Here is a 72,089-nt window from a genome sequence, read left to right as displayed (position 1 = left end):
CGTCCCCAACTCTCTTCTCGGTTCGCTTGGCGACGGAAATTTGCGACGGCAGTTTCAACTTCCCAGCATGAACTGGAACTCATAATTTGTGAGATTTGCAATAATTATACATATAATATAAATATACATCCACACTCATATATATTGATATATGAAGATTTATATTTCAGTATATATAATATAGTCGAATATGGATTACTGATTAGAAGAGGCTTTTTGAGTTTTTTCACTAGGTCATGTAACCATAATATATAGGAAACGATATAACAATATTATATATCTTCCATCTGTTGGAAATTCGAAATTGGTACTTAATTAAAGGAGAAGAACCTTTATTTCTTGTGATTTGAAAAGATTATGGTGATGGCATATCACATGTCATGCAGTTTGATGAAGAATAAATCCAATTGGGAGTTCTAGCATGCATCGATCGATACATATTGATTTAATTCTCTGTTTCTTTATTTAATTAACAATGCATGCATGTAATCAATCGTTCTTTTTTGTATGTCTCCCTTCATTTAATTTCTTCCTTTTATTCTTTTCTAATGGCTGAGAAACTTAAGCTGATATTGTCCTTTTTTTTTTTTTTTTGGATAAACAAGATTCTAACACTATATGGAAATAAAATTATTTGCATAATTAATTAACTAGTTAGTTGTGAACGACGTAAGATTAATGAATTTAATAGTTATATCATCAATATCAGCTTTAATTTAAAATAATAAATAATATGAAAAAGATATGGAAGAATCAGTTAGGGGCATATTTTTCAATGTAATGACGTATGATTATTCTATGTCAAAATCATATGTTGATACGAAGGTAATGAGTTCTATTTTTATTTTATGGGTTTCAATTTTGAAGTCAAACAATAATAGATGGCCACCATTTGCTTTAATTTCATTTCACATTGGAATGTTCTTCATGCTTATGAATTTATTGTTTTGGTTTTGCATTGGCTCATTAAAAGCTCTATGCCTAATTGTCCCCTTAATTATTATATCTTCATTAATTGGTTCATATTTAAGCTTTGTCTTCTTCTCATTGACCTTAATTAATTAGTGATAATCCATAGACTTCGAATCTGATTTTTGGTTAATTTGTCTTCTATGTAGCTCATCTCCACCATCAGTTTTTAGTTATCTTCAATACCCATGACTATAATTAACTATATTCATACAATATATACTTTTATATTTATATAATAGAATGTGTTATGTGTCATTTTCTATCATGTATGCCTTATTGATTATGGAGTCACATCCATCCATCTTATTCATAGAGAGCAACCATATCCTATATATTATTACATTAGTTACTTAATTAATCTGATCATTTTCTTTTCTTAGGAAAGAGGACAAGATGACTTTACATGAATACATATCTTGCAATCTAAATCACTTTTGATCTTCATTCCATGGGATTGATTTCCTCCCTACACTTGGAAAATTATCACCAAGCCCTCTAGAAAGGATAGGGTTGAAATATTTAGAAATTATTAGACAAAGCACAAAATTCCTATCGTGGCTAACATATTATTACTTACCCGGGTTAATTTTATTCACCTCTCTAAAAGATAGTTAAATATAAAATGTCCTATATATTTCTTTCTCGATGTTGTTTTTTGATATTTGTACGTAGGTGAGGTTTTGGTCATTTTAAGGGGCATTTAATTTTTTTCCCGAAAACACTCAGTGTTTTTTATTTAACTATCTCTCACGAAAGCCAATGAAATTAACCCTTTAGTTATATATTTATCAATTTTAAGGACTATTTCCTGACACCTATCCTAAAGATTAGAGATATCCTAACCAAACCTAAAGAGATTTGGAAGAAAAATGAAAAAATTCCACCTCCTTTTTGCACATTTGTTTCCGATTTATGGAGCCAGGAAACGGAATCAGAATCGAAACCGGAACAGGAACTGAGGTCTGGGTACCTGGGTAGGAATCAGAACTAAATTGTAATTTTTGTAAACTATTGGAGTGTATTGTAATTTTTGTGGGTGTATTTGTCATTTTTCAAAAAGTAAGGGGTAATTAAATTTACCCATGTACCCAGAACCAGAACCGAAACCTATGTTTCAGGTTCCGATTCTAATTTCGATTCCAAATCTTAGGAACCAACGGGTTCTAATTCTGGTTCCTTAAAAAAATGCAGGATATCTGAAACCGATCACCCTACTAAAGAGGCACTGCTCTAGGTCTTGACCAAAGCAAGATCCTTAATTACATCTGAAGCAATAGAAGGAGGAGAATCAAAGAGGTGAAGTCCTAGAGGAAGGCAGTGGTTAAGGTTGGCTAATCCGTTAGCCACTGAATTTCTTTCTCTATAGACATGACCAACTGGGGCCGATTTTAGCTTTTAAATGAGTTCTTGACATTCAGAAACTTGAAGAAAAAGAGGGTGATTGGAATTGACACCGTCAACAATCATATGAACAACAAGCACAAAGTCCAATTTAGTGTAAATGAGAACTAGATTCTTGTCCAAAGCAATTTGAAGACCATGAAGCAAGCCCCACAATTCAATATCCAACATTGAGCTAAAACCTTTGTTGGCACTAAACCCCCAACACCAGATACCGCAATCATCACGAATAACCACCATCATCATGGATAACTCCTCCTACATTGATGGAGCTTTTGTTACTAGCTCTAGAACCATCAGTGTTAAGTTTAAAGTGCCTTTGTTGAGGATACTTCCAATGAAAAAGATCAACCATTTGAAGTTTTTTATGTGCTTCAGAAGTCAGGTTGTTAGCCTACTCCAAAGCATTATGAATCACTCTAAAGTGTGTGTAAGGGCGAGAATGATCATTGCAGTTAAAGGCTAGTCTATTGCTCTCCTTCCAAACATACCAAAAGGTGAAGGCAAATAAGATATTCCAATTAATATCCCAGTGGGAATCCTTTTATTTTTTTTTTTTTTTTGAAGCCATTGGTGGAAATCAAACTCCCCAACATAGGTGTGAGATACACTTCGAGGCCATCCAACCATTTGCAAGATATTCCAAGTCAAAGGACATTGTTTGAAAACATGATTAAAGTCTTCAACATAGTGATCACATCTAGGACAATGAGAATCATCTGAGTAGTGTCTCTTATAAAGTTCCTCATTTGTCATCAGTCACCCTTCACCTAAAAGCCACAAGAAAGTCTTTAGTTTTAGAGGGATGTTCTGTTGAGATTTCCTGAATATTTCCAAAATATCATGTAATCTCTTAATTTTGTCAGTTTTAGGATATACTCACAATATTTTTGATATCCTGTAATCTTCTAATTATATCGGTATATTGTAATTGACATAATTATGAGATTCTGTAGATTGTATCTTCCCTATATAAAACCTATAACTATTAGTGTAAATATCAATGAATTGAAATATCCAATTTTTCACATGGTATCAGAGCCACTCTCTGATCTAAAAAAAAAAAAAAAAAAAAAAAAAAGTGCTCATTGTAGAGCAGTCACCAAAAAAAATCATCGGCAAGTAAACATCCATCCAATCGTTGTCAATCTAAGAAGGAGAAAACGACACAATCAATCAAACCCACCAACCAAACCTCCAACTTTGGTCACTCGAAAACACCATCCTGCCCATATCAAACCTGCCAAATACACATATCAACCATCTTCAATCAAAACCATCAACCTCAAACCACCATCAAATTTTCATTTCAACATCACCAAATTTATCCGATCATCAACGACGAAAAAAAAAAAAAAGGGCATTCTGTTGATGTCTCAACCGTTGCCATTGCAAACCTATCCGCAAAAGAATCGACGTTCTGGTACTCTCTCAACTGTTGTCGTCGCCAACCTAGCCGAGAAAACTTCGATCTTCCTTTGATCTGCTGCTGCCGTCATTAATCTGCCATCGACAACTCCGACCTACCGTCGATTTGCTACTACCGTCGTCTCCAGAGAAAGGAGTTTGTGTTGCTTTATCTTTCAAATCTCTTATTCATTTTTATTTTTTTATTTTTTGTGTTTGTTTCTTTTATCTTTAACCAAAAAAGAGTCAAATAGCCAACGAGTCAAAGTAATAAAAAAAAAAAAAAAGTCAAAAGTAAAAAAAAAAAAAAAAGGGTAAAAAAATGTGTGGAGATATTCTACAAAAAAACCCGGTTCCAAATTTGAAAGCAAATTACTCAAAGGTTAGACGAGAGGCGACTAACCTGACATGCTTATCAAAAATAAAAGTTTTACTGATGCTGTTGTGGAAAAGAAAGCAGATGTCGTACAGTCCTTATTATTTGTAGCCACTGTTGGAAATGATGGTAAGTCTTTACATATATGCACATTTGTTTCCAATAGTGTATGGATAATTGATTCTGGTACTACTCATCATATGACATTTGATTCTAGGCATGTTTCTAATCTTAAGTCATCCTCACAAAACTTTGTTTCTACAGCCAATGGTGAATCTAACCAGGTCATTGGGGAAGGATCGTTAACCCTTAAAAACTCTATACACTTAGATTATGTCTTAGCGTCCCATCCTTAAATTATAATTTGTTGTCAATCTCCAAAATAACCAAAGCCTTATCTTGTGTGGTATTTATTTGGCTTGAATTTTGTGAGTTTAAGAGCATTCAAACAAAACAGACTACTTGTCGTGGTATTAGATGGGGGCAATTGTATTACTTGGATTTAGAGTCAAAAAGCTCTTCCATGTTATAGCAGGCTTTGACAGTAGATTATTCTAAAAGGTATAAACAAAAATTTGACATCTGGTTATGGCATCGACACCTTAGACATGCTTCGTTCAGTTAGCTGAAGAAACTTTTTCCAAGTTTGTTTGAAAAAAATGATATCAGTAACTTCAACTGTGACGTTTGTGAATTATCAAAAAGTCATCGAGTCTCATTCCCAATAACATTAAACAAAAGTCCAAGTTCTTTTATGCTTATACATTCAGATGTTTGGGGGCCATCACAAGTTAATACTTTAGGTGGATCTCGTTGGTTTGTTACTTTTATTGATGACTGTACAAGGATGACTTGGGTATGTTTAATGAAATCCAAAGGGGAAGTTAATTTGCTCTTTCAAAGATTCATATGCAGTATAATGCACAAATTCATGTCCTCCGAAGTGATAATGGAGAAGAATATCAAAGTTAAGATCTTCAACAGTACTTGACAACACATGGTATCATTCATCACACTAGTTGTCCCAACACACCCCAACAAAATGGTGTTGTTGAGCAAAAAAATCGGCACTTATTGGAGGTCGTTCGTGCCTCATTAAAGAAGCTCACATGCCATTATCTTTTTAGGGAGAAGCACTTATTTCTGCAGCCTTCCTAATCAATCGGGTACCTAGTTCTATTGGGTTCTAGACACCTTTTTAGGCTCTTGGTAAAGTAGTGAATGCTCCAACGGTCTTGAACTTACCACCTCATGTTTTTTGCTGTATCGCTTTTATTCATCTCCATAAACATTAACACAACAAGTTGTCCCCTCGTGCATTGAAATGCGTTTTCGTTGGGTATGGTGTTCATCAAAATGGGTATTGATGTTATCATCCTCTAACTCAACAAACGTTTGTGACGATGGATGTTGTTTTCCATGAAGAATTGATGTATTTTTCTTCTAAGTCTGAACTTCAAGGGGAGTATTGTGCGGAAGAAATTCAGACTCTTGACTATGCTGTTCAAGATGTTGTTCAAGATATGGGAAACTATGAGTCACAAACGAGACCTACTATTCAACAAGAAGATGAAGTGGATGATGAAAATGTGAAGGTGGTATCAAACCCGTTTGTAGAAACTTCTTAGTCCGAGTCTCTCATTCTTAGTATGTCACAACCACCATCTGTTAAGAATATTCCTAATTTAGAGTCTGAACCAATTAGGAAACAGTTACCACCACGTAGTACTAAAGAGTTTCCCAAACCATCATACAAACCTGAGCTATCTAGTAAGGTCAAATACCCCACGAGTCATTATGTGTCTAACCATCGTTTGTCAAAATCAAGTTTGTCATTTGTGAATCAATTATCTGCTGTATCTATTCCTAACAGTGTGCAGAAAGCCTTATCTGATCCAAAATGAAAAGCTGCCATGAATGAAGAGATGAAATCGTTACAGAAGAATGAGACTTGGGAAATTGTTGATCGTCCACCAAGAAAGAAGACTGTTGGATGTCGATGGGTTTACACTGTGAAGTATAAAGTTGATGGTACGATTAAACGATTTAAAGCAAGACTAGTAGCAAAGGGGTACACCCAAACTCATGGGATAGACTATACAGAGACATTTGCACCTGTAGCCAAAATCAACATAGTATGTGTCTTGTTATCTTTGGCTGCAACCCTAGATTGGCCATTATAGCAGTTCGATGTGAAGAATGCTTTTCTACATGGAGAATTGCCTGAAAAGATCTATATGGATCCTCCACTAGTGTGTATTCTTCCAGTGAGGCAAAGCCAAAAGGTTTGTAAGTTAAAAAAGTCATTGTATGGGCTAAAACAATCTCCAAGGGCATGGTTTGGGAGGTTCACCAAAGCTATGAAGTTTTTTTCTATCATCAGAGAAATTAAGATCACACACTGTTTCTTAAAAAATAGCAAGGAAAGATCACTGCACTTATTGTGTATATGGATGATATGGTGGTTACAGGAAATGATCCAAAAGAAAGGAAGGCTCTAGAAAAGTACTTATTAGAAGAATTTGAGATGAAGGACATAGGTTCTTTGAAATATTTTCTCAGAATCAAAGTGTCTCAATCTAACAGAGGTATCTTTCTATCACAAAGAAAGTATGCCTTGGATGTATTGCAGGAAACTGGTATGTCAGCATGTCAACCAGCTGATACACCAATCAAAGAAGGTTTGAAATTAGGAGTCAATACTAATCAAGTACGAGTTGACAAAGGGAGATATCAAAGACTTGTGGGAAGATTGATGTACTTGCCTCACACTAGGCCAAATCTTGCTTATGCATTGAGTATATTCAGTCAATTCATGCATAATCCTAGAGAGCAGCATATGAATGCAATTATACGTATCTTGAGATATTTAAAACATGCTCCTGGAAAGGGAATCTTATTTTCTAAAAACAAGGACTACCAAAATGTGAACGCATATACTAATGTTGATTGGGCTGGAGCAGTGGATGATAGACGATCTACTTCTGGTTATTTCACTTTTGTAGAAGGTAATCTAGTCACGTGGAGAAGCAAAAAATAGAATGTTATGGCACGCTCAAGTGCTGAAGCAAAATTTAGGGGAATGGCACTTGGGATTTGTGAAGCTTTGTGGCTATTTCTGTTGTAAGATTTGGGCTATCAACCTAATCGACCAATCCAGTTATATTGTGACAATAAAACAACATGTGATATTGCTCACAATCCAGTTCAACATGATCGTACGAAGCATATTGAAGTAGATAGATTTTTCACCAAAGAAAAACTGGATGAAAAGATTATTAAATTGCCCAAGATTCGATCAAAGGATCAATTGACCGATATTCTTACCAAGGCTGTCTCCAAACGTATTTTCTTACAAGTTTTAGACAAGTTGGGCATGTGTGACATCTACGCACCAACTTGAGGGGGAATGTTGAGATTTCCTGAATATTTCCAAAATATTATGTAATCTCTTAATTTTGTTAGTTTTAGAATACTCACAATATTTTTTATATCTTATAATCTCCTAATTATGTTGGTATATTGTAATTGACATAATTATGAGATTTTGTAGATTGTATCTCCCCTATATAAAGCCTGTAACTATCAGTGTAAATATCAATGAATTGAAATATCTAATTTTTCACATGTTCATCTTCCAAATAAAAGCCCAGCTCCATTCTTGAGATTGATCTAGGTTACGTTTTAGAACGTAAACTGATTTCACAATAAAAATTCCATTTGAAAATAAACCCAAACTTGAGTGTCCTCATTTGCAGAGAATTTAACCAAAAGCAAGACTAAACTCTTACCAACTATAGAATCAAGCAGGTTGTTTTTGGGTTTTTATATGTTCTAATCACTATCTAGGAGATAGTCACTAACTTTGGCCTCGATATTAGAGATAGCGGAGTGAAAAAGAGGTATTTCTCCAACCCAAGTATCAGTCCAAAAGCATATGCTCTTACCATTCCCCAACCTCCACTTTAAGCCATATTTCAACATTTTAGCTCTTTTAAGAATGCCTTGCCAAGTAGAAGAAACAATGTTGGTGGTGTTGAGGATTTTTTCGTCAATTAAAGAATCGTTCTTGACGTATTTCTTGGAAAGCAAACCAGACCACAAACCTTGATCCCCAGAGAACAAACACCAACCTTTTATTATTTTTTATTTCTTTAGGAAAAAGAGCTTTATTCAAGTGTTTGGTGTCTTTTAAGCCAAGTGTTATATGTGAAGCCTTATACGATGTCGTATTGGCTTAAATTCACTCTGCATCTTGACCGTTGGCTTTTAAGTAATCTAACGGCTGAAAACTGAAGATTGGTCAAACCTATAAAAGCTGAAGTCTCTCTCTTTCTCGACAGACAGTCTCTCTCAATTGAAAGCTTCCCCAAATTTCTTCGTTAGGGTTCAAGAATAGGGCTTCTCTGTGTGTGTGTAAATCTGTAGTTAATATGTCCATTAAAGTTGTGTATCTTTGTGGTGTTGACAATCAGGTTTGAAGTTCTCTGTTTGGGTTGTAGATTTATCGATACTATGTTGAAGTCTGAGTAGTTCTTGATAGTGAATGTTGTAAGGGGAGATCGATTGGTGGTCTTTGTAATCATTGGTGGTACTAATATAAGTGCAGCAAGCATCCATATTCTAGAGCTCAACGTGGACGTAGCTTGTTCAATCTTGAACAAGTGAACCACGGTAAATATTGTGTGTTGATCTGTTTCTTTTTGCATTTGTTGATTGATTGCGTTGGTGATTGATTAGGATTAGTGAGGCTGAAATTACAACAGTTGTATCAGAGCTGAGTTTAGGGTTCCTCAAAACAAAATGAAATTCTAGGGTTTCAAAATTTTTGGGGCTTTTTAAATTAATTAGTTCCAGGAGTCCTAGAGTTCCAGACACAGCTAGAATCCCCTAAAATCCTTAATAAATCGAGTCCATAGAACACAATATTGTTTTCTTAGGGTTTGCCTCTGAACTCAAATTATGAGCATCACGCGCATGGAAATCTCCCAATATGATGGGAAGATAGATTTCAACACCTGAAAAAAGAAGATGAAGGCCCTCTTATCCCACAACAAGGTGAGAATTGCACTGGAGAAAGATGTCACCAAATGGTCGGAAGAAAAGCTAAAGAAGAAGGCAGAGGTGGATGAAGAAGCATATAACTTGATCATCATGAACCTGTCCGACACCGTGCTTCGAAAGGTGGATGGCGTGGAATCTCTGATTCCACTCTAGGGTAAACTTGAATCTTTATATGCTCTTAAATCTACTCTTAACTTAGCTTTCTTAAAAGGTGCTTTGTTTTCTTATAAAATGGACGTAGCAAAATCTTTAGATGAAAATTTGGATGAATTCCTAAAAATGACCCTAACCCTAAAAGGTACTGACCAAGAACTAGGAGATTCCAGCCTAGCCATGATCCTGTTGAACTCTCTACCAGAGGAATATTTAGTGGTAAAGAATGCCCTTCAGTATAGTGGAACTATACCCAGTGTGGACCTGATAGTTTTTGGGCTAAAATCTAGGGAATTAGAATTAAAGATTATAAAATGTAATGGTAGTAATCTATTTGTAAAAGGGAAATTCGATACTGGATAATCAGGTAAAGAAACTAGAAAGAACCCTCAGAGACATGTAGGCTCTAAAAACAGAAAGACTAGTAAGGGTAATGGGAGATCTAAGGGTGAATCTAGGAAGTGTTTTTTCTGTACCAAAATAGGGCACCTTAAGAAAAATTGTTATGAATGGATTAAAAAGAACAAATAGGCCCGTATAGAAACAAATCTAGCTAGCACAAGCAGTAGCATAGAAATATCTAAAGCCCTTACTATTTCCAATACATCTAGAAGTAATGAGTGGGTGCTAGACTCAGGCTATACCTTCCACATGAGTCCAAACAAAAATTGGTTTCAAAGACATAAAACTGGGGAACAAGAAACAGTATTCATGGGCAATAATCACTCTTGTGAGGTTCAAGGAATAGGTGACATAACCATTAGGCTGAGTAATGGTAAGTTAGTTCTGCTCACTAGGGTTAGGTATATACGCAAACTGAAACGTAACCTAATTTCACAAGGAACCTTAGATGAATCTGGTTGTTCATATAAAGCACAAAATGGCTGTCTGGAAGTGTACAAAAATGGGAATGTGTTGATTAAGGGTGTGAAGAAGAATGGTCTTTACATTTTGTGTGGGCAATATTATCATGGTGTACTTAATTCTGCCTTACTCTCTGCTAACGTATTTGCTGCAGAGAAATGGCATTTGAGATTGGGCCATATAGGCCAAAATGGTATGAATGCATTGAAACAGCAGGGCTATTTTGGTAATGATCTTGTGTCTACTTTAAATTTTTGTGAAACATGTATTCTTTGGAAACAGCACAGGATGAGTTTCCACAAAGGAATTCACCTTGTTGCAAATTGCTTAGACTATGTACATGCTGATCTTTGGGGCCTAGAAAAGGTCAAGTCACATGGAGGGAACATGTACTTCCTCTCCATTGTTGACGATTATAATAGGAAGGTATGGGTATACCTTCTCAAGACTAAGGACGAAGCCTTGAATAAGTTCAAATGCTGGAAAACCCTGGTTGAAACCCAGTTAGATAGAAGAGTCAAAGCACTTAGGACATATAATGGGTTGGAGTTTTGTAACCTAGAGTTTGATACTTACTGTATAAATCAGGGGGTTCTAAGGTATAAGACTGTCAGGGTAACCCCACAACAGAATGTGGTTGCAGAGAGGATGAATAGAACACTCCTAGAAAGGGTTAGGTGCCTTGTTTTTATTGCTGGTCTACCCAAAACTTTCTAGGGAGAAGCTCTAACCACTGCAGCCTATCTGATTAATATGAGCCCATCAAGTTCAATAGGCTTTAAGTGTTCAAAAGAGAGATGGTCAGGAAGGAAACTGATGAGAGTGCAAAATATCATATTTACCCCCCTTAATGTTTAGTCTTTTATATGTATTTGTTGCCTAAATGTACTCATTATTATTCTATTTTGATTTAGGATGCAAATGGAGGTGTTAATTGCAAAACGGAACAAATTAAGTGAATTCAGATAGTTTCAACGTTGTTTCGTAATCTGGGCATAACTCTCTCATCTGAGCTCAGATTTAGATGATTCAAAATTCTATGGAATGCTAAGAAATATATCTACAACTTTCAGGTTTTGAGTTTGGAGAGATACCAACTTCATCAAGGTTGTAATCGAGCTTGAAGTTGACGCATCTGCACTGGACGTNAAATATTATTCTGATGATAATGTTAAGTTTTATCATACTTTATTGCTCACAATTTTTAAACTGTATCATTGATATCCCTTGCCCTATTATTTGATTTTTTATTTTAATTTTTAATTCTTTTTTTTGTAATTTTAAAAGATTTTTTCAATTGGGCATATGTGGACTATCATATCAAGAGGTATAATAACACTTTACCCAATTAATTTTATTGTCAATTTGACAGATTTAGGGCAAAAGGTGTCAATGATCTACTTTTAAAATCATTAGAGATATCTTTGTAAAAAAAAAAAAAAAAAAATGTAAAAAAAAAAAAAAAAAAGGACAAAGTTATTCCCATATGAAAAAAAAAAAAAAAAAAAGGACAAAGTTATTCCCATATGATATAGATTAGGGTTGGATTTGAGCTGAGTATCTGGATACTCGAACTCGGCTCGAACAGTTATAGTAACGAGCTCGAACCAAGCTCGAGCTCAATCGAGCTTGAACTTATGAGTTCGAGCTCGAGCTTCAGTACAGATAGGGATCCTCAAGTTCGAGCTTGAGCTTCGGTACAAATAGGGATCCTCAAGCTCGAGTTTGAATTCGTCTTATCAAGCTCGAGTATTGCTCGATTAGCTCGAGCTTTCAAACACATGTTCTCTTTCTTTCATTTGCCTTCTTTAATAAGTCAAAGTATCAAACTCACTTTCAGTCTTCATATTTTTCATCAATCTCTCTTTCAAACTTCCACCCTTCAACCTTTCTTCAATCCAAGTTTGATTCCTCTTCTTATTTTTCTTTCAACCTTTCTTTAATCTCTCTTTTAGTCTTCATATTTTTCTCTCTTTCAGACGGCTTGGTTTTGTAATTACAGAGATTGGGAAGAAGTTCTTTAAGTGGAATAAGCCAAAGAACAATTTTTGGTTCCTTTTTTTTGTTGGAATATGGTTAAAAATCGGGGCTTAATTTGGTTATGGAAGAAGTTCTTTAATTTGGTTATGGAGTCGCATTATTATTATTGCTAAGAAAGAAGAGAGAAAATGTTTTTATATTTTTTATTTTTAAGAGAAGAGAGAGAAAAAGGTTTTTTATTAGCACTCAAGTAATGTTCTGTCCTTTATTTACTACTGGCACAAACACAATGTCTCAAGCCCACCAATGATGAATAATGACCAATTAAATAGTTCTTTCTTTGATTTTTATGGGGGTGTATTTGTTAGTTTTAAAACTAGTAAATAACATATACCTTATACTATTTATANAACACGAAAATTGAACACTAAAATAAAATAGATTAGATCTCACAGTTGGTTGATTCCAAGGTCTCCGTTTCCGACGACCAAGTTACAAAAGTTTTAGCCGCTCATGGCCATAATCAAAACTCAAAAGAGAAAATTGCAGAGAAGAGAAGAGAGAGGCGTGGTCCCCCTCAAAAACCCTAATCTCATCCCTTTAACAAAAATTCAGTTTAACAAAAATTCAGTTTGAATCCCACTAAATCTCCTAAAAGAAATATTCTAAAATCCTAAAATAACATTAATCCTAATTTGATTCTAATTAATTGAAAATAAGATAAAGTCCTAAAATAAAATAGGAAAATGGTGATTCTGAGCTGTAACTCGCATGCCACATGTCCTCAAATCTTCCAATAATAAACTGCCCAATTGATTTGCATGACCAGGCAGAATGCTCCAGGACGTCCAGTGCAGATGCGTCAACTTCAAGCTCGATTACAACCTTGATGAAGTGAGTATCTCTCCAAACTCAAAACATGAAAGTTGTAGATATATTTCTTAGCGTTCTACAGAATTTTGAATCATCTCAATCGGAGCTCAGATGAGAGAGTTATGCCCAGATTACAAAACAATGTCGAAACTGTCTGAATTCACTTAATTAGTTTCGTTTTGCAATTAACACCTCCATTTGCATCCTAAATCAAAATAGAATAATAATGAGTACATTTAGGCAACAAATACGTATAAAAGACTAAACATTAAGGGGGGTAAATATGATATTTTGCATTCTCATCAGAAACCAAATCTCAACCACCTAAGGGTCTTTGGGTTTGCAGCATATGCACACACTAGAGAGGGTAAGTTAGAGCCAAGGTCCCTTAAATGTGTCTTTTTAGGGTATCAAGAAGGGACTAAAGGCTACAAGTTGTGGGAGAGAGATGCACTAGGAATTAGGGTTATGCACTAGGAATTAGGGTTATCATTAGTCGGGATGTAGTCTTTAATGAGACATGTTTCCTTGCAAAGTCTCTAATGACAATGCAGGTAAGCCAAGGACAGATAATGAAATGCTTGATCAAACGGAGAGATCTCAGTTTGAGGTAGAGCCACCAAGCCTGACAGAACATTCTGAATAACCTGAAGACACTGAACCACAAAGTTCCACACTGCCAAACAATGGGGACCAAGATGAAGAAGATGAACAGCCTGAAAACAGTGATGAAGTCCAGAATGATAACCTGACAGAATACCAGTTAGCGAGAGACAAAGTTAGGAGGGAGATAAGGCCCCTAACAGGTATAGCTATGCTGACTTAATCTACACTGCCCTTGTTGTTGGGGTAAAGACACTAAGGTCCAAACCTAAAACCTACCAAGAAGCTATGAGCTCCAAAGACAGAAACAAATGGTTGGAAGCCATGAAGGAGGAAATGATGTCCCTAAAACAAAACAGAACCTGGTCCCTGGTCCCAAAACCAACTGACCAGAAACTAGTAGACTGCAAATGACTCTACAAATTAAAGGAAGGCATAACAAGCTCAGATCCTCCAAGATTCAAAGCCATATTGGTGGCAAAGGGCTTTACTCAAAGGGTAGGTATTGACTTTACATAAATTTTCTCTCCTATAGTTAAGTTTAAGACAATTAGGCTAATGCTAGCTACAGTGACTCACTATGACTTAGAATTGGAACAATTGGATGTTAAAACTACTTTTTTGCATGGTGAATTGGAAGAAAAAATATATATAAGTCAACCAATTGGGTTTAAAGATAGGAACCTGCCTGAACATGCTTGCCTACTACATAAGTCCCTGTATGGACTTAAACAATCCCCTAGATAGTGGTACAAAAGGTTTGACTCATTCATAGTAGGAATTGGGTTCAATAGAAGTGCACATGATAACTGTTTTTACTTTGCCTGTATAAATAACATGCCTATATACTTACTGTTGTACGTAGATGACATGTTGTTAATAAGAAAGTCTAAGCCACACATAGATGAACTAAAAGCAAAACTGAGTGCTGAGTTTGATATGAAAGATCTAGGGTCTGCAAAAAAGATTTTGGGGATGATGATTGATAGGAACAGAAAATCAAATAGATTGAAACTTCACTAATTACCATACCTGCAAAAACTAACATCTAGGTTTGGAATGACTGATGCTAAACCTGTCAACTTACCCTTAGCAGGATATTTTACATTGAGCAAGTTACAGTGCCCCAAAACTGATGCTAATAGGATTAAAATGGAAATTATATCCTACTCTAGTGCCATAGGATCTGTCATGTATTCCATGATAAGCACCAGGCCTGATCTTTCTTTTGCAACATCATTATTGAGTAGGTGTATGTCAAATCCAGGAATAGAACACTAGGTTGCATTAAAATGGTTACTCAGATACATTAACACTACCATGCATGTTGGATTAGATTTTTGCAAAATAAACTCTACACTTGATCTTTTTGGGTGTGTGGACTCTGATTTTGCAGGAGATCGAGATTCAAGGAAATCCACCATAGCCTACTACTTTACGTTAGGTGGAAACTGCATCAGTTGGAAATCACAACCCCAACCATTGGTTGCACTGTCCACAACAAAAGCTGAGTATGTGGTAGTGACTGATGCATTCAAGAAGGCAATATGGCTACAAGGGATCTTGAAAGAGGAAAGTTTGATGGATGGACTTGTGACTGTGTATTTTGATAGTCAAAGTGCTATTCATCTAAGCAAGAACCCCGTATATCATGAGAGGACAAAGCAAGTGGATGTGAAGTATCACTTTGTTCGAGACCAAATCACAAAAGGAAATCTGAATCTGCTAAAAATACCAACAGAAGAGAACCCAGCTGATATGGGAACAAAAGTTGTAACTTCTGCAACGTTCAAGCACTGCTTGAACCTCCTTCACATCAACTGATTTCATAGAGCTGAGAAGGAGTATGTGAAAAGCTTGCTGCACTTGTATGTTGTTGTCTGAGGAAAGAATAAGGCTTCAAGGTGGAGATTTTTATATGTGAAGCCTTATACACTATCATATTGGCTTAAATTCACTATGCATCTTGATCGTTGGTTTTTAAGTAATCTAACGACTGAAAACTGAAGACTGGTCAAACCTATAAAAGCTGCAGTCTCTCTCTTTCTTGACATACAGTCTCTCTCAATTGAAAGCTTCCCCAAATTTCTTCGTTAGGGTTCAAGAATAGGGCTTCCATGTGTGTGTGTAAATCTGTAGTTAATATGTCCATTAAAGTTGTGTATCTTTGTGGTGTTGAGAATCAGGTTTGGAGTTCTCTGTTTGGGTTGTAGATTTACCGATACTATGTTAAAGTTTGAGTAGTTCTTGATAGTGAATGTTGTAAGGGGAGATCGATTGGTGGTCTTTGTAATCGTTGGTGATACTAATATTAGTGCAACGAGCATCCATATTCTAGAGCTCAACGTGGACGTAGCTTGTTCAATCTTGAACAAGTGAACCACGGTAAATACTGTGTGTTGATCTGTTTCTTTTTGCATTTGTTGATTGATTGTGTTGGTGATTGATTAGGATTAGTGAGGCTGAAATTACAACACCAAGACTTCCAAGAATTTTGGATTTACAAACTTCTTTCCAATTGACTAGGTGGGGTTTAGAGGGGTTCTCAACATTGCCCCAAAGAAATTTGTTATTAAGGAGCCAATTTCCTTTGTGATTGTGGAATGGAGCTTAATAGTCTACATTCTGTAACTTGGAATGGTGGAAGAGGCATAATAGATTAAAATAGCATGACTTGCAAGAGAGAGACAATTGCTCTACCAAGATGAGAGTTTGGATTTGATCTTCTCAACCACCTTGCCATAAGTACTTTTAGTGACTATTGTGAACAAGAGGCACACCTAGATGGGTGGGCTTGATATGCCCTAAATGGGTCCAAAATATTGGACGTGGACCCTAACTTATGTGGGTACAGGTGGACCCGTGGGTACCCATACTATTCACTCCAATTTTGAATTTTGATAATTACACCCTCAAATATTAATTCAATTTTAATACAATAAAATTGTAATATAAGAAAAATTAGACTTGTTCATTTATCAAAAAATAAAATAAGAAATTACAACAATTATTGCCTCATTAAAAATCTCACCAAGAAAAACCCAATTGGAGAAAAACTTGGTAAAGAAAAAAGAGTGCAATAATTGACAATTAATTTACAAATTACATTTTACAAAACAACTAATTTAGGGGTGGTTCACTAGGACCTCCCTCATCCGTATCATCTATATTACAAAATTGAAATGATTCTATTAAAGTATCGTCGACTACCTCGTATTGATCTTGATGGCGCGACCGTTCTCAATCTCGAAGATATGTGAGAACTTCAATCATTTTTGGAGAAAGTTTAGTCCTCTTTTCATTTAAAATTCTTCCACTTGCACTAAATGTTTGTTCAGATGAGACGGTTGAGATAGGAACAGCGAAAACATCCAAGGCAAGTCTTGATAATACCGGAAAAATACATTTTCTAGCTCTCCAATAGTCTAAGACATCAAAGTTGGCTCTCTGTTGTGGATCTGCTGGTAACATTTCGGGGGTTGCCAAATATTGTTGAAGCTCATTACTCTGCGATTGCATGGAGGACAATATGTTCGTTGTTGTTGTTGGTGGTGGTGCTTCTGAAGAGGAGGTTGTGCTTTGGATTCGGGTCCTCTTCGACCTATTCAGTGCACTCCAAGAGTAGAAGTTTTCATTTGTTTCTTCTTATGTAGCTTCCCTGGATATTTCACCTCTTTGCGGGTTCCCACACCTGTTTTCATATTGAAAATATACTTCTGCAAGACTATTTTTTACCTCTCCTATTTGATTGGGATATGCTTTGGTTTGTAAATTTTCACTTAAAATGTCAAAACCATTTTCTAAACCTGCTAATTTAATTCTAGGATCAAATATAGCACTTAAACAATAAAGAAAAGGAATGGGTTCCCAATATTTAAAAAAAAAAAAAAATTTCCATTGCCTTTATTGGTGCCTTAAAATTTCATTGTTTTTGTTTTTTGTAAATAACTCGGAAATTTTTATAATTGTATGTATTACCAATGGACTTGTAAGATAATACACACCAGAAAGTTGTAAAGTGGATTGGTAAAAAAATTTAAGAAAAGAATGAAATATTTTAGCTATATGCCAATCATTTTCTACCAAATAATGAGGACCTCTATTATTTGCTACAAAATAACTAATTATATTTGCATAAGGTAAACATGAATCAAGTATTAAATAAGTACTATTTCATCTAACATGCATGTCTAATGCAAAAGTTCTAGGAGACATATTTGATTTTATACAAGCGTCTTGAAATTCAGCATTTCTTTTATTACTACTAGTAATCCAAGCTAAAGATTCCCTAATTCTATCAATATTTTGTTTAATTTTTTTCATACCACTTTTTACAATTAAATTAATAATGTGACATACACAACGTTGGTGAAAAAACTTCAAATTGTTATAAAAAGGATAATTAGCTTTAAAAAAATTTATAGATGTAGTATTAGCACTTGCATTATCTAAAGTTAAACTTATCACTTTATCAAGAACATCATAATCTTCTAAAACTTCAACAATTTTATTATAAATTTGTTGACCACTATGATCCACATCCATTAATCTAAATCCTAATAAAAATTTATTTAATTTCAATTCATTATCAAAATAATGACTAGTCACACAAATATAATCTTGTTTAGCTCTACCACTCCAAATATCGGCAGTTAGAGTCACACTAACATGACAACTATGTATTTTATTTTTTAATTCTAATTTTATTTTTCCAAACATTTTTATTAAATCATTTCTAGTTGCAGTTTTAGAATAACTTTTAAATCCTGGAAAAAATAAATTTTTAATAAATCTTTCAAAATATTTATCTTCAGTCATATTAATAGGTTGATCAGTTGTAGCAATATATTAAGCTAATTGTTCCCTATATACATCAGAATTATAACGCCAAGTAGTACCCATATTAGTTATTTGAGTTTGATTGGTTTCTCTATTTCCATGTTGAGCAATATGTTTATTAGCATGCCTTTTTAAAGTACTAGTACCATTACCTGAATTAGCTTTATAAATATTTCCACAATATTTGCATCTTGCTTTCTTGACTTGAACGCCATTTTATGTCTCGTAAAACTTGTCGAAATGCACCCAAATGTCTTATGTGTGTCTATCTTCGGTTTCGACGGCAGTTGATGAACCCGCCTCAGCTTGAGATGAAGTTGGACAAGGACGACGATTACGAGGACGACTTCTAGAACCACCGGGAGCTGTATGGGGAGGAATCAGGGGCATATTTTGAGGTGTATCAAATTTTGAGACTGGGAAAGCGGGGCTATTTGAATCTCCTGCATTTATGTTAGTAAAATCAGCGGGACTAGGATTAGGATAGTAGTTTTCTTCATCATTGAAATTGATGGGAGAGAAATATCTATCCATTATAGTTGAAAAAAAAAATTGATGTAGAAGAAATAAAAAATTAAAGAAAGAGAATTGGAATATGGAATATGGAAATATGAATTGAAAATTGCAAAAACTAATAAAAATTAAAATAAGAGCAAATTGATAACAAAGAGATTAAGAGAATAAATGAATAATTGAGAGATTAGAGATTAGAGAAAATGAGAGAATGAGAGAATTTGAGTTGTGAGAAAAGATGAGAGTTTAGGGCCAATTTATAGAAAAAAAATGGAAAAAGAAAATGACGAAAAAGACCCCTCCAACAGCTATATTTCAAGGTAAAAGGGTAATTGGAAAAAACAAATTAATTTTTCTTTTTTTTTTTTAATTTGTTTTTCGGCCAACCCACCGGTCAACCCGGCAGGTTGGCGATCCTTTATTTAGAAAGGACAAAACAGCAACCCGCGGGTTGCCATTTCTCAACCCAGCCCGCTCGGGGGTTGCTGGTGGGTTATGGCGGTCCAGGTTGAACCCTCTTGAATGCGGGCCGGGTTAGGGTTAACCCGCCTAACCCGGCCCATTTGTTCCACCTTTACCTGCGGTAGATACACGTTTTGCCAGGTCAAGGCACACCCAAATATCTGTCCAGATCAAAAGTAGTAGGTATGTCACAGAAGTTGATGATGGAGTAAACATCATGAGTGAATACATTAGACGAGAAATAAACTCTAGACTTCCTCAAAACTAATTGTTTGGCATGATAAAAAGCAGAATTTGTCAAGGCATTGCTTTACCACTTGAGCTTGGGAACGAGAGGCTTTTGAAAACAATATGAGGTCGTCAGCGAAAAAGAGATGGGAGACTTTTGGACCAGAAACACAAGCTTTGATAGGCTTCCGAAGTCTATTATTAACAAAATATGTAACTATATTGCAAGGAAGTCTAACTAAAAATCCTCCCAATCTCAAGAAGGTTTGGCGATGGTTTCTCTGGGTTCAGTGTGCTCCAGACTGCACCTCCATTCCCATTCTGAATGACTGGATGTTGTGCTCCTTCTTAGGATGTCCTGGGCGTTCCTTTGTTGGTTGTAAGACGCTCCTCTGGTGTTGCTATACTGTTTTTTGTACAGCCAGGAAACAGATTATTTTTTGTATAAATTGTACAGATTTCTTGGGGCTTTCCAAGGGCAAAGGCCTGTTTTTTTTGTTCTAGGCTTGGGCTGTATAGGTTTCTAGCCTGGCGTTGCTGGGTTTTTTTATTTGGTTCAGCTCTTGGGGCTGTCAAAGTTGCTCGCTTAGTTTGTGTGGTTTTTTTCTCCTGGGTTATTTCTTTGATTCTTTCTTTTATGAAATTTCCGGATTTATCCAAAAAAAAAAAAATGTAATGCAATGATAATCCTTTGACATTGTATATATGTATAGATATATAATTTTTTTAATGTAAGTACCATTATACCATTTTGTCCTATTCAACTAGGAAAAAGACGAAATAAAAATTGTCTTGTTTAGTAAATTTGAAGATGTATGTACTAGCAAAACTTAACTATAATCAAGAATCTTACGCCCAAGAGCAAAGAAATCAGTTTGGGGCCGATATCTACGATGGATTTGAGCTTGTATATGGCACGCTTAATTCCTCGCTGCATGCTAAATTCTTAGCATCAAAAGCCACAACAGCATTAGAAGTCAAATCTATTATAAAGTCACTTCTAAAATTGAGTGGTTATATTCAATGTTTTAAAACTTAACCTAGGGTGAAACCCGGCAAAGTTTCCGAGTCCTAGGTTGATCGGCTTAACCGGTTCGATTGACAAAAACTTTTAAAATTCAGCAAATACACCCCTAAAAATTACAGTTAAGTCTCTATAGGTTTGAAATTTAGCAAACACACCTCAAATACAGATTGGTCGGCAACTGGTTGGCGGCGAAGACACCCCAGATGCAATCTCAATCGTTCCTTGAGCCCATTCCCCTTAAAATATACCTAATATCTAGCCGAAATAGGTTTAATTTCGGCCAGATCTCACTGACGCTGACGTTGGCATTCCAGGCCAGATCTCAACTACGCCGGCGTCGACATCCATTCCCATCACCTAGAAATTACTCCCCTCTTCCTCTTGACCAAAATGTACCTCACCCCACCCCCGTTAGCCTCGCCAATCGCTAGCAAAAGCCAGTTGTTGCCGTTGCCAGTTTTGTTCGATTTCCGGTCGATTTACTCACCAGAAATCAACTTTGTCACCACCATTGCATTCATCGGCACTTTCTCTTCAAAAGTCTCAACATTCCAACCGTTAATTGTTCGCCGAAAATCCTCCCAAATCCTAGGGTTTTAGGTGAATAGGAAAAATATAAACATGGCCCGTTGAAGCTTCCGGGTCCCAGTTAAACTGGTTAAACCGGTCGAGCCGAGCCGGGTTTTATAACTTTGGTTCTATTTTCCCTGTCGATGAATTAAAGGACCTTGAATTTGTTTTTTTTTATTATTATTATTTTTTTTATAAATATAAATTTATCTTTAAATTTTTTTACTAAATTTGTATTTAATTTATTTTTTGAAATAATTTTATCCAGAACATGTATTTGGTTTTGAATAATATAAAAATGTAAGTTGGTAATTGATTTTCAAATTTTTTTTTTCCTTTTAATTTAAGTTGAATACTTCGAAAAATTTAAGTTGCTTATTCTAATGAGGGTAAATTATTTGTGTTGTTTTTATTTTTTTTTAAGTTCTTTTAAATTCTCAATTTAAATAACGAAAATTGTGTTTCAAGAAGAAAAAATAAATTGACAGCATGAGTGAAGATTATAAAATAATTACGTTTTTTTTATTTAAGAATAAAAATTAGATGAATGATACTCATGGAATTTACGGGAAATATAATTTAAAATATTTTAAACGAGATATATTAAGAAATGGAATTTCATTAGTTTAATTGTGAGCTAATAAAAACACTCCTAAAATTTGAAGTGATACTATTACACTCATCCCATTTATAAAGGATGAATAGCTTGTATTTTTAAAGATTTATATTTAATCCGATTTATGTTCTTCAAAACCATGCAATAAATCAACATATCTTTATTATGTATCCCACTCCAAAAATAGATTATGATAACCCTTGTTATGGGTAAAATTGAGCTACACACGTGACAAGAGAAATGTCGACGCATGTCCAAGGTGAAGGTCTTATCTCAAAAATAGTCATCGTCCTTAAATAAAGTTTTAATAGGCTAATGGAAAATGGAAAATAGTCATCATCCAAAAACTCATCGTTCAAAATCTCTTCACCTAAAGGTCAATAAACTCATAGCTCTCCTCATCCTCCAAGAGCTCATCGCCAATAACTAGCTCTCCCCATCGCCTAAGTCTCTTTAAAGCTCATGGCTCGTTCTCCTCATCCCCCAAGAGCTCATGACCATGTCAACTCTCCTCATCACCCAAGAACTCATGGTTAGCTTTCCTCATGGTTTAAGAGCGCATCATCCAATAACTCATGGCCAATAAGTAGGTCCCCCTATTGTCTAAGGGAAATTAGAGGGGAATGCGTATACAAAGTTTGTAAAGTCTTAACATTTTAGCACTCATACACTAATCTGTCAATGACATGTGGTTCTATCTTAAGGTTTATCACCTTGGGACCACTAATCTTTCGCCTTTATAAATAGCGTCTCAATAAATGAGCAAACGAAGAACTCAACTCTAAACTCTCAATTCACTTGCTTTTTCTCTCTCTTCAATTAATAATTGCGAATTTCTTTCTAAACATTCTTAGGTACTAGATTTTGATTTGAGTAATGGAAAGCTCTACGTTGATGAACCCTTCGTTGATTCCCTTTTATATATTGTGACTCTTGTTTTATCGAGGACGAAGAGAGCCACTTATCAGATTTACCTTAGTTTAGATTAACATTGGACTTGATTGGATTAAACCATTAATTAGGAACCTAAACTCGGAAAAGCATCGGATCAAAGAAAGTTCACCACAGATTGATCAACGGANTGATCGGCTTAACCGGTTCGATTGACAAAAACTTTTAAAATTCAGCAAATACACCCCTAAAAATTACAGTTAAGTCTCTATAGGTTTGAAATTTAGCAAACACACCTCAAATACAGATTGGTCGGCAACTGGTTGGCGGCGAAGACACCCCAGATGCAATCTCAATCGTTCCTTGAGCCCATTCCCCTTAAAATATACCTAATATCTAGCCGAAATAGGTTTAATTTCGGCCAGATCTCACTGACGCTGACGTTGGCATTCCAGGCCAGATCTCAACTACGCCGGCGTCGACATCCATTCCCATCACCTAGAAATTACTCCCCTCTTCCTCTTGACCAAAATGTACCTCACCCCACCCCCGTTAGCCTCGCCAATCGCTAGCAAAAGCCAGTTGTTGCCGTTGCCAGTTTTGTTCGATTTCCGGTCGATTTACTCACCAGAAATCAACTTTGTCACCACCATTGCATTCATCGGCACTTTCTCTTCAAAAGTCTCAACATTCCAACCGTTAATTGTTCGCCGAAAATCCTCCCAAATCCTAGGGTTTTAGGTGAATAGGAAAAATATAAACATGGCCCGTTGAAGCTTCCGGGTCCCAGTTAAACTGGTTAAACCGGTCGAGCCGAGCCGGGTTTTATAACTTTGGTTCTATTTTCCCTGTCGATGAATTAAAGGACCTTGAATTTGTTTTTTTTTATTATTATTATTTTTTTTATAAATATAAATTTATCTTTAAATTTTTTTACTAAATTTGTATTTAATTTATTTTTTGAAATAATTTTATCCAGAACATGTATTTGGTTTTGAATAATATAAAAATGTAAGTTGGTAATTGATTTTCAAATTTTTTTTTTCCTTTTAATTTAAGTTGAATACTTCGAAAAATTTAAGTTGCTTATTCTAATGAGGGTAAATTATTTGTGTTGTTTTTATTTTTTTTTAAGTTCTTTTTAAATCTCAATTTAAATAACGAAAATTGTGTTTCAAGAAGAAGAAGAAATTGAGGGGACGAAGCATGAGTGAAGATTATAAAATAATTGCATTTATTTTTTCTTTAAAAAAAAAAAAAAATAAGATGAATGATACTCATGGAATTTTTGGGTGTTAGAAGCACAAAAAATAATTAAAAAGAACTTAATTCCTCCTTGAATTTGATTTCTACATCATTAGGAAGATATCTCATAAATTGCTTGTTTAGTGTGCAAGTAAGATCCATTAGAGATATGTACAATTTAACCCTTAAGAAATTTTTGCACTACATGAGTAATGTAGTTTAGGTACCTTTGGTATTTTGGTGCATCATACAAAATTGGACTCACTCTTAATATTGGATTGACTTAGACTCAAACTAAAGGTCCAATAACCCTCAAAAGGCCATTGGTTAAACATTTTTGGGCTTTGGGCCCTCATTTCAAGTATAAACAGGTTTATGGAGTTTGAGAGGTAAGAACAATTTATGATGGCGTTTACGAATCTTAGAAAAGAAATATATTTTAATAGGATAAATAATTAATCAATGAATTAGACTAAAGGTAAATTAGTTTTTTTTTCATAAATTTTACTTTAAAATAAAAATTACAAAAAAAGATTTAGTGAGATGCAAATAACATATGTCCGCTATTTTATTCTTAACTTTGAACTGTATGGTTTAAATTTTCAAATTATAGTAAAATTCTTAATTTAAGATAAATAATCTTTAGGTGAGGGCATGAACTACTCTTATTCACTGTTCGTATCAAAATCTATCTGTACAAGAATGTGTGAAACTTTTCGTCGTTATTGTCTTTGTAAGAGCTTCACCTATAAACGGAATTCAACCATATTATCTTTACAAAGTTAGAATCTTTTATATAAATAATTCAGTAAATACTAATAAAAACATATATATTGTAGAGATTTTTTTTTAGAATAAAAAAATCCCGCACCGCTTCTCTTTGGTTATGGAGGTGTTCACGAGGGAGCTCAAGCCCCAAATCTCGTGAGAATAAATCATATACCTTGTCATCCAGTTAAGCCCTTGTGGATTTTATTACCCTTTTAATTTATTATCAATTTTGATCTCGTTTAATTTGATTTTATTTGAAAACCTCAAGGACGAAAATGTCATTCAATCAGAGTTGGTGTGTAGTATATCATAGTATCATTAACAAAGTACACTGACATCAATAAATATCTTTGTGTTGCAAGCCATTCCAAATTTAAGGGTAATATTGGTAGAAATAATTTACCACGTGTGAGACGTTTCCAAGAATATCAGCACTTTTGACAATACTAATTATGGATTGATATAGAGCTTTAATGGTTTTGCCGTTTTGGATTTGATTCAATTTGATTGGTAGCGAATTGGAGATCAAAGAACTAAAATAGTAACAATCAAATGATATATTTAACCCTTATTTGTTATCGGACAATAAAAGTTAGTGGCTATCTATCATCTTATATTAAACATTGCATATAAGCTTTTTTATTCAAATTAACATAAGACTAATAGCAGAATAAATATGAAAAATTAATTTAATAAATAGAAATATACATGATGTGATAATTAAAAACAAAAAAAGTGTTGCCACACCACATGATCAATTTATATACAAGATAATATGACAAGAAAGAAGAATAATTATCAATAAATAAACAAAAATTTTAAGTTTCTTGATCTAAGCAGATAAATTATTGAAATTACCTTATGTACTTAATGTATATATTACTTTCAAATAATCTTAATCATTTAAATACTTTAAAAAAAGAGGTTTTAAACTTATTATTTATAATAGTTCAAGTATTGTTAATCCCAAAAGAAGATATTTTAGATATAAGTTACTATACGAGAATTGTAAATCGCAATCATTAAATGTACAGAATCTTTATACAAAGTAAATAAATTAAATAGATGAATTTGTGGATAAATCAACTCTATAAATAAGCGGAAAATAAACATAATAATAATTGATTGACTTATCAATAATTCAAAAGCATTAAAAATCAAAACCCACCCAAATCACAAACACACAAATCAAACTTTGGCATCTTACTTTTGAATGTCATTTATTCTTTCAATGACAGTGACCAGACCCTGAAGCCCTAGCTTCTCATCACCGTTAGCAATCATACCACAAAACAACTGCTTTGACAGTGAAGCTCCAGGCAACGACACCGCTCTCTCTTCTTCACTCTCCAAAAAATCCAACCCCATTCCTAAATCCTTCACCAAATACTCAGCAAACCCCCCCGGCCCAAACAACTACATTATCATATTCCCTGCCGAACCTCTCCTTATTCCCTCCAAAACCTTCTTCAAATCCAACCCCGCTCGCTCTGCAAACGTTAATGCCTCACTCAATCCAACCGGATTCACACTTCCCACAATCTGGTTCCCTATCTTGCAGCTTTGGCCACACCCAGCTTCGCCCACATACGTGTGTTTTCCCATTATTTTGAACAATGGGGAAAGCCATTGGATAACTGTAAAATCTTAATCGCAATTTGATCAATTCTATCAATGGCAAAGAATCAATAATATAACCATATTTCTATGCCCTAAAATTGCATAATCTTAAATCCCAAGATCTGAAACTAAAGAGATTGTAGCATTGCAAAACAGGGAGTGTTCTTGCGACTGAGGCTTAATCTTTGGCTTTGTAATTAAATTGAAAAGTATACTATAGTGGATTAGCTTCATTCTGAACTTGGTCCCATGGATGTAGGCATTTTGCCGAACCATGTAAAAACCTAGTGTTCTTTATTTGGGTTCTTATTTGATTACTTTATGTTTATGATAAATGGACACTAAAATCAACTTAGCAACCTTTTCCGCTTAGTTTTAATTTACTTGGTAAAGTAATTAAAACTTTCATTTGGTATCAAACCTTGTTTTGGAATGTTATTTCATTTGATCTTTGCTTGTTGATTGTGTTTTTATTGCACTTTTGTATCTATTTTTGTCCTGGTTATTTTTCACGATTTTCTGCAGATTTTTTTGCTAAAGACTTGTGACCACCTTGGAGCTATGTGACCACACTGGGATTGAACATTGTGTTTGTGAGCACCACCTCTGTGTGTCTTCTATCACTTATATCTTACGAACTTGTGGGTGACCATCTTACGAACTTGTGGGTGACCACCACAGTCTTTGTATGACCACTTACCGTTTGTTTACCATGAGTTTTTTTCAATGAAGGTGGGTCTACCAATAGAGCACCCTTGTTTGAGAGAACCAACTATACCTTTTGGAGACCTAAGATGCGTTCCTTTTTAAAATCTATTGATGAAAGGGTTGGAATGCTTGTATGGTTGGTTGGCAAGAACCTAAAACTGATGAAGCTAGTGGAAGTAAAGGAAAGGGCCTTGATCAATGGACCAAGGCTGAGTTAGAAGAGTGTAATTTTAACTTTAAAGCATTTCATTCCATTTTTAATATTGCTAGTATAGGTCAAATGAAAAACATTGCCAACTATGAAATGGCTAAGGATGCATGGGATACACTCCAAGTTAAAAATCATGGAATCGATATTGTGAAAAAGACCAGGCTTAGAAGATTAATCATGGACTATGAAAATCTTGTTATGCATGAAAATGAAACCATTACTAATTTTCATGCCAGATTGTGTGATATCACTAATGAGTGTTTTGCTTTAGGCAAAATCTTTTTTGATGTTGAACTTGTTAGGAAGGTGTTTTGTTCCTTGCCTCAAAGATTCATGTCCAAAGCAACCTCCATTGAAGAATGCTGCAACCTCCATTGAAGAATGCTGCAACCTCCATTGAAGAATGCTGCAACCTTGATGAGATGCAACTGGATGAACTGATTGGATCTCTGCAAACCTTTGAGCTTAGCTTGCATTGATGGGAAAAGAAATCAGGCAAAGGGCTTGTGTTGAAACAGGAAGTATCTTCTGTTTCTCTGGTTATTTGTGATACTAGTGATAATGAAGATGATGAGTTTTCTCTAATCAAAAAAAACTTTTTGAAATCCCTAAAAAAGAACATGAGAAAGCCAAATATGGCTAAAAAGGGGAAACAACCCTTTGTTAAAAGATTTTCTAACCATTTTGGTAAATGAGGGTTCTTAAAAAGATTTCCAAGAGAAAATGAAAAGAAAAGCAAAGGAATCAAATGTTTTGAGTGTGAAGGATTCAACCATATTCAGTCTGAGTGTGCGAACACTCTAAAGAAAAAGGGAAAAGCCATGGCTGCCACCTTGAGTGAAAGTGATGACATTGAGAGTGAGGGTGACAACACTAATGAGAATGAATATTTCTTGGCCTTTGTGGCTAACCAAGAGGACAATGATAGTGTGTCCTCAAATGACTCAAGTGACGTCTACAAAGAGTAATACGAGGCTTATGACAAGATGTATGTGTTGGAGTAGGTACCCTAGAGCCAATCAATTATTTTGGAATTAACTCTTTGTAATGATGTTTATTAATCAATAAAAGGCATTATCTACTATATCATGTAAATCATAGTTGTATATATTGATACATCGAATCCTCCAGTGGGTAAGTCTAGTGAACTTGCCTACAGCAAGCACCCATGTGTTACACCAGGTTGTCGGCAAACAACCTTGACAAGTGAGATCAATCACTGCTTTCGACAAGGTAATTTTTATACATCAACCCACCCTATTCAATATTGATGTTTTGAATGTATGCAATGATTCTTGTTTGAAAAATTGCATGGTGCCTGGTACATGAGCCTTGGACCTATGGTGAATGTTTTAAAGTATTTTGGGTATGTCTGATTGTAATTTTTAAATAGGGACTGCGTGCCCTGCCTTTCTCCTACCTTCTCGATGTACATTCTCTTCTCATCTTATTCCCCTTGAATGTAAATCGAGGTTTCTAAATTTATTGATGTAAAATTAGTGTAACATTAATTTCACTGTAAATTTAGTATGATTTATTTTGTAATGTACTTGAAGACGAAGCAATGACGTGGCAATCATACTTGAAGACTCAAGATATTTATTATAGCACCCCTAGGTGACCCACTGATTCCTCTAAGCTCGAGGAAATCGGTTTTAGTTGGGCCAAGTACCGACACGTTTATGTTTTGCTTAGAATGCATGCTAAGGTTGAATCTTCAATAACATGCCAAACCATGTCATTCTAACAAAGATAATAAAACTGGTGAGACGTAAAATAAAAACCCTCAAATAAAGTATATTAAGTCATGTGTATGCCTTCCATCACCATGGGTTTAATCAAACCACTATTCATCGGAACCTTGTTTGCCAAAGTGAAGGGTACACTTCTATCAGTGGGAGGTTAAATTTCATTGGAGTTTTCCTTAATGGTGATGGGTCGACTTAAAATGACAGTTTTGCTTGTTCGCCAAAGCGAAGGTTGATAAACATGTCATAGGCATAGTAGAGAAGTAGACATACTGTGTGTACGTGGTGACATGTAGTATCCACTCTACTGATATTGAGAATCACACTTGAGTACAATGGCAAGGCTATTAGATTGTGTGATTGGCTTGTTGGCTTGCATCACATTTGAGATTGGTTGTGGGAGCTATCAACTGGTATGGATTAAGTTTGATGGCTTACCTAATCAACCCATTTTGGCTTGTTCACCAAAGCGAAGGTTTGAAATGGGCTAGATGGGATCTCAGTCCACTAGGAAAGCCAACGGGCTTTCCCAAGTTAATAGTAAGGGCTATTGACTTGAGGAAAATAGTGGGAGCGATTGTTTAATACAAGGCCTTATTAAATAATAATAATAAACATTGTAATAACGGTTACTTATTCTACACTTGTAGATTCACTCAAAATTGAGCAAAATGATCCCAACATCACTGCGACAAATCATCGAACTAGGAGAGAAATTGAATGGTGAGAATTTCATTGACTGGTATAAAAGTATAAACAATATACTTCAGTCAAGCGATAGATTATACACCATTGAGAAGGCTTTGTCACCAGAGTGTTAGAGTAGATGCCTTAGAGCCAATCAATTATTGTAGAATTGACTCTTTGTAATAATGTTCATAAATCAATAAAAGGCATTTTATTCTATATCACGTAAATCATTATTATTGCAATATGTATTGATATATGTCCTTAGAATGGTAGAGCCGTGACGAGGGTATCAAGTGTTTCAAATCTTGATAGTGAGAACCCTATGAGCACATATGATGGCCATTCTAGAAACGTCCGTAGCCCCAGTATTATTCTGAACTAAGGGCACAGATAATACGGTAAGGCTATCATAGTGTTGAACGACCCTGTCGAAAGGCAGTGACTGATCTCACTTGTCAAGGTTGTTTGGTGACAACCTGGTGCAACACATGGGTGTTTGTTGTAGGCGGATACACCACAGCAAGTTCACTGGACTGACCCACCAGAGGATTCCATATGGATGGTAACCCCAGTGTCTATGGAACAAATCCTCTAACGAATGGTGGTGCATGTGATCCTTAGACTTGAGATCACCGGAGCGCCTTGTGCACCGATTGGTGTAGTTTGACACTAGCCTAATGCAGTTCTTTTCAGAGCTGTCAATACGGTGGTGATTGGCTGCATCAAGGAGTGTATCAAGACTATGGTGGATTGACAGAGGATTTATCACTCCCGGGTACGGGAGAAAGTTATCTCACGGCGCAATTCAGTATATGGCAATGACACTAAAACTGTGGCCACAGTGGGATTGAGTTGTTGCTCTATCCAGTTTATAATACGGGTCATTGGTCCAGAAACTGAATAAATAATATCGAGAGTAACCGAAGGTTGACACTATTTCTATGCCTTCGTCTCGTCGAGATAACGTATGATGAAAGGATCGAATTGCACGGTAACCATATCGTTGACAGGTAGCTACTTTGCTGAATCCGAATCTATCGGGTGGCCATGATGCCTTGCTAGGGGCCAATCTTGGTCTGTGTATTAGTGAGACGATTAATTGGTGTTAATCGCAATACTATACACTGCCGATATGATGAGGAGCCTAAGGGTCACACACATAGAAGACAATTTAAGATGCAAGAAGAAAGAAGGGCGTTTTCGTCTTTTAAGGCGAAAGGGTATTTTGGTAATTTCACAGTGCAATTAAATTTGCTGAGGTCGTAGCCTTTATTTAATTTGTTAGAAAAATTAAATAAGTGAAATTACGTTTAAATGTGTGTTCGCACATATTTAAATATATTATCATTATTGTTAAATGTTAATATATATTTAAATATATATATTAATTGATTTTAATTGAGATAATGATGGAAATTAAAATAAATCAAATTGGGAGTGTTTGGCAACATAGGGCGTTTGGGTTGGAGCCCAAGCCTATTCCGTATGGGATTAGGGCAAATTGTTTTTTAAATATAAAAGGAAAAAAGTGTGTGATTTTTAATGAGAGTTGTTTTTCTTTGTAAAACCAAAAACACACAGCAGCCCTTTTTACTTCTCCCACGGCAGTAACACCATTTGCCTAAAATCAGTTCAATTGATTTTGTTTTCTTCTTAATCTTGAAGCCAAAGAGGATCTAGCAAATCCCTCTTTGGTTCTTTTGAGATTGTCTTCGTGTGGACTACACAGGTTCGATCCTACACTTGGATCGATAGCAAAACGTTCGTCGACAAATTTGGAGGAGCCTTCAACGTGTGTTTGTTTCTCTTAACTCATGTTGAATATTTATGCAGATTTTATTTAATATAAATTGTAAAATCATACCCTTGATCTTGGCTCATGTAAACGATCCTGTTATATTATATTTTTTCGTTTCCGCTGCGTATACAGGACCGTTTACTAACATAGAGCTTGCTGATAGTTCTATCCATGAGACTGGGTATGTATATGTGAAGCATACACATGATGCGAAAGCAGAAATTGCTAGATACATTGTACTTGCATCAATGACACCATTACTGCAATAGTAGTTCCAAAAAATGGACTTAGCTTCTATTCTTCAATTTCTTCAGAGAAATGAGAAGCATATGGTGTCTTGGTCATTATTCAGATGTAGGATGGAAGAGGGTACCAAAATTGGCAATCATATACTCAAGTTGACTGCGTATATGAATAGGCTTGAGATTTTGGGATGCAGACATAATGAAGGTTTAGCGATGACCTAATATTACAGTTTTTGCTAGATTCTTACTCTCAATTTGTCTATGACTTCATTGAGGATGATAAGAAGAATACCATTTCCGAGCTTCTGGATATGTTGAAGGCTACTCAGTTAGGCATGAAAATGTCAAAAACGTTGACATCGGTTGAAGCCAGCTCAAGTGAGAAGGAAAGGGCTCAGAAGTCATTGGAAAGAACTGTTACAGATAGGAAGGATGTTTGTCCTCACTGTGGGAATCCTAACCACTGGAGAAAACATTGCCAGGCCTTTTTAGCAAAAAGGAAGAAGAATGTTACTTCTTCGTCAAGTACGTTCTTGAGATTAACTTCTCCCGTCAACATCTTGGGTCATTGACACAAGACGTGGTACTCACATTTGACTGATATGCAAGGACTATGGCAGAGTAGATTGCTCGTCGAGGGAGAGGTGGACCTACCAGTTGGAAATGAACCACGTGGTGCTGCATTTGCTGTAGGATCTTATCATCTGATTTTGCCTACGGGGTTGTTTCTTGGAACTTGTGGATTATGATAATATTTCTTCAGTTTCTAGAAATTATATTTCTATGTCCACATAGGAGAAAACGAGAATATTACTTTACTAATGGATTGTTGTCCTTGATGTAAATAATATTATTTGTGGAACTGTTTAATAATAATATGTTTTTAAGATAGACAATGAGGATAATCTCAAAATGATATCTATGCCAACCAAGGCAAGTTGAGTTAAACATACCTGAAGGAATGTGGGATAGTATTAAAACTCGCATCTCCGTGTACACCCCAGCGTAACAGTGTATCTGAAAGAAGGAATGTTAGGAAACGATCAAGTCATGGCAGCGGAAAACGAAAATTATTTATAACACAGATCGTTCCTTAGAACCAAGATCAGGGCACAAATTTTCAGTTTATACATTAAATCAAAATCTGTAGAAAATCAGTTTAGAGTTAAGAAATCATATGCACGTTTGGAGGCTCCTCCAACTTGTCTCTGAAAGGGTTTCGCTACTGATCCAAGAGTATGATCGAACCAACGGTAGTCCACACGAAGATAACACCAAGGAACTAACGAGAGATTTGCTAGATCCTCTTTAGCCTTAAGAACCAAAAACAAGAATCAAGTGATATTTGATTCAACCCAAATGTAAACTGGCTGGAGTTTTAATTAAATGTGAATGAATGAATTGTTTATTTAATTCACAAAGTGTTGCACTTATATAGTGCACACAATGCCGTATTCCATCATGGAATAGGCTTGGGCACCAACCCAAACAACCCTTATGTCCAAACAGCCCCAATTAGATATTTTAATTTTAATTACCATTATTTCAATTAATTTCAATTAAATTAAATTAAATGTAATTTATATATATATATATAATATCTATATATATATATATATTATATATTACATTTAACAATAACAATAATTCATTTAAAATATGTGAACAGTATTTAATATATCTCTCTATTATTTATTAATGTCAAATTAAATAAGCTACAATCTCAACAAATTTAATTGCACTGTGAGATTACCAAAATACCTTTTTGCCTAAAAAGACGAAAACGCCCTTCTTATAAACTGGTTCTTAAATTATTTTCTATGTGTGTGACCCATAGGCTCTTTATCAACGTAGTGTGTATAATCGCGTTAACCCCGATTAATAGTCTCACTACACACAGACCAAGATTGCCCTTAGCAAGGCACAGGCCATCCGATAGATTCAGATTCAACGAAGCAACTACTTGTCAACGATATGGTTATCGTACAATCTATCCTTTTCCATATGTTATCTCATTGAGACCGAGCCACGAATATGTGTCAACCTCAGTTACTCTTGATAAGTATGTTTCATTTACTGGACCAATGATCGGAATAATAACTGGATAGAGCAACAACTCAATCCCCTGTGGCCATAGTTTTAATTCCATTTCCATTTACGAATTGCTTCATGAGATACTTCCCTAGCACCTGGAGTGATGATCCTCTATCGATCCACCATAGTCTTGTACACTCCTTGATGTAGCCAATCACTACCGTATTGATAGCTCTGAATAGAGCTGCGTTGGGCTAGTGTCAAACTACACCGATCGTGCACAAGGCACTCTAGTGTCTCAAGTCAAGGATCACATGCACCACCATTCGTTAGAGGATTTGTTCCATAGAAACTGGGGTTACCATCCATATGAATCCTCTGGTGAGTCAGTCTAGTGAACTTGCCTACAGCAAGCACCCATGTGTTGCACCATTGTTACCAAACAACCTTGACAAGTGAGAATCATCCTGCCTTTCGATAGATCGTCAACACTATGAGCCTTACTTATTATCTGTGCCCTTACTTTAGAATAATACTGGGGCTACGGACGTTTCTGAATGGCCACCATAGTGCTCATGGGTTCTCACTATCCAGATTTGAAACACTTGATACCCTGTCACGGTTCTACCATTCTAAGGACATATATCATACATACAATAATGATTTACGCGATATAAATAAAATGCCTTTTTGATCAATGAACATTATTACAAAGAGTCAATTCACAATAATTGATTACTCTAGAGCACCCACTCTAACAATCTCCCACTTGCACTATAGTCAATCATTCATGTATTTAATACCAAATGATCTCAAGTGCCTTTCATGCTTCTGCTGTGACAAAGGCTTTGTCAGTGATTTGTGAGATTGTCGTCATTAGCACTTTATTGATCTGAACATCTTTCCTCTCAACTATTTCTCTGATGAGATGAAATCGTCTAAGTATATGTCTAGACTTTTGATGAGACCGCGGTTCCCTGGCTTGAGCGATTGCTCCTTGTTGTCACAATAGATGTCTATTGTCAACAATCGTGGGAAACACACCAAGCTCAGTGACGAACTTCTTAATCTACACTGCCTCATTGGCCACATCTGATATGCAATATACTCAGCCTCCATTGTAGATTCTGCTATAGTCCTTTGCTTGGAGCTCTTCCAGCTCATTGCACCCCCATTGTGTAACACCCACTTGAAATACGTAGCCACTGTTTACGGTATGGCCTAAGAATTACTGAATTGCCCTAAATGAGTTTATGTTATGTTCATGTTGTTTGGTTGGTCTTCAGTTGAGTTTATGTTTGGGTTTGGTTGAGTGTGTACCCTGGAATTGATCAAGACTTAGCAAATTTTGGAATTTCAGTCTTCGCCGGGGCGAAGGAGAACGTCCCGCGACGTTGATTTTGTGTTGTGGTGTTGGTTCTGGACTATTTCGCCGGGGTGACGGAAGTTTTTCGCCGCGGCGACGGGACGGCAAAAGTTCCTTGAGGTTTCTAGAGAATTCTTCTTGGGACATAATGACCATTCTACCCCTATTAGTAGGAAAAGTGGGGAGTAAAATGAAAGAAAATTAATAGAGTTGTGTTTAGATGGGGGTTGTATTTGTAAAGAATCAAAGGATATAGATGAATTTCAGAAAAGAGTAGGCAAAATGGAAAGAGTGAATATTAATGAGTTAATAAGGGTTGAGTTCTCTAAACCCATTCATTTACCCATTTCCACCGCCTCTTCATCTCTCATTTTCTCTCAATTTCTCACTCAATTTTTCTAAGGGATTTTTGAGAGTTTTGAGTTGGAATTGACAAAGAAGTGATCCTAAGCGAAGAGGTAAGAATCCCTACTTTAGAGATGAGTTTTATCACTGTAAGGTTAAGTTCTTACTAAGTTTATGCTTAGGAAATAAGGAAGTCATGATCCAACAAGAGTAGAGAGCTTTAGTGGAGACTACTCAAGTATGAGGTAAGTAAATCCAACTCAACTAAAGTTTAAGAATTCTTAAGTAGAGATTTATTTATGCATGTATATGATGCTTATTGAGAAATTGTAGAGAGGTATGTTTATTTGTTGAGAATTGAGTTGAGAAGAGTATTTATATTATGTTTTGTTGATATTTCCTTTATGGAGAGTGTTTATGAGTAATAGTTTGAGATGAAGTTGGAGAAGATTGTATGTATTTTGGAGTGTTTTTTCTATGATAGGTTTATGCCCTAGAAGGGAATTTACTTCAATTCTGGATGGTTAAAAGAGAAGGAGAGTTGTAGTTAGAGAAGAGTTTTTATTGCACATAAGTTGTTTGATAAATGCCTAGTGAAATTTGCCCTGCACTGCCGTGACCTTCTAAGTGATTTTTGGGCATGTTACGGTTTGAACTGGGCTGAGACCAAAACATAGAAGTTATAGCCCTGTTTCTAAGCTTAAAAACGACCAGAACCGTAGTAATCAGGTGTATAATGAAAGTTATGGTCTTTTTAGTGTGACCTGTGCAGAATGACAGTTTTGAGAATCTTGCATTTGGCATTTCAAAGTGCATTAATAAATTGAACCATCCTATGTCATAAGTTGTGCGCTAAGAAGTAGTTTGAGAAAGAATATAAAATGTTGAGTATGAGCTACTTTATGAGTACTAGCTTAAGAGTAGAAAATTTTGAGTAAGCTATACTATAGTAATAGCTTGAGTAAGAAAGAGTAGAGAATGTTGAGAATAGCAACTCTTAGGGTAAAGAGAATGAAATACTCTGATAGCAAGAGAAAGTTGAGAAAAAGTAGAGAATTACTCTAAGAGTTAAGCTACATATGATGAGTAGCTAGAGAAAGAATAGAGATCTTGTGCACAAGATTAAAGAGGAGAATAGAATAAGTTGTGCGATGGGGAACCTGTGAGTGACGATTAGAGTCACGCAGAGTGGAACACGAGGTTCCAGCCGTGCCTCCGGTTAGATGAGGCCGTGACCGTCATGCAGAGTGGAACACGGGTTCCAGCCGTGCCTCCGGTCAGATGGGGCCGTGACATTCAGAAGAGAGAGATTGTACACTCATATGGCCAAAGGTTCCGAATCCATGCATACCTAATCTGATCGGTAGCGAATTGAGCGGAAGTCACTGAGAGTGGTAGCGCCCAGCCGTGCCTCCGGTCAGATGAGGTCGTGACATTCCAATGAGTAGAATGAGGAGGAAAAGAAATAGATGAACAGAGGAGAAAAAGCTAAGGTTAAGCTAATTATGATTATACTTGGTTGAGTACTAGTTTGAGAAAAGATGAGCAAACATAGAAGAATAGAGAGATAGAAGCATGAGTAGTTATGCGATGGGAACCCGTGAGTAATGGGTAAAGTATGCCCGCATGTACGCCGCATTGAGAGAGCGGCATGATATCAGATAGAGAAGTGTGTTACCTGTGAGAGTGCATGCGGATGAGGGCTATACCCGAGTACCCGGAGAGAGATTATAGACTCACTGGCCAAGGGTTCCGAATCCATGCTAACCAAGTCCGATCGGCTAGAAGGAGAAGAAGTCACATAGAGCGGGAGCGAGTCCCGACCGTGCATCCGTAAGGAGGCCGTGACTACTAAAAAGAGAGTTAACAGAAAAGAGTTATAGAAACGAAACAGAAATGAGAAGAGATAATAGCAAGAATTAAAGAATGAGAAAGCTTGAGAAAGCTTGAGAAAGATGAGATAGAAAGAGAGAGAATATAGAAAGAATGCAAAGTTTGAGTTAGTAAGAATAAGTAGAAAGAAAGAACATGCATTTCTTTTACATTAGTTACATGTACGTTTCATATATGTATGTACCATGAGTTCCCACGTTAGTGTGAAGTATAACGAGAATGAGAAAAAAACCTGACTTTTCTTCATAGTATGATGAGAATATGAGAAACCTGTTTTCCTCATGTGGATAGAATAGAGAAAAAACAGAGAGAAAGAAGAGTAAAGAGCATAACAAGTTAAAAGAGAATAACAGTATTAGAAAGGAAGAGAAAAACAGTGAGAAGTAGAAATACAGAACAGTTGAGTAAGGAAAGAACCAAAGAATGAGTTGCGGGGATATTAGTGAGGATTTACTTACTGAGCATTGTTGTGCTCACCCCGTTGTTCTTCTCTGTTTTGCAGGAAATAGGAGCCGTCGATGGACGTCGAGGAGCGAAGAGTATTGGCACTACTGTCTACCAGCTACAATATTTTGTAGTAATTAGAAAGTTTTTAATGCATGGTATTTTGTATTGTAAAGCAGTATATTTTTAGAGTAAAGAAAAATTTGAGCCCACTATCTTTCATATTATATACATATCTATATTTTACATATAACGTATTATAAGAATATACTAAAGGAGTTGTTACACATTGAGACAAAATACAAACCCTGATGCAATCGATAATCATCTTTGTCTGTTTGAACTAGCATCACTGTATCCTCTTACAGTGAGCTCATCTTCCCCTCGATAAACCAGAAACATATCCTTTTCCTCTTCAGGTACTTAAGAATGTTCTTGACAACCATCCAATGACGCTCTCCTAGATCCGATTGATATCAACCACAAGTGCCCAAAGCATATAGGACATCAATCCGAGTACATAGCATGGCATACATGATGGATCCAATTATTGATGCATATGGGATCCTCTTCATCCTATCTCTCTCATCTTGTGTTCTAGGACACAATTCCTTAGAGAGATAAACACCATGTGACATCGGAAGAAATCCCTTCTTGGATTCTTCCATACTGAATCTTTTCAGTACTTTGTCAATATATGCACTCTGATTTAGGCCAAGCAACCTATGTGATCTATCACGACAGATCTTTATTCCAAGGATGTAGGCTGTTTCCCTTAAGTCCTTCATGGAGAAGCACTTGGATAACCAAGTCTTTACCGACTGTAAGCTCAGTATATCATTCCCAATCAGAAGTATGTCATCGACATACAACACTAGGAATGCCACTGCGCTCCCGCTCACTTTCTTGTAAACACAAGGCTCATCTTTGTTCTTGATAAAACCAAATTCTTTTACGGCTTTATCAAAACGAATGTTCCAGCTTGCTTGAGTCCATAAATGGATCTTTGAAACTTGCATACCCTATCAGCTTGTCTATCAAGAATGAAACCACTGAGTTGTGTCATATACACATCCTCTTCAAGGTTTTCATTCAGGAAAACTGTTTTGACATCCATTTGCCAAATCTCATAGTCATGATATGCAACAATCGCAAGCATAATCTGGATGGATTTAATCATGGTAACTGGCGAAAAGATTTATTCATAGTCAATACCATGAATTTGTTTGAAACCTTTGGCAACCAGTCGTGCCTTATAAGTATACACCTTGGCATCCATGTCAGTCTTCTTCTTGAAGACCTATTTACACCCTATGGATTTTACCCCTTTAGGTGGTTCCACCAGAGACCATACTTGGTTCTGGCACATGGAGTCCATCTCAGATTTTATGGCTTCAAGCCATTTAATAGAATCTAGATCTGATCTAGCGTTTTCGTAGGTTCTAGGTTCATTGTCTTGGTAGACTAGTACGTCACCATGTTGAGTCACAAGATAACCGTATCTCTCAAGCTCATGGCATACTCACCCAAATCTACGTAGCTTCTGTGCTAACTGAGGCGGTTCACTTTGATCCACAAGTTGTGGTGCAACCTCCTCATAATGTTCAACCACTTCCTGTGGCACATCTACCTGTACTTCGTCTAGTATAATTTGTGGTTCTAGAACTTAATCGAGTTCTACTTTTCTCTTACTAGTATTTCTTAGAAAAAATTCCTATTCTAGGAAGACACTAGAACGAGCAACAAAAATTTTGCGCTCTTCTAGGTGGTAGAAATAGTATCTTTTGGTCTCCTTTGGATACCCCACAAATATACATTTATAGGATTTTGGGCCGAGCTTGTTCGAAGTCAATTTCTTAACATAAGCTTCACAACCCCAAATCCTTAGATAAGACAAGTTGGGCTTTCGCCCACTCCTTAGTTCATATGGAGTCTTGTCTACAGACTTTGACGGCACATGGTTCAAAACACGAGTCACAGTTTCTAGGGCATAACCCCAGAATGATGCAGGTGGATCACTAAAACTCATCAGGGACCTAACCATGTCAAGTAAGGTCCTATTCCTCATTTCAGACACTCTATTGTGCTGGGGTGTATTCAGAGGAGTGAGTTGTGATACTATCTTACATTCTTTCAGGTATTTAGAAAACCCCGAGCTTAAGTATTCACCTCCTCGATCCGACAGAAGAGCTTTAATACATTCACCAACACATTTTGCACTTTATTCCTGAATTCCTTGAACTTATCAAAGGCTTCAGATTTATGTCTCATAAGATAGACATAACCATATCTACTAAAATTATCAGGAAATGTGATGAAGTATGAATATCCACCTCTGGCTTCAACTATTAGTGGACCACATACATCACTATGGATAATGCCTAACAGTTCAGTAGCCCTTTCACCTTGTCCTGTAGAAGGCGACTTGGTCATCTTGCTTAATAGGCATGACTCCCATACTTCAAATGACTGAAAGTCAAAAGGGTCCAAAACTCCATCCCTTTGAAGTTTTGCAATGCTGGTTTTATTAACATGACCAATCTATAGTGCCAGAGATATGTCTGGTTTTGATCACTGTATTGTAACGCCCCACTTGAGGTACGTAGTTAAGATTTGATGAATGTCTTGAATGTTTATTGATTTATCCTCATTTGAGTTTGTATTTTGTTAATATTGTTTGGTTGGCCCTTGGTTGAAAGGGTGTATTGGTTTGGTTCAGTGGTTGCCCTGAAAATTGTAAGACTTGGCGAAACCTTGATGTTACAGTCTTCGCCGGGGCGAAGAAGAAGCTTCGCCGCGACGATGAAGTGCTACAACCCCCATGTAGCTGCTGTGAGTTTTCATCGGGGTGAAGAAATAGCTTCGCCACGGCAAAGACTCGACTGAAATTTCCCTTGAGTTTTTAAAGAATTCTTCCTTTTAAACTTAATGACCATTCTACCCCTAATTAGCAGGAAAAGTGGGGAGTGAAATACAAGAAAATTGCATGGAGAATAGTTTGAATGGGGATGTTTTTGCAAAGAATTAAAGGGCATAGGTGGAATTCCTAAGAAGGAGTAAGGGTATATTGGGAAATAGTGGAGAAAATATGAGATATTAAGGGTTTAGCTTTAGAAACCCTTTCATTCATTCTTCTCCACCGCCTCTTTCATCCTTCAATTCTCTCAAACTTTCATTCAATTTTCCAAGGATCTGTGAAGAGCTTTTGACTAGAAATTGATTCAAGTTGATCCTAAACACTTAAAGGTAAGAATCCTTACTCTAGATGTGAATTTTATTGGTGAAAGAATAGGATCCTTATTGAGTTTGTGTTTAAGGTTTAAGAGAAAGTATCAAGCCATCAAGAGTAGAGAGCTTAAGTGGATTCTACTTAAGCCTAAGGTAAGTAAATCCACCTAAGTTGTGATTTGCATGATTGAATGATGTGTAGAGCTTTATATATGATTAATGCTTGGATTTTTATGTTTGAAATGAGTTGATGAATTTATGAATGAGTTTAATGTTGATTTATGGAGAAATTTCCACCATGAGAAGGGTGGAATGTGTTGATAAAGTATGGATAGAACTAGAAGAATTTGAGAGGAATATTTGAAGTGTGTTTTCTTTGCAGGATGTGTGATAATGTGAAGGGGTTGAACTCCAATTTGGATGGTTAAGAAAGAAGTAGAACTATAGTGAGAGTAGGGTTTATGTATGCACACATATTGTTTGATGAAATGCCTAAGAGAAGCATGAGTAGAAGTAGAGAACCTTACTTTATGCAACATAGCATATTTGCATTTCATGAGTGCATATAAGAAAGATTCTAGGCATGAGCCATCCATATGCATATGTTTATATGTGTAATCATTAAAGAAAGAAATATGAGTAATGAGAAAGAAACACTCTAAGAATAAAGATAAAGAAAAGAACTAATTCTCTTAGAATAAAGAGAAAGAAAGAATTAGCACTAGAGAATAAAATGAATAATAAGTGCTACAGAAGAGTAAAGAGAATAGGTTGTGCGATAGAGAGCCCGTGAGTGTAGAAATTTCTCGCATGTAAACCACCGTGAGAGAGCAGTCTCCACCATGAGAGAGCGGAATGAGAATGAGAAAAAGAATTTGTATAGCCATGAGAATACATGTGGATGAGAGCTATACACGAGAGAGAGTACACTCACACGGTCAAGGGTTCCGAATCCATGCATCGACCAAGACCAATCGGCAAAGAATAAGAAAGAAAAAGAATAAGAGAAGAATAGAAAGAAAAGAAAGGAAAGAAAATGCATTGTTATGCTTTAGTGTCTCATCCATGCATGGTTATGATATTCTCCATGGGTGATGAGAATAGAAAGAAAGAAAAGAATAGTGAGAACTAGAAGTAGAGAAAGAACAAGAGAGATTGAATTAGAGAAAGTGACAAGAGTATGAAAAGAATTAAAGAGTGATGCCTGGGGATTATAGAGTAGAAGATTTACTTACTGAGCATCTTTGTGCTCACCCCCCTGTTTTCTATGTTTTACAGGACATAGGTGAGGACGTGTTCGGATGGACGTCGGCAAGCGGGGAGACTTGGCTGCACTGTCCACTGTTTTTGAGAGTCTTTTTGTACAAATGATGCTGTACTATGTAAAGAATGTATTTATTAAGTAAGAAACTTTTTGGGCTCGACCATTTTGATAAATATACTTGTCTTTTTATTACTATATTTTACGAGTATGATAGTAGAAAGAAGTTGTTACAGTATTTAGCTTTCTTGGTTTCAACATTGAGAATATCTTTATTTTTTAAATCAAGAACATATAACCCGTTATATAACCTTGCAATTCTAAACAGAATACCATTCAAACTAAAGGACAACAATCCATTAGATATCTCAAAATGATACCCTATATTATCTAAAGCGGATACTGAAATAATATTTCTAGAAATAGAAGGTACGTAATAATAGTTATGTAGTTCCAACAATAAGCCCGTAGGCAAAGATAAACAGTAAGTCCCTACAGCCAATGTAGCTACTTGTGCTCCATTTCTAACTCGTAGGTCCACCTCTCCCTTGGCGGGCACTCTACTCTGCCTTAGTCCCTACACATCAGTGCAAATTTGAGTACCATATCCTGTGTCAATGATCCAGGATGTTGAGGGAGGAAAGTTAATCTCAATCATAAATATACCTAAAGTCGAAGCATCTGACTTTTTCTTGTTTGCGAGGAAAGCCTTGCAATGTTTCCTCCAGTGGCCAGGCTGGCCACAATAGAAGCAGACTACTTTCTCGCCCTTCTCTATGCCACTCTCAGGCCCAAGAGCACCCTGTCCTTTAGGCTTGGGCTTGGGTTTGGCCTTGGCCTTACCCTTGCCGTTACCCTTTCCTTTACTAGCAACTACCAGTAAAACAGGCTTGGACTTCTTCAAGTCCTGCTCTGTAGTCCTCAGCATGTTCAAAAGCTCCGACAGGGTTTTCACCATTGTGTTCATATTGAAGTTCATTATGAACGGTGCATAAGAGTTAGGCAAGGATTGCAGAATTAAATCCATATGTAATTCTAAATCCATTTGTAATTCTGCATCCAACTCAAATCCCAAAGTCTCAAGCCTCTCCATGTGCTCGATCATCTTGAGCACATGAAGGCCAACCTGGGCTTCTTAAGCGACTTCCAAACAGTGCTTTTGACACCTTATACCTCTCTTGTCGAGCATTCCCTTTGAAAAGCTCCTTGGGGTGTAGAATAATGGCAGCAGCGTCCATATTCTCATGCTGCTTTTGTAGCACTGGTGTCATTGATGCGAACATTAAGCATTGAACGCCATTAGCATCATCAAGGAACTTTTGATAAGTGTCCTTTACTTCCTGAGTGGCATCAGGATCAGGCTCAGCCAGGTATGGCTTTTCAAGGATATACAATTTCTTTTCTGACTTGAGTATAATCCAAAGATTATGATACCAGTATGAGAAATTGGATCCATTCAACCTGTTTTCTTTCTTGATTATTGGTCGTAGGTTCATAATGCTCATTTTGGTGAATCTACAATTGCAGAAAAGAAAAAGTCATTATAAAGTTCATTATTATTTAATATGGTCTTTTATTAAACGATGCTCCCACTATTTTCCTCAAGTCAATAGCCCTCACTATTAACTTGGGAAAGCCCGTTGGCTTTCCTAGTGGACTGAGATCCCATCTGGTCCATTTCAAACCTTTGTTTTGGAGAACAAGCCAAAATGGGATGATTAGGTTGGCTAACAAACTTAATCCACACTAGTTGATAGCTCCCACCATCAACCTCTAATGTGAAGAAGCCAACAAGCTAATCACACAATCCAATGGCCTAGCCATCGTCGTCAAATGTGATTCTCAGTATCAATAGAGTGAACACTACATGTCACCATGTACACACAATGTGTGTACTTCTCTACTATGCCTATGACGTGTTTATCAACGGTCGCTTTGGCGAACAAGCAAAACTGTCATTTTAAGTCAACCCATCACTATTAAGGAAAACTCTAATGAATTTTAACCTCCCACTGGTAGAAGTGTACCCTTCGCTTTGGCAAACAAGGTTCCGATGAACAGTGGTTTGATTAAAACCCTGGTGATGGAAGGCATACGTGACTTAATATACTTTAATTGAAGGGTTATTATTTAATGTGTCACCATATTATTATCTTTGTTAGAATGACATTGTTTGGCAAGTCATAGAACATTCAACCTTAGCATGCATTCTAAACAAAATATTAAAACGTGTCAGTACATAGCCCAACTAAAACTAATTTCCTCGAGCCTAGAGGAATCGGTAGTTCACCTAGGGGTCCTATAATAAAATCTTGAGTCTTCAAGTATGATTGTCTCTTCCTTGATCCGTCTTCAAGTACATTACAAAAACATCATTCTAAATTTACAGTGAGAATAATTATACAAATTTTTTTATATCAATAAATTTAGAAACCTTGATTTACATTCGAGGGGAATGAGATGAGAAAAGAATGTACATCGAGAAGGGGAGAAAGGCAGGACACACGACCACTGTTTCGTTTTTGTAAGTTGGTCCAGCCTATTGCTCTTTCCTTGTGCCTATTTCGCTTTAGGGGGCTGGTTCACAGGCACAACCTTTGTAACTTCATGGTATACTCATGGATTGGCCAGTTCCTATTTGGAAGGCTGCAACTTCTTAACCGCCGCAGTTTCGACTCCTGCTAATAGTTTAGCACATTCTTATTGTTACTATGGGGGCTTGAAGCATAAGGAGATTTTGCTCGTTGGTGTCAATTAGGCGGTCTTTGGACTTTTGTTGCTCTACACGGTGCTTTCGGACTAATAGGTTTCATGTTACGTCAATTTGAACTTGCTCGATCTGTTCAATTACAGCCTTATAATGCAATATCATTTTCTAGTCCAATTGTTGTTTTTGTTTCTATATTCCTGATTTATCCACTAGGTCAGTCGGGTTGGTTCTTTGCACCTAGTTTTGGTGTAGCATCTATATTTCGATTCATCCTTTTTTTCCAAGGGTTTCATAATTGGACATTGAACCCATTTCATATGATGGGAGTTGCCGGTGTATTGGGCGCTACTTTGTTATGCGCTGCTCTGTTATGCACTATTCATGGTGCTGCCGTAGAAAATACTTTATTTGAAGATGGTGATGGTGCAGATACATTTTGTGCTTTTAACCCAACTCAAGCTGAAGAAACTTATTCAATGGTCTTTGGTCCCAAATCTTTGGGGTTGCTTTTTCCAATAAACGTTGGTTACATTTCTTTATGTTATTTGTACCAGTAACTGGTTTATGGATGAGTGCTCATGGAGTAGTCGGTTTGACTCTGAACCTACGTGCTTATGACTTCGTTTCCTAGGAAATCCGTGTAGCGAAAGATCCTGAATTTGAGACTTTCTACACCGAAAATATTCTTTTAAATGAGGGTATTCGTGCTTGGATGGCGGCTCAAGATCAGCCTCATGAAAATCTTATATTCCCTGAGGAGGTTCTACCCCATGGAAATGCTCTTTAATGGAACTTTAGCTATAGCTGGTCGTGACCAAGAAACCACTGATTTCGCTTGGTGGGCCGGGAATGCCTGACTTATCAATTTATCTGATAAACTGTTGGGGGCTCATGTAGCCCATGCCGGATTAATCGTATTCTGGGCTAGAGCAATGAACCTATTTGAAGTGGCTCATTTCATACCAGAAAAACCCATGTATGAACAAGGATTAATTTTACTTCCCCACCTAGCTACTCTAGGCTGGGGAGTAGGTCCTGGGGGGGAAGTTATAGACACCTGTCCATACTTTGTATCTGGAGTACTGCACTTAATTTCCTCTATAGTATTGGGCTTTGGTAGTATTAATCATGTACTTCTAGGACTTGAGACTCTTGAAGAATCTTTTCCATTCTTCTGTTATGTATGGAAAGATAGAAATAAAATGACCACGATTTTGGGTATTCACTTAATTCAAGGCTATTTAAAAAAAAAAATTACAACCATACATACCCAAACTTTTTAAACATTCACCATAGGTCTAAGGCTCATGTACCGGGCACCAGACAATATACAAAAAAGTACATGGCATACATTTAAAAAACAATTAATTTTTGAATTGGGTGGGTTAATAATTAATTACCCCCTGACAATTTACAGATCCATATTTGGTCCAAAAGTTTTGAAACTTTTCACTTTGGCCCCTACGCACTCGAAAGTACGCTCGCTGCGGCGATGGATTAGATTGCCACAGCGTACGCTGATATGTGTTGCATACATGCACCACGTGTAATCGCCGCGGTGATGGGTTATATCATCACGGCGAGCGCTGATTTTCGTCAGTGCGCACTTTAGACTACGATTGCCACGACGATGGGCTATATTGCTGTGGTGAGTGCTGATTTTTCAATCAGTAAGTACGCCAAACAACGATGGGTTATATCGTCACGGCGAGAGTACACTAATCTGTAGCATCTGATCAGTTCAACCAGCTACCAAAAATGCACCAAACGGATTTTGCAATCAATCTAAACTTCTGATTTCAACAAAAATCCATATCCCATTATACCAAACTTGCAGATCATCAACAAATTAAATTAATCATTTAAATTGATTTCATAAAACATGCTTTCAAGGAAGATTTTGTGCAGATTCAACAAGGCAACATGTTATCAATCAAATACATGCAATCAACCATACATAAAACTGTAAAATCTGGTACCCTAGGCTCTGATACCATTGTTAGGAAACGATCAAGTCATGGCAGCGGAAAACAAAAATTATTTATAACATAGATCATTCCTTAGAACCAAGATCAGGGCACAAATTTTCAGTTTATACATTAAATCAAAATCTGTAGAAAATCAGTTTAGAGTTAAGAAATCATACACACGTTTGGAGGCTCCTCCAACTTTTTTCTAAATGGGTTTCGATACCGATCCAAGAGTAGGATCGAACCAGCGGTAGTCCACACGAAGGTAATCCTAAGGAACTAAAGAGGGATTTGCGAGATCCTCTTTACCCTTAAGAACCAAGAACAAGAATCAAGTGATATTTGATTCAACCCAAATGTAAACTGGTGTGGGAAGAGAGAAAAAGGGGCTGGAGTTTTAATTAAATGTGAATGAATGAATTGTTTATTTAATTCACGAAGTGTTGCACTTATATAGTGCACACAGTGTCGTATTCCATCATGGAATAGGCTTGGGCACCAACCCAAAAAGCCACTATGTCCAAATAGCCCCATTTAGATATTTTAATTTTAATTATCATTATTTCAATTAAATTCAATTAATATATATATTTCATATATTAACATTTAACAATAACAATAATTCATTTAAAAATATGCGAACACATATTTAAATATAATCTAACTTATTTATTTATTTAATGTCAAATTAAATAAAGGCTACAACCTCAACAAATTTAATTGCACTGTGAGATTACCAAAATACATTTTTGCCTAAAAAGATGAAAACACCCTTCTTATAAACTACTTCTTAAATTATCTTCTATGTGTGTGACCCGTAAGCTCCTTATCATACCGGTAGTGTGTAGCATCACGATTAACATCAATTAATCGTCTCACTACACACAGACCAAGACTGGCCCCTAGTAAGGCATCATGGCCACCCGATAGATTCGGATTCAGTGAAGCAACTACCTGTCAATGATATGGTTACTATACAATCCAATCCTTTTATCATCTGTTATCTCATCGAGACCGAGGCACAGAAATAGTGTCAACCTCAGTTACTCTCGATATGTTTGTATTCAGTTACTAGACCAATGACCAAAATAATAAACTTGATAGAGCAACAACTCAATCCCACAGTGGCCACAGTTTTAATCTTATTGCCATTTACTAAATTCCACCGTGAGATAACTTCCCCGGTAGCCGGGAGTGATGAATCCTCTATTGATCCACCATATCTTGATACACTTCTTGATGCAGCCAATCACTACCATATTGATAGCTCTGAATAGAACTGTGTTGCGCTAGTGTCAAACTACACCAATCAGTGCACAAGGTGCTCCGGTGATCTCAAGTCTAAGGATCACGTGCACTACCATTCATTAAAGGATTTGTTCCATAGACACTGGGGTTACCATCCATATGGAATCCTCTTGTGGGTCAGTTAAGTGAACTTGCCTACAGCAAGCACCCATGTGTTCCACCAGGTTGTCACCAAACAACCTTGACAAGTGAGATCAATCACCGCCTTTCGACAGAGTCGTTCAGCATTATGATAGCCTTATCGTATTATCTATGCATCTATGCCCTTACTTTATAATAATACTGGGGCTACGGACGTTTCTAGAATGGCCACCATATGTGCTCACAGGGTTCCCACTATCAAGATTTGAAACACTTGATACATTCGTCATGGTTCTACCATTCTAAGGACATATATTAATACATATAATAATGATTTACGCGATATATAATAAAATACATTTTTATTGATCAATGAACATTATTACAAAGAGTCAATTCTACAATAATTGATTGGCTCTAGGGCACCCACTCTAACAAGGAATAGGACCTTACATGAAATGGTTAGGTCTATGATGAGTTTTTAGTGATTTGCCCATATAGTTTTAGAGTTATGCCCTAGAGACTAGACTGATGTACTGAACAGTGTGCCGTGAAGGTCTATAGATAAGACTCCTTATGAACAATGAAGTGGGCGAAAGCCCAACTTGTCTTATCTAAGGATTTGGGGTTGCAAAGCTTATGTCAAGAAATTGACTTCGAACAAGCTGGGCCCGAAATTCTGCAAATGTATATTTGTGGGGTATCTTGGGGAGACCAAATGATACTACTTCTACCATCCAGAAGAGCACAAAACTTTTTGTTGCTCATACTAGTGTATTCTTAAAAAAGGAATTTTCTAAGAAGTACTATTGGGAGAAAAATTCAATGAAGTTTTAGAACCACAAGATACATTAGACAAAGGACAGGATGATTTGCCACAAGAGGTGGTTAAGCATCGTGAGGAGGTTACTCCATAATTGTGGATCAAAGTGAACTACCATAGGTAGCACAAGAGCTATGTAGATCTGAGAGAGTACGTCGTGAGCCCGAGAGATATGGTTTTCTTGTGACTCAACATGGTGACATACTGGTCTACCAAGATAATAAACCCATAGCCTATGATAAAGCTATATTGGATCCAGATTCCATTAAATGGCTTAAAGCCATAAAATCTGAGATGGACTCCATGTACTAGAACTAGTCATGAATTCTAGTGGATTCATTGAAAGGGGTAAAATCCATAGGGTGTAAATGGGTCTTAAAGAAGAAGACAGACATGGATGGTAAGGTTCATACTTATAAAGCAAAATTGGTTGCCAAAGGTTTCATACAAATTCATGGTATTGACTATGAAGAAACCTTTTGCTGGTTGCTATAATTAAATCCATTAGGATTATGCTTGTGATTGATGCATATCATGATTGTAAAATTTGGTAAATGGATGTTAAAATAGCTTTCCTGAATGGAAACCTTGAAGAGGATGTGTATATGGCACAACCCAATGGTTTCATTCTTGATGGACAAGCTAATGACTATGAGATTTGGCAAATGAATGTCAAAATGGCTTTCCTGAATAGAAACCTTGAAGAGGATGTGTACATGACACAACTTGATGATTTTGTTCTTGATGGGCAAGCTAATAAGATATGCAAGTTGTAGAGGTCCATATATGGACTCATGCAAGCTTCAAGGATCTGGAACATTCATTTCAATGAAGCTGTAAAATACTTTGGTTTTTATCAAGAACGAAGATGAGGCTGTTTACAAGAAAGTAAGTGGGAGTGCAGTGGCATTCCTAGTGTTGTATGTTGATGACATACCTCTGATCGGGAATGATATATCAAACTTGCAGTCGGTAAAGACTTGGTTATCCAAGTGCTTCTCCATGAAAGACTTAAGAGAACAGCCTACATTCTCAGAATAAAGATCTATCATGGTAGATCGGGTAGGTTGCTTAGCCAAGTCAGAGTACATAGACAAGGTACTGAACATATTCAGTATGGAAGAATCCAAGAAGGGATTTCTTCCGATGGCACATGGTGTCTATCTCTCTAAGGATATGTGTCCTAAACCACATGATAAGGGAGATAGAATGAAGAGGATCCCACATGCTTCAGCAAGTGGATCCATCTTTTATGCTTAGATTAATATCTAATGTGCATTAAGCACTTGTAGTGGATATCAATTGGATTCAAGTGAGTAATGCCACGTTGTATGCTCAGATTGATGTCTCATGTGCATCAAGCACTTGTCGTGGATATCAATCGAATTTAAGTGAGCAATGCCATGTTATATGCTCAGATTAATGTCTCTTGTGCATTAAGCACTTGTAGTGGATATCAATAGGATCCAATTGAGTGATACCATGTTGTATGCTTAGACTAATATCTCATGTGCATTAAGCACTTGCAGAAGATATTAATTGGATCCAAGGGAGCAATGTGATGATATGTACTCAGATTGATCTCTTATGTGCATTCAGCACTTGTAGAAGATATCAATCATATCCAAGTGAGTGACACTGGATGATTGTCGATGGACATCCTTGAATACTTAAGAGGACTAAGGATATGTTCTTGGATCATGGAGGGGAAGATGAGCTCATTGTAAGAGGATATAGTGATGCTATTTTCCAAAAGAATAAAGATGATTTTTACTTGAAATTTTGTCTTAATAAAGCTGCAGTGAGCTGGAAGAGCTCAAATCAGAGTAGTGCAGTAGATTCTACAACTGATGCTAAGTATATCACATTATTTAGTACAGCCATGTAGGCGGTTTGGATCAAGACGTTCATTACTAACTCGATGTGGTTCCAAGCATTACTGATCCAGTAAAGTTCTACTGCGATAAAAATGGAGCCATTGTTGTGGCTGAGGAATCACGGTCTCACCAGTAATCCAAACACTTACTTAGTTGATTCAATCTGATCTATGAGATCGATAAAAAAAGAGAATGTGCAGATTTGCAGAATACCTACTAACCCACCATTGAAGTTTCTGTTGTAGCAGAAGCTTGATGGGCACTTGGGTCGTTCGATGTTAAATACATGGATGATTGGCTATAGTGCAAGTGGGAGATTGTTGGAATAGATGCCCTAGAGCCATTCAATTACTGTGGAATTGACTCTTTGTAATGATGTTTATTAATCAATAAAAGGCATTATCTACTATATCATGTAAATCATAGTTGTATGTATTGATATATGAAAGAACAGCATGAAGAGGTGGCAGAAATAGTAGATTGAAAGCATGAATGGGTTGGATTAATGGGATTCAAAAAAATTTCAAACAAAAAACTTGAAAAACATTATACCTTCTCCTTTGCTTAACGTTGATGAAGCCAAGATTCAAAGGGATGAATCCTCCACACTTTAACACCACCTTGAGAGAGTGAGAGAGTGGCCGAACCCTAAGAGAGAGAGATTGATTTTCTTTGAGTGAACTAAAATGAATCCTTAACCTAAAATGCAACCATTTGCATTTATATATACATGGGCCATTTTGCAATTAGTTGTTTTTCACTTCTATCCCCAAGTAAAATCTTATTTGAAAAGGAGCCCAAGTATTTATTATTTTACCCTTTGAATAATCAATATTATTCAAGAACCCATGTAAACTAAAGTAGTTTACATTAACAACCCACAAGTTCACCCTTTTGCCCTTTAACTATTTAAAAGTTATTTTAGTTCATCTCATTTATCTTAACGCTTCAAGATATAATAATTAAATACAATTAATATTTGCTTGACCATTTTAACCCTTAAAATGTCACAAATATTTTTCTATGTAACTATTACCATAAAAATCCTGTCATTACCCTCGGAAGGTGCTAGCCCTCTTCGGATAATCATTTCTCTCTCTTATTCTTCTCTAACTTCTCAAGGCTATTGGTGTGACCATGTAGGTCCATCGTGGATTAGCCGTGAGCCGGTTTTGGATGAATCTGGAAACCTGTCCGCAGGCCCAACGACTATGGTAAACATCTAGCAATGTGCCATAGTCCCTAAACCACGATGAAGAAATACTTCATTGAACCCATTTCAGATCATATGTACCATGCAGGTAAAATTCCTCCATTGATATATTCTGATCGAGCACGGATTCATGAAACGTCAAAAACCTAAACTTGATTTTCTACCGAATCGTCGATCAATATATCTAGAACTCGCCATCACGAACTTGTTTTTGTATGACTAATAATATACTCTGGCCAGAGATGCTGATTTTCGATATTTATCGACATTCGTCTAGGAACTCGAATCCGGATGGAGTTTGCGGTACTCCTGATCCTATATTTTTGAGTCAATGGATCCTTTCTTGACCATCGTTCGTTTCTGCATATGAACAACACACGACCAAATAGGCTTTTTCATACAAAACATGACTAGTCTCGTACTTATACAATGTGTGAACCATACGTATCTGTATCAGATCCGACCACAATGTCTCAGGTTAAAGGACTACATCGTGCACTGATATAACCAAACGATAAATCATTGACTACATGCTTTTCCAAGTGATTTGTCGTTATTCGATCACGTTCGAAAAACAGTTCACCAACTGCTAATCCATACTAATGCCTCAGTGACATGACTATCATCGTCATCCGTACTTATATCAACTCATGATATTCGGAAGCATCCAGTATGGCTACTATGCAATATAATTGCCCAAATTATATTGCTTCTGTAGGGAACCTTTTTTGATAATTCATTTACCGATTAAATGAATCATCTGGACAAGTCATATACATACTTTATTTTAAATGCATGACTGAATAAACGAAGCAATTTATATATATGAATTGAAGAACTCTTTCTTCTATTATTTATGATATATATTGATACAAGACTAAATGGTCTGAAACCGATAACATGAATGGTTTCTAGGGCATACACTAACAAACTCCCAATTGCACTAAAGCCATTTGATGTTGTATCTCATACCCATCTTCTCAAGATGATGGTCCAATTGCTTGAGTGTCATCCCCTTAGTTAGTGGATCAGCTACATTTTCTACTGAAGGTGTCTTCAAAATTATAATCTCTCCAACTCAAATGAATTCTCTCAAAATGTGATACTTGCGCTGAATATGTTTGGATTTTTGGTGTGCCCTTGGTTCCTTTGCCTGTGCAATAGCTCCAGTATTGTCACAGAACATGCTTATCGGGTAAGCCATGTTTGGAACCGCACCAAGTTCAATTACAAATTTTCACATCCAAACAACCTCCTTTGTTGCTTCTGAAGCAGCAATGTATTCAACTTCTGTAGTGGAGTCTGTTGTGGTTGTTTGTTTGGAACTTTTCCAACTAACAGCACCTCTATTACATATAAAAATGTACCCTGATGTAGACTTTCTATCATCAATATCTGATTGGAAATCAGAATCTGAGTATCCTTGAATGTTTAACTCTGAACACTCATAACTCAGAACTAGATCCTTAGTTCTTCTCAAGTACTTAAGGATCGATTTTACAACCGACCAATGTTTCTCCCCTGGATTTGACTGATATCTGCTCGTAACACTTATAACCAAGCTATATCAGGTCTTGTACATAGCATTGTGTACATTAAGTTGCCTACCGCAGATGCATAAGGCACATTACGCATCCGCTATTGCTATTCATCGGTCTTTGGACCCATCTCCTTGGAAAGATGAACACCGTGAGTGAAGGGCAATAGACCTCTCTTAGAGTTCTCCATGCTAAACCTTTTTAGCATTTTCTCTATGTACAATTTCTGGGATAATCCAATTACCCTTTTCATTCTATCTCTATAGATATGAATGCCAAGGACATAGGTCACTTCTCCTAAGTCTTTCATCGAGAAGGTTTTGGACAACCAAACTTTAACCTCTATCATCATGCCTATGTCATTTCCCATCAAAAGGATGTCATCTACATATAGTATGAGAAATGTGATGGCATGATCTTTAACCCATTTGTATACACAAGGTCCATTTGGATTCTTCACAAAACCAAATGATTTGATTATGTCGTTAAATCGAATGTTCCAACTTCTTGAAGCTTGCTTCAATCCATAAATGGATCGATGAAATTTGCATACCTTATGCTTTTTAGTAGAGGATACAAAACCTATCGGTTGCTCCATATAGATGTTTTCCTCAATAAACTGATTGAGCAAAGCTGTTTTAACATCCATCTGCCAAATTTCATAATCATGGTATGCTGCGATGGCTAGCATTATACGGATAGATTTAATCATAGCTACAGGTGAGAAGGTTTCCTCATAATTCAATCCTGTTTCTGAGTATAACCTTTTGCCACCAGTCGAGCTTTGAAGGTCTCTACCTTCCCATCCTTGCCAACTTTTCTCTTGTAGACCCATTTGCAACCTATAGGAACTATTCCTTCTAGTGGATCCACAAGTGACCATACTTGATCGACATGCATTGATTCTATCTTATAATCCATCGCTTCCTACCACTTTCCTGAATCTCTATCCAGTATTGCCTTTTTGAGCTTCTAGGATCATCACCATGATCATCTACTCCCACTAAGTAAGACTCAAAATCTTGCTCATGTAGGAACCCATATCTTTCTGGAGGTTTTCATATTCTAGAAGACTTTCGCACTAGAACCATAATATCTGATACTGAGGTTCGCTGAGTGGACGTTCTAGCTTCAGCAATCTCGGTTCTTGGCTCTCCGAACTCAACCTGAGTTCAATATTTCTTCCAACACCACCTTCCTCCAAGAACTCATTCTCGAGGAAGTGCGCATTTCTACTGATCTAAACTTTTTGATCACTTGCAAAGTAAAAGTAAGATCCTAAACTATCTTTAGGATATCCAATGAACCGACCCTTATTAGATTTAACATCTAGCTTATCATAGTTAACTAATTTTGTTAGTAAACGGTCCTGTATACGCAGCGGAAACGAAAAATATAATATAACAGGATCGTTTACATGAGCCAAGATCAAGGGTATGATTTTACAATTTATATTAAATAAAATCTGCATAAATATTCAACATGAGTTAAGAGAAACAAACGCACGTTGAAGGCTCCTCCAAATTTGTCGACGAANTTACTTCATAGATTGCCTCATCTCATTGTTAAGAAATAGTAGTGTCCCTATCTAACACTAACCCAAGAAAGTCAGACAGAATCCATCTTTCTTCCCTAATTAGACGATGGATTGATAAGTTAAGTTATCGATTCTCGCTTCTAGTTGCGAAATGAGCTACTAACCACTATGCGTCTATTGTATATATATTTAATATATATATATATTTGATTTACCTATCGACTCAGTCAGGAATTAAATCAAGACGGCCCTTTTAACTCAGTGGTAGAGTAACGCCATGGTAAGGCGTAAGTCATCGGTTCAAATCCGATAAGGGGCTTTTACTTTCTTTAACTTTCTATATAGGAAAAATTTCATTCGAAAGTCTATAATTTCGAATTTTTTGAATTTCATTCTAATGAATTTCATTTTAATAATAACTAATAATAAAGTGAGAGAGTAATTTAGAAAATCAAATTGAACATTTTTATATTATAATACAATGAATAATAATAAGTCGGCTTTTGAATCGCCAAATAGATATTCGTTGTTTCCCTTTTTCGATAGATTAGAAATCAACAAATCCAAAAGAAAAAGTAAGTGGACCTAACCCGTCGAATCATGACTATATCCACTATTCTGATATTCAAATTCGATAGAGATAAAATTGAAACAGTAGATTTGGTTTATTTCATATTTTTTTATTCGGAAATCTGTCGATATCTCTTATTTAATCTTCTTGTTTCTATATTTCATAGGAAATATATTGCGTTCCTGCCTAGAGAAAGAAAGTCTTATTCCAAATTTTTTAATACCTAAAGGGTATTTCAATATCTTGTTTTGATTCCAGAACATAACAAGAGCCTAAATTCTAGTTGTATAAGAATCAAATTGTATTAAGAATCAAAAAATCGAATCATAAAGAATGGCTTCAGATATCAATCAAATATTTCCATATTGATGCTTACAAGATGACAATGTAATGGGATTGAAGGTGTATGTGAGAAAGAAACTCTCATTTACAGTTTGCTATTATTTTATTTAAATATTGTATTGAATTAGATATAAATAATAAATTTTCCCTTTTTTTACCGGCATGGACATGTAGATATCAAATAAAATAGAAAAAAAGATTTCTTTATCTGAGTAATGAGTCATCTGACAATTCATGATTTAGATTCAACTACTTATTAAGAAACTAATAGCAAGGAAGAAACAATTTGAGTTGATGCGTTTACCTAAGTAAGGACCAATAAAATCAAATATTTTGATCTTCGAAACCAATTAAATGAAATTCTAAAGGTTCAATTTTATGGGGCAGTGCGCGAGAAATCAAATTATAAATAAATGATAGAATTTTGAGCGCCCTGAAAATGCCATAATATATAACATTAAGATATATAAAGGTGTTCGGAAATGGTTGAAGTAGATGAATAGGAGGATCGCTATGACTATAGCCCTTGGTAAATTTACCAAAGACGAAAAAGATTTATTTGATATTATGGATGACTGGTTACGGAGGGACCGCTTCGTTTTTGTAGGTTGGTCTGGTCTATTGCTCTTTCCTTGTGCCTATTTCGCTTTGGGGGGTTGGTTCACAGGTACAACCTTTGTAACTTCATGGTATACTCATGGATTGGCTAGTTCCTATTTAGAAGGTTGCAATTTTTTAACCGCTGCAGTTTCTACTCCTGCTAATAGTTTAGCACATTCTTTATTGTTACTATGGGGGCCTGAAGCACAAGGAGATTTTACTCGTTGGTGTCAATTAGGCGGTCTTTGGACTTTTGTTGCTCTACACGGTGCTTTCGGACTAATAGGTTTCATGTTACGTCAATTTGAACTTGCTCGATCTGTTCAATTGCGNTAAAATCATAAGAACATTGGGGATGGTGCTTATCGGAAAGATGATGATCTATACAGAAAATGCCACCACAGTACTTACACTCAAATTTCGTCAGCTCGAATTTCTTTCTGCAGACGAAACATCTTACCACCCTGGCCAGCTCAAGCTCAGCACTTCCATTCACCTCTTCACTTCTTGAGCCCTCATCACTTCCGGAACTGATCACCAATGGTGGAGAACCGGTAGACGAACTCTCCATATTATCAAATTTACCCAGGTCATTTCTTCTTACGATATCTAGTAGTTCAGAGAACGAAAGCGGCGAACTCTCCATTTTCCTTGACCGGCTGGCACGGTCATTTCTTCTGACCATAGATATCCATTCCTCCAGGGTAATTGTTGACTGCTCTGCTCTGACCCAATTTTCACCTGGATTAGTTGTATTTGAGTAGGTAGCCTCCAGCCTTTTTGCCGCTGTGATGGCAGCTTGTTCCTCAGCAAGAAGAACGTCGAAACAATTATCACAGTAATTCAATTTTTTATCTGGGACAAAGGAGCCACAGCCATTGGCACAAAGGTTAGAACTCATGTTTGTTTCTGTTAAGAGAAAAAAAAAAAAGAAGAGTTTGTGAATGCCTTAAGTTCTTCTCTGCTGGGGAATTTATCATCTGCCAAAAGGAAAAGGCAAAGGCCACAATTATTTGTTGCAACTTCAATTATCAAACCCCTTGGACAAGTCAGTTTTAAGTACACTGTATTCACATTGTAGAAGATATAGCATGTGTTTCCTTCTGTTCTTAAAACTGACACGAGTGAAAGGTCCCACACGGTGACCGATGCTTCACTTTTCTCATCTCATTATCGGTAGAGTAATGCTACAGTTACCGAAAGGAGCACACTGAATTCATGCACCGAATGACGTAGCGTAATCCTGACTATCGATTAATATTAATTCATAATTAATCGACGGTCAGGATTGCACCACATCATTTGGTGTATGAATTCGGTGTGATCCTTTCGGTAACTATATTATTTTTCTTACCGGTATTATTAGCCCAACACTACTTCATTAATCAGCTTATTAATTGATTCTAATTAGTCTTTAATGGAAATTGTAAACTTGCACCATTTAGTTTAGGAGGTTAAAACATTAGCATCCTTGAGGTTTAGTGTTAGTTAGTTGACTTAAACCCAGATATTCTAACAAGTAACACTTCAGGTCCAAATTAATGTTATGAAATAATGACAAATTCATCTAAAAATTAACCGTTGTTATCTAATTCATTAGATTGAAAGGTAAACTTGGAAATTCATTAGATTAAATTTATCACCACTAATCTCCAGTAATCTCCCATGGCAGCTAGGAGTGTAAACAAGTCGAGCCGAGCCAAGCTTTGGGCTAATCGGGCTTAGCTCGGTTGTTACAGTATTGAGTTTGATCTTGGCGAGCTTGAAAATTCGAGCTTGACATTGAAAATTAGAACTCGAGCTTGAGCTCACTGAAAAAACTCTCCAAGTCTCCACTTTTCCACTATCCTAATCAGGCTTTTCAAGTCGAAATCTGGTGAGCTCGAACTCAGCTTGACACTGTAGCCGAGCTCATCACCATTCATCTTTTGGAAGACTCGAACTCATCTCCAATTAAAAAAAATCAAAATTAAAAGCCAAACCCAAATGAAAACCACCAATACCTTCTGATCAAATCCAACAATTCAATATCTTTTGGTAGGCGGAGGAGGGGGAAAGGGAAGAGGTTCTTGTTTTTATAATATAATGTATTTTGTTTAACGTTTATTTTAATATTTTCTTAGGTTCTTAATTTTTCTCTTTTTTGTTATTATCTTTTTAAAATCGTATTCCTAAATTCTATAATATATTTTTTATTAAAAAAATATTATTTAAACAAAACTTAAGTGTGATGTAAATACTTATTATTCGTTTGAATAAAATTGATATATTATTTCTAAATTTCAATTTCTATTAGTAGAAATGAAAAATATTTTGTTGAATATTTTTTTATATGTTATTATGTCACAATTATTGTTTTAGTTATTTTACTATATACAGATTTTGTTTACGAGAAAACAAATTCAAAAAAAGGAAGTTAATTTTCGGGTAAAATTATCACTATCTTATAATGTTTGGATTTATAAGTGATACACTAAACCTTAAGGGTGTTAAACCTTTATGAGACGAAAAAGCCAGGTAAAACCAATAAAAAAAATCGATTTACTTAGCAAAAGGAGAGAGAGAGATTCTAACCCTCGATAGTTCTTTGTTCCGAACTATATCGGTTTTCAAGATTGGAGCTATCAATCACTCGGTCATCTCTCCAAAAGACAATTTTGATTTTACTTTTACCAAATAGAACATGGTCATATCAGTTGATACCATCACTATGTATAGAAAGTAGAAAAAGATATCTTGTGTGAATCTATAGTTCAATCTATCTATTTGTATATATAGAGAATAGATAGATGCATTATTCATTTGGTGTTACAAGTGGGTGTGGGTGGGCTGGAAATGGAAGCATTATTTGTGCATGTTGTGGGCATCTATCTTTGTAGGGTATTGCTATTTGTATTCGCTTTTGGGGGCAAAATTAATAGGGTGTACTTTAATTGAATTAGAAATTGCAATTTTTACACAAACACTTATGCAAAGTTGTCTTCACAATTTGCAAAACATATTATGCTTGCTTTAGCCAAAGAAAATTTACAATCTGTAAAACCCTTTTCTGGATTTTAAGTCTCTAATAGAATATGTAAATATGCACCATTGATTTTGCACATTTGTTTCAAGTGGATGTGGATGCTAGCAAATAGAAGCTTTTGTGAAGCTTAGAGCTATCTATCTTTGTGACAGTTTAGGAGGAGTGGAACTTTCAATTGAATTAGAAATTGCTAAATTTGTATAGACATTTTGATTGTTGTCCAAATTAATACGGGGTGTTTATCTGAGCTTATGAAAATTAGTTTATAAGCAACAAGTACCTATAAGCTAATTTTAGTTTATAAGCATTTGAAATTTTAAGCAATTACATGGTTGGTTAAAGTACTTATAAATGACTGATAAGCAATTAACGTGTTTGGTAAAATGTGACTTATAAGTACATTTTATTATAAAATTACTAAAAATGGTATTACATTAAATAAGGGTATACTATGGAATTTTAAAATTAAACAAGGATAATGTGGTAATATACATGGTTAAACTAACTTATAAGAATAAATTATTATTTTTTTGCTTATAAGCTCAAAAAAGTTATAAACAAACAGGTTAGCTTAATTTTAGAGTTTATAAGCTAGTTTGACCAACTTATAAGCTTAGACAAACACCTCGTAGGTGAAATCAATAATCAAAGAAACCGGCATCTATTGATGGTAATTATCAATTGCAAATATCCACGCTAATCAACAAAGTTTTAAAGTATAAGAAAACTATAGAAAATACAAATAAATAAAATTATAAATTGAAAATATAGTATGGCTTGGATTTGGTGCAACTCTGTACTAATGAGACCATAGCAATGCTCATAATAATTAACTATTTCTGAGTGGCTGAGTGATTTGGTGGAGACTCTTGGATATATTACTCAAGAGGTATTGAGTTCGAGTCTCTTATCTATTGCTAATAGGCTAATAGGGATAGTCACTGGAACTTTTATCCAATCGATAATTCCAGGGTCCCGGGGGTTCTCTCCAATCTCATGTCTATCTTTTTTTGATCAAATTGAATTAACTTTGAAGTGGCATTGTTGGTATTGAGGAGTTAAGTTAATATATCCAGTTCTGAAATGAAACTCTACAAGCTTCTAAGGATCAACAAATTTCAAACTTTTTTATAACATTTAGGCTCTATTATAAAAGTTCAGCAAATTTTGGTGAATAAATTTTATTGATTTTTCCAAATTCAGATCAAATGATATTTTTTTGTAACTTCTTTTCTATATTTTTCTGTAATAGAGTGCTGGTATTGGAAAACCATAATTTATCAAGCAACCTAGTATATCATTTCCACGGTGCAATATGCTATTCAATAAAAATAATAACAGAAATTCACTCAGAAGATATACCAAATTAATAGGTGGGGTGAAAACTATGTATCAAGTTTCAATACTGTATTTTAAGGTTTAGCCATGATTTGCGAAAGGATTAGCAATTTTTATTAAATTCAATTAGGGATGACAACTTGCCGCGAGTTTGCAAGAACTTGCCCTACCTGGCCTGGCCCTGCCCCACCCTGTACGGGGTGGGGATTCATCACAATAGGCGGGGATAAAGATGGGGATAACTATCCCCCACCTTTGCCCCATCCCATATACTCATATATATATATCCCACCATTCTATAAGATAAAATTATATGTGGTCCATTAATATGTAAATAATATTATGGTTTAATATATAAGTTGAACAATATCTAGACATTATCTAATTACTATTTCAACAGTTATAACGTGTATTTGAGGAAAATTTATTTCTTATAAACTTCGTCCTTTTTTTGTTTATTAAAGAAAGTTAAAACGTATTTCTCTATTAATTAGAAAAACAACAGTTTTGAAAAATTAAAGTGAGGAAATGTGAGAGAAACCCGGTATTCTTCATCACAGAAATCACTACCAATGGCTTAAGGTATGTTTTTATGATTAACTGTTTATTATCTTTTATATCACGTAAAATTCTTGAAATTGAAAGATCCTGCAAGTTGAGGTTTCATGTAGATAAATTTACACATTCGCCTCAAACGCAGCGTTTTACTCTAAATGACGACACAGCCATTTAGAAGATTGCTGAGGGCACCTAAGTAATTTAAGAAACAAACAGCCCTCTTCTTCCTATAAATAAAGGCGAAAGCTAACTCAAAGCCAAAACCCTAGCCGGCGGCCTGTATTAGGTGAAAAAAAATGAATCTGCTTTTCCTCAAAATCTCTTGATAGAGAAGAGAAGAAGGTGCGGTGATGAAGGAGTAATTAATCTCGTTAATCTGAGATTAACATGAAGATAATCTCTCTATCCATTCTAAATCATACTGAGCACCTTCTCTTCCTCTTCGCAAACTTCTTTCATTCATTTTTGTTTTTGTTTTTTGGTTTTTGTTTTTTAACATTAAAACTCAAATTAAATATCAATTTTCTGTCGAATTCATGGTAAATCGTATCGTTGATGATGCAGCATTTCACAAAGTAGAGAATGAATTACCTCCCGTTTTTGGGAGGAAAATTTGTGAGGAGAATGAATCCGAGTAATGTAGGGCGGGGCGGGGACGGGAAATGGGATCCCCGCCCGCCTCCGGCCAAGAGAGAAAGGCTTTATTCTTTCATTCTTTTTTGTCAGCATTCATAGAATTAGATCTGTGTATCTGGTTATGTGCAAGTGTAGTCTGTAGACAATTGGACAATGAAACATTCTTTAAAACTTCAAAACCTACAGTTGAAAACCTCAGAATTATTGGTTTTCAAATGAACTTTTTCTTTTCCTTGTTTCATGAAAATGTCAGAATGCCTATGTGTATGATCTTTAGCTGAAATTTTTACCTCGAGTTGTTCAACTCTGCTACAATCTTGACTTGAAATAATACATGTATGGAACACAGACTGAATGCTTACAGATGAGTAACTGATTATTAGCCATTGATCATTTAGGTTGGTTTCTATGGCGAAGTAACAGGCAAAAACAATTAGCTTGAAGGCCTTAGTGGGCAGAGAGAATTACAGTGTTATATTTGCTGAATCAGATCCGGGTTTCACTGATATTCTGCTTAGTTTCCAGAAAATCCCGATGAGAACTATCATTAGGTTTATTTCTAATCACAATAATACATCTTCTGCAATGATTCAGAATGCCGTTCTTTAAAGAAGTCGAGTCTTTACATTAATGCTATAGTGAATATGGAGAGCGTATGGATCACGAGATGCATTTGTATGAGAATACCTTGCAGTTAATTTTTCAAGTTCTATAATGGTGGTTCTTGATTCTGCAAAGCTGTAATCTACTGGTGACTTCTTTTATGTCTGAATCTGCTCAAACTAATGGCTTTAGCCAATTCCAGAATGTTGAGGACATAACATTGATTTTGGGTCGGTTCAATTTCAGGTAACCAGTGCATAAGAATTTACAGGTTATGCATTGCATAGCATTTTCATTTCAGCACATGAAACCATTATTAGCTAAATCAGATATCGTCTGCATAGATCATCTGCAATTAAAATTGCTCTTTAATAATTTGCCCAAGTAATTGTACATTGTAAGAAGAATCAGAGGTAATGTTCTGAAATTTATTTCTATAGTCAAGATTTTCATGAATGAATGAATCGACAAGTTGGATGATTCTGTCGTGTAGGGATTCAATGGTTTTCTCACCGTGGATGCTAAACTGGCTCAACGAGTTCTTGCTGTTTGATGATATTTGCTTCAAAAATTAACTTGTTCCTGCATCTTCTCACTAAGCATGTTCAAATTTCTAATATTCTTATGCCTTCTGGACTTAATTATTCATGTCCAAAATTTTAATATTAATCTTAATGATTAAGCTCTGTCAACCCAGGAGGTAAATTAACTTAATTCAAAACATGTTCCACATAGGATTATTTTCCCACCAAAATTTATGAAATTAACGATTGATCTCCTTGTAAATGAGGAGTGACATTTTCGCACCCAAATGCAAAATTTATGAAATTAGGATAAAAATATAATTTTCAAAAGAAAGAAAAAACAAAAATTGAAAAAAAAAAAAAAAAAAAAAAGTTGCCCAAAAGCCACCAACGAGTTGGCCAACTTTTTTCTTTTCAGTTTTTTTTTTTATAAATTTTATAATTTTTTTATTTTAATAACTGACTTTATTTTTTATTTTTTTAAATTTATTAACCTTAAAATTAATGTAAAACAAATTAGGGGTAGAAGATATGTTTAATAAAGTTTAGGTGGTCGTTAAAAATTATAAAGTCAAATGGTAAAGGGTATTATAGTATTTTCATAGCTTTAATAGAATCCGTCGATGGAGATTGGAGTTGGAGATTGATAATGGGTGGTGGGAAATTGTTTTTCTCAAAGTTTATGGTGGAAAGATGCGATTACGGCAAACCTTGGGTTGGGAAATTGTCATTCACTCAACTTAAAAAGTGTAACCCTAAAAGCAGCTTTTCAGAAGCTGTTTTGCAATTGTACGAGGGCATTTGTAGAAAGATTCGCTACCCAGTTCAAGCTGAAAATTAGAAACAATTCGTGAGTACTTTCTTGCTCTTCTGTTTTTTTTTTTTTTTTTTTTATTATTAATTTGTATTTGATTTGGCCATGTTCGTTTGTGCTGCAAAAGACTGCAATTTCAACTAGTCGCAAATTGGAGAAATACGGCATACTCGATGATCCATTTGACTCTTCTTTTGCAGAATACCTCACTTTTTTTTCTAAATCTTTCTCATCGGCTGAAGTTGTGGCACATGATAGAGAACAACATTCATTCACAGTGTCTTATTTCACAAACTCATGTGGGTTGTCCCTAGAAATTGCTGCTTCTTTGTCAAAGAAAGTAACTTTTGAAACCCCAGAAAACCAGATTCTGTACTTGGCCTTCTCAGAAAAAAAATAAAATGGTTTTGCCAATGTCCACATATCTAAACTAGTTAAAAATGACCGAAAGTGCTTGTAGGCAGTGTTGAGGAAACTCTTTTACCCAGCTTGAGTTCTTCCGTTCCGTGGGATTTCTGGTACTGACCTTGGGAATGTACTGTCCTCAAACCCTTTTGTACCGTAGTTTAGAGAAACAAATTATCCCTAACTATAATTTCCTCAAGAGTTTGGTTTCCAACAGTGAAAAAAATTGTAATGTTTGGAAGTGGGCAATTCATTTGCATGATGTGCAAAAGAAAGTTGTTCCCAATATGCCTGCCTTGAAAGGAATTGGAGTGACACAATCAGGTATTTCAACTTTGGTCACCTCAAATCCTGGTGTATTGTGTGAAAGTTTTGAGAAGTTTGATGAATGTGTCAAGATGGTTTTCGAGATGGGATTCAATCCTTCAACCAGTGCATTTATCCACGCACTTGTAGCAGTAATGGCCATGACCGACAATTCCTGGGAACAAACAGTCACACAACCCCAACTCCTATAAACCTTCAGTTTTTGTTCCTGGAAACCAAACTCTTGAGGAAATTATAGTTAGGGATAATTTGTTTCTCTAAGCTACTGTGCAAAATAGAAGTGTTTGAGGACAGTACATTCGCAAGGTCAGTACCAGAAATCCCCACAGAATGGAAAAACTCAAGCTTGGGTGAAAGAGTTTCCTCAACACTGCCTACAAGCAATTTTGGTAAATTTTTAACTAGTTTGGATATGTGGGCATTGGTAAACCCATTTTTTCCTGTGAAGGCCATGTCTAGAATCTAGGATTGTTTTCTTGGTGTAATAGCACAAATTGTCATGTTGGTTTGCTCCTAACACCAGTTGGCGGAGGTGTCTTCTTTTTCTCCTCTACTCTTCAATCTGGTGAGTAAAATCTACATACTGAGCAAAACCTTCAATACATTGTTATTAATACTTTTCAACGATTACGATGTGTGGTTTTGTGTATAGAGGGCTTGTATATGCACAAGTTTTACCAAGCATTTATAGGTTTGTCGTCCAAAATTTAGGCACTAATCATGTGGATTTGTGTTTGGGTTTGTTGCCCAATAGCATTAGATCATTCTCAACCGATATAGAACAAGTTAAACAGGACCACTCATTTACTGTGTCATACCTCATAAATTCATGTGGGTTGTCCCCAGAAAAGGCAAAATCTGTCTAAAAAATAATCAAGCTTTAATCTACTGAACAACCAGATTCGGTCCTGAAAGTTCTAAGAAACCATAGATTTACAGCTGCCCATATAACCAAAGTTGTTGGACTGCACCCTAGAGTACTTTTAGCCAATCCTGAGAGGTCAATATTGCCTAAATTTGAGTTTTCTTAACTCTTTCGGGGTAACAGATGCTGAGGTTGTGAGTGTTTGCTCGTCAACTCCAGCTATATTAGTTATTTTGTGTATATATATATATATATATATAAACTAAAGTTAGTGTTTTTGGTTCTTATAAATACATGTATATATATTTATTTTAGAAATTAAGTAAATATTTATTGGCTTTTATCATAAATCCCCTAAACCCTAAAGGATAATCCCAAGGTGTTTAACGGTTATTTATGTTCTGCAGTCATAGGGGTTGGTGAATAATAGTAATTTCTTAAGTTCGTTTCAAAGACCTGTTGAGAAGCTATTCTTGGATAGGTTTGTGACAAAATACTTGGACCAGGTTCCTAAATTGATTAATATCTACCAAAGGAAGGAAGGCTTTCAGGCTCTGGATATGAATATCTATGGGTGTGTTTGTTTTGTTATTTTGGGTAGGATTTTTGAAATAATATTGTGGAGTTGAGTTGCGTTATTATTACGAGAATATGATTTGAATAAAATGTGTTTGGTAGAGTATTTTGACTTTGTTATTTGAGTTGAATAAATTGTTGAATATTTGTTTGGTATATTTTTTTTATAGCTGGGTTAGTGGTGAAAGAGATTTGGTGCTCACTTCACGGATCCTAATAACACACTCTACTAAAAAAACTTTATTACAATCACTCACTCACTCACTCACATACACACAAAGACAATACGTAAACAGCAAAACCATACAAACAAACATAATACATAAACAACAAAACCTGAAGTGTATGTGAAAGAAGCAGGGAGCTGTGCGCCGAAATAGTGTAGATCAGCCTGACTGAGCTTCGCAAGAGGTTGAATGTAGGTGGAAGAGAAGTTGTAGCGGTGGTTGGTGGTTGGAAGAAGACGGACTGGAGAAATAAAGAAAAAGAAAGAAGGAAAGAGAAAAAAAAAGTTGCAGATGGCAGGTGGAAGAGAGAGTTGTTGCGGTGTTTGGTGGTTGGAAGAAGACAGACTGAAGAAATAAAGACAAAGAAGAAGAAAGAAATAAAGGAAGAAAGAAGGAAAAGATTAAAAAAAAAAATTTGGAGATGGCAGGTCCCACAAACAGAACGGTCAAATATGTCAAGAATCAAATTTCTTGGATACAATTCCATGAGTAATAAAACAAATGCATATTCTGAAAATTTGAGACCAAATAGTATCATAAATAGTTACCCAAACGCACCCTATCTTTTCTTCCGGCAAACTGTAGAATGTCAACTTTCCAAACCTAAAAGGATTGTATGGTCTCCATTTGGTGGTCATTAAATTTCAGCATTCTAGTTTATTTAACAATGTTGAATTACTTCAGTTAGTTCTGCAGAGCAACATTGTTTTCATCACTTTCCAATTTGCATTTGATTGTATACTTTAGTTCATATTTAGAATGTGGTAAACTTTTAAGCTAATTTGTTACATGACTAGTAGATGCAGACCTGAACCTTAATTATGAGGTTTTGATTTACTCCAGGTCCTCCCTGGAGTTTCTAACCAGCCCTTCCTTGCTAGCAAATTGCTGTGAAGCTTGGAAGTCACAGAAAGATATGAATCAGTGATATTGATTGACTTGAACAATATAATAGATTTGATGCTTGGTAATTTTGCTTGCGCAACTTCTTTGTTTGGTTGACGTGTCCTCCTGTATAATTGTAATTGCAATATTCTATCAATCTCCATTGCACTGGAGGCAGATTTCAGGTATGCAGTGGTGAAGTTAAATTCCTTGTGGGAAAGAGGATATGTTTATTGAGATTCAGACATCAGTGAAGGGGATTGATAGGTAGTCTTGCTTAACTTGAACTATGTTTTGGAGTGAATTTTAGTATGTCTTCTCTGCTGATGTCCTCTGAAAAGTACTTGATAGACACATTTTTGTCCAAGGTATTTGATATATTTCAGGGGAAAATTCATCAGATTTGAACAAGAGCCTGAGGCAAATCAACCGTAGCTTCTCATTTGTTAATTCTTTATACACATGGTTTTCTTATTGTTGTTTGTTAATTTCGGTGCCTTTGATCCTGAACTTTTTCAGCTCTGGATACAGCCTACAGCTTCTTTTTATCTGTTCTTATTGTTTAATTGGACAAATTGAAATGTTTGAAGTTGATGAACACACAGAGTAATGGACTGAGTAATTCAGGTTATACAAATCTCTAACTTGGTTCTGTTGTTTGCCCCATGTCAACCAGAAAATAAACATTCCCCTTATCTTTTCCTGATGGATGCTCCAATTTTTTTAATTTGTTTTAACAGAGCATAATTGAAAAGTGCATTTCCTTATCTTTATTTAGTAATAAAAAAATTTATTTCCGATTTAAGATAATTATAAATAAGAATAAATTTTATACTATAATAAGTTATTATTTTTCTATTTCTCATCTTAAAAAAATTGTTTCTATATAGTAATAACTATTTATTATTATTATTATATATATATATATATATATATATATTAAAGGTTTAAGATGAAATAAAATATTTATCTAAAACATGAATTATGATATAAGAAATCAAGTAATATTAAAAATAGATAACAAATCGTAATACTGTCAAAATAATTAATTAAAATCTTAATACGTAAACGTTAATTATAAAATAAGAAGTTAATTATAAAATAAGAAATTATAACGGTAATTTTTGTAATTACATTTTTATTAAGTTATAATTTCTTTATAATAATAAAGTAGTTTGACGTCATTATAATTATAAAGAGTTTTTACTTTTTTTATGAATTTTACATTAACCAGAGTAATGTATTTATTTGTTTGTTTTAGTTTAAAAGTCATGTAACTTATGAAACTTCACTAAAATCCTCAAATTTTGTTCAATTATGCGGGTAAATACATTTCAAGAAAAATCATAAAAGTCCTTAACGATTCCGTCTGTTGCCGTTAACTCAACAGAGCCAATTTTGCCCTTGGCTTTAGGTTTAGCCGTTTTGAAGGTGAAGAAGTCAAGAAGAGAGTGAAGACATTTCCACCTTATTTGAAGCTTCTCATGAAAATAAATTTCTAACTGGCTTTGTATACAGGAATAGGACTTGTTCGTTTGCTCCTGATACCAGTTGGAGGAGGTGTCTTCTTCTTCTTCTTTACTCTTCAAGCTGGTGAGTGAAATCTACATACTGAGCAAAACCTTCAATACATTGTTATTAATCTTTTCAACGATTACGATGTGTGGTTTTGTGTATAGAAGGCTAGCATATGCACAAGTTTTACCAAATATTTATAGGTGTGTCGTCCAAAATTTAGGCACTAATCATGTCGATTTGTGTTTGGGTTTGTTACCCAGTAGCATTAGATCATTCTCAACCAATATAGAACAAGTTAAAAAGGAACACTCATTTACTGCGTCATACCTCATAAATTCATGTGGGTTGTCCCCAGAAAAGGCAAAATCTGTCTCCAAAAGAATCAAGCTTCAATCTACTGAACAACCAGATTCGGTCCTGAAAGTTCTAAGAAACCATGGATTTACAGCTGCCCATATAACCAAACTTGTTAGAATGCGCCCTAGTTTGCTTTTAGCCAATCCTGAGAGGTCAATTTTGCCTAAATTTGAGTTTTTCAAGTCTTTGGGGATCACAGATGCTGAGCTTGCGAGTGTTTGCTCTTCAACTCCAGCTATTTTGGGTCACAGTTTGGAGAACCTACTCATTCCTAACTATAAATTCCTCAAAAGTGTGCTTCTCTCTGATGCTAATGTTATTAAATCGTTTAGAAAAAAATCATGGCTCTTTCAGCAAGATTTGGCAAAGAATGTGTCTCCGAAACTCACAGTTCTGAGAGAACTTGGAATGCCCGAGCCTTTTATTGCACTGATTTTAACATGTTTTGCCAGTATTGTCCTCCAAAAATTTGAGAAGTTTGACCAAAATGTCAAGAAGGTTATTGAACTGGGTTTTGATCCTCAGAAATGTGGGTTCATCCATGCAATGCAAGTGTTTGCAGCAATGAGTCAATCAACTTGGGAACAAAAATTGAACGTTTTCAGGGGGTGGGGATGGTCTGATAAGGACATTATGTTGGTGTTCAGAAAATGCCCCAATTGTATGAATACCTCTGAAAGCATAATGAATGCAATGGATTTTCTTGTGAACAAGATGGGTTGGCAGTCCACAGATATTGCCTTGTATCCAGACGTTTTCCTTTTGAGTTTGGAAAAGAGAGTAATCCCAAGGTGTTTGGTTATTAAAGTTCTGCAATCGAAGGGGTTGCTGAAGAAAAATTTGAGCCCAAGTACATGTGTAAAACCTGTTGAGAAGCTATTCTTGGATAGGTTTGTGACAAAATACTTGGACCAGGTTCCTGAACTAATGAATATCTATCAAAGGAAGGAAGGCTTTCAGGATCTGGAGATGAATATCTATGTTTCTTCCAGCAAACTATAGCATGTCAACTTTCCAAACCTAAAATGATTGTATAATCTCTAATTGGTGATTATTACGTTTCAGCTTTGTAGTTTATTGAACAATGTTGAATTACTTCAGTTAGTTCTGCAGAGCAACATTGTTTTCATCACTTTCCAATTTGTATTTGATTGTATACTTTAGTTCATATTTAGAATGTGGTAAACTTTTAAGCTAATTTGTTACATGAGTAGTAGATGCAGATCTGAATCTCAATTATGTGGTTTTGATTTACTCCAGTCCCTGGAGTTTCTAACAAGCTTTTCCTTGCTAGCAACTTACAGTGAAGCTTGGAGGTCAGAGAGAGAGATGAATCAGTGATATTGATTGACTTGAACAATATTATAGATGTGATGCTGTGATATTTTTGGTTGCGCAACTTCTTTGTGTGGTTGATGCGTGCTCCTGTATAATTGTAATTGCAATATTCTATCAATCTCCATTGCACTGGAGGCGGATTTCAGGTATACAGTGGTGAAGTTAAATTCCTTGTTGGAAAGAGGATATGTTTATTGAGACTCTGACATCAGTGAAGGGGATTGATAGGTAGTCTTGCTTAACTAGAACCATATTTTGGAGTGAATTTTAGTATGTCTTTTGTGCTGATGTTTTCTGAAAAGTACTTGATGGACACATTTTTGTCCAAGGTATCAGGAACAGGTTCCGCAACTATTTGATATATTTCAGGGGAAAATTGATCTTTTGGAACTGGGCATCATCAGATATGAGCAAGAGCCTGAGGCAAATCAACTGTAGCTTCGCATTTGTTAATTCTTTATACACATGGTTTTCTTATTGTTGTTTGTTATTTTGGGTGTCTTTGGCCCTGAACTTATTCAGCTCTGGATACAGCTGGCAGCTTCTTTTATCAGCTCTCATTGCTTAATACACAGGAGTAATATACTGACTAATTCATGTTATAAAAATCTCTATTTTGGTTCTGTTGTTTGCCCCATGTCAACCAGAAAATAAATATTCCCCTTATCTTTTCTTGATGGATGTTGCTGTAAGAATTGACTTGACATATTACCTTGTGTTCCAAATTCTTTTAATTTGTTTTAACTTTTAACAGAGCTGTACTTGTGTTCCCTATGGATCACCTGGTTTGTTTTAATAGAGTATAAGTTTCATTTTACCCATGTGCAATGTTGGAACATAAACATATGGCAAATCCTGAATATATTCTAATAATCAATCAAAATATTTGTATTAATGTTGCTTTAATTATACTATTTGATTATGTTAGCAATGTATTAATTACATTAATAGTGATTACTTTCTTGCATTAATTATCTCTAGTATTTTGAATAGATGAAGGTAAATTAAGTCATTATATATAAAAATTCATACTCTATCCAAGAGATAAAAAAATAGAAAAAAAAAATTAAAATCTAT

At 35.7% G+C, this 72,089-nt stretch overlaps 3 protein-coding genes and 2 non-coding genes across 8 annotated transcripts in view; 4 read left to right on the top strand and 1 right to left on the bottom strand.

Annotated features, from left to right (window-relative positions):
• Positions 1–129, top strand: part of LOC116129929 (NAC transcription factor 25-like) — a 1,306-nt gene extending 1,177 nt beyond the window's left edge. The window contains exon 3 of the mRNA XM_031415678.1: positions 1–129. This exon is cut by the window's left edge and continues 500 nt beyond it. Coding sequence (XP_031271538.1) covers positions 1–85 — 85 coding nt within the window. The 3' untranslated portion in view covers positions 86–129.
• A 55,621-nt stretch (positions 130–55,750) lies between these two features.
• TRNAT-GGU lies at positions 55,751–55,822 on the top strand. The gene has a single exon. It is a non-coding gene; the product is annotated as a tRNA-Thr (tRNA).
• Positions 55,823–57,305: 1,483 nt separating this feature from the next.
• Positions 57,306–57,917, bottom strand: LOC116129870 (AN1-type zinc finger protein 5-like). Its single transcript, XM_031415600.1, has one exon. It carries the CDS (start codon positions 57,915–57,917, stop codon positions 57,306–57,308), a length of 612 nt encoding a protein of 203 aa, XP_031271460.1.
• A 4,363-nt stretch (positions 57,918–62,280) lies between these two features.
• Positions 62,281–62,364, top strand: LOC116129949. Its single transcript, XR_004127982.1, has one exon. It is a non-coding gene; the product is annotated as a small nucleolar RNA U30 (small nucleolar RNA).
• Positions 62,365–64,330: 1,966 nt separating this feature from the next.
• LOC116129892 (transcription termination factor MTERF15, mitochondrial-like) lies at positions 64,331–71,649 on the top strand. Of its 4 annotated transcripts, none has more exons than XR_004127970.1 (4): positions 64,331–64,550; positions 64,715–65,811; positions 69,318–71,240; positions 71,349–71,649. XR_004127970.1 is itself a non-coding variant. In XM_031415630.1 (3 exons), exon 3 carries the CDS (start codon positions 69,459–69,461, stop codon positions 70,674–70,676), a length of 1,218 nt encoding a protein of 405 aa, XP_031271490.1. In that variant the 5' UTR covers positions 64,331–64,550; positions 64,715–65,811; positions 69,318–69,458; the 3' UTR covers positions 70,677–71,649. The 4 variants fall into 4 exon arrangements, 1 of the variants encoding a protein (XP_031271490.1); XR_004127969.1 differs by having other exon boundaries at positions 71,342–71,649; XR_004127971.1 differs by lacking the exons at positions 69,318–71,240; positions 71,349–71,649 and adding an exon at positions 66,519–68,552.
• Positions 71,650–72,089: the final 440 nt, after the last annotated feature.

Source organism: Pistacia vera, unplaced genomic scaffold (genome assembly GCF_008641045.1).
Source record: "Pistacia vera cultivar Batoury unplaced genomic scaffold, PisVer_v2 Contig214, whole genome shotgun sequence".
Classification (NCBI taxonomy): domain Eukaryota; kingdom Viridiplantae; phylum Streptophyta; class Magnoliopsida; order Sapindales; family Anacardiaceae; genus Pistacia; species Pistacia vera.
Note: the sequence above shows the minus strand (reverse complement) of the source record. Positions and strands in the feature narration are given on the sequence as shown.

Bases quoted from the DNA above. Each gene is read 5' to 3' on its own strand.
- LOC116129892 (XM_031415630.1), top strand. From the start codon at position 69,459: ATGTGTGGTTTTGTGTATAGAAGGCTAGCATATGCACAAGTTTTACCA.